The sequence below is a fragment of the Thermobia domestica genome, chromosome 4 (genome assembly GCF_964235325.1).
Source record: "Thermobia domestica chromosome 4, izTheDome1.hap1.1, whole genome shotgun sequence".
Classification (NCBI taxonomy): domain Eukaryota; kingdom Metazoa; phylum Arthropoda; class Insecta; order Zygentoma; family Lepismatidae; genus Thermobia; species Thermobia domestica.
The window spans coordinates 271,329,069-271,398,324 of NC_137457.1; the positions used below are offsets into that span (position 1 = coordinate 271,329,069).

At 35.6% G+C, this 69,256-nt stretch overlaps 1 protein-coding gene across 1 annotated transcript; it reads right to left on the reverse strand.

Annotated features, from left to right (window-relative positions):
• Window positions 1–15,657: 15,657 nt before the first annotated feature.
• Window positions 15,658–59,535, reverse strand: LOC145683512 (uncharacterized). The gene is made up of 7 exons (XM_081754853.1): window positions 59,426–59,535; window positions 56,458–56,592; window positions 52,965–53,108; window positions 44,390–44,488; window positions 40,589–40,669; window positions 30,524–30,648; window positions 15,658–15,861 (listed from the first exon to the last, which is right to left on the reverse strand). Exons 2-7 carry the CDS (start codon window positions 56,546–56,548, stop codon window positions 15,835–15,837), a joined length of 567 nt encoding a protein of 188 aa, XP_081610979.1. The 5' UTR covers window positions 56,549–56,592; window positions 59,426–59,535; the 3' UTR covers window positions 15,658–15,834.
• Window positions 59,536–69,256: the final 9,721 nt, after the last annotated feature.

A 69,256-nucleotide genomic window follows, 5' to 3' on the forward strand; every position in this document is an offset into this window, starting at 1 on the left:
ATTCTTCTTGTATGAGAAATTGGCACTTATTTTGTTCTACTATAAGCATGTGTCATTTGCTTTAGTAAACATCTTTATATAAACATCTAACAGTCGAACTGTATTTGCAAAGGACAGAAAATCGTTTGGGGGCGGCCAAAATTACCACTCCCTGAATACAAAATTACACGATATGTTTGAGAGGGAGTGAACTGTGTGTGATCTTTAGAAGAGACGATATGGCAAGACGAAATCAGTAGCAACTCGACAATATGGCTGTAAGTTTTGACTAGCAAATCTTGCACCCGCTATGAAATGTTACTATCATCAACATTTCCAAAATACACGAATTATTTTACGTTATTTTCGAGAAAAATAATGTAAAATAATTCATGAAAATTTATTTATTTCGCTTACGTTTGTTGTGGGTATTCAAATGTTGATGAGAGCCCCAATATGTTTCGTCGATTCAGTTTATATCCTGAGTTTAATAGAGAGCACCCTGAAAATATTCTGTAATAGAATGTAAGTCCTTTGTACTTAAAATAGGAATAAAACATGTTTTTTTTTAATGAACATCTAAAACTTTCTCCATCACTGCTTCTTTTTCTCCATCTGAAAAAATTCAATTCTGACTTTTTTAGACTTAAACCCTTTTAAATTCAGGCTTTTTAAAAAAAAGACATATTGTAGACTTTCAGTCAAGCAGCTACAGCATAGTCCCTATTTATCCTAGGATCATGCTTAGTACTTCATTCTCTTGAAAGTAGATCAATAGTTGAGCTCCCTTGTGGCTAAGCGGTTAGCGTACGCGCCTTTGGCGTGGGAGACCCGGGTTCGATTCCCGGCGGGAACTCATGTGGTTCGGATTCCACTTTAATCAGTAGGTCCACGTCTCATATAGCCTCGCTGCTGAAAGGGACGCTAAACTAAAATCAACTCAACTCAACTAGATCAATTGTTTAAATGGTACTATTCAGAGTTCCTTTTCATGCCCATGAGGTGGAAAATATTAAGGAAAAATACTGATTTTTGATGAAAAAATCATTATCTAAGTGTGGTTTCCTCTGAACGCCCCCTATGTTAAAGTAGAGATCTCAAAATCAACTAGTGGCTCAGTGGTAGAGCGTTCACCTCTGGTGCTTGGGGTCCCGGGTTCGCTCCCAGCCTCCGCCAAGTGAACTTTGTGGTGGACAAACACCGTGTGATTGTGTTTTATCGGGGTTCTCCCATTTCCTCCCACTTTCTTCATTTCACCATTTCATTCATTACTCCTCATCACCGTCTCCTTTTGCCTAACCGGCATAATCGCGGGACGTAAAACTCAAAGATTTCATTTCATTTTTACAATAACCTGCACAGCACAATACCCCAGATTACTGTATAAAACAGGAAATTTTCTAAGACATCCCTATTTATCCTAAGATCATGCTTCGTGTCTCATTCTCTTTAGAACAGCCTTTCAAGTGGTACCATTTACATGTCTCTATCATGTATCTAAGGTGGGGAAATCACGAGAGAGGGTATTTGTTGTTTGAAAATATCCTTTTTTACTTGCTTCCCCTCTGGACCTCTCTCTGTTAACACAGAGATCTGAAAAAATCCGGAATGTACTAAAGGATGCACTGAATGTGTGTGCAAAATTTCAATCTTTAAGATGTAAAAATAAGCCCGCCGAAAAATACTAAAATAGGCCTAACAGAAAATTATTCTTTTAAAGTTATAACGTCATCACCTATGTCTCGATGCAGAGAGGCATGAAACAAACATAACGTGATTTACAATGCCACCATGTTTGAAAAAAAAACAAGAAAGAAATACGATCTGAAAAGCTTTATTGATGTGTTTTAAAACCAATAATCAAGATACTCTCCTGTCGTATAAAATATAACATAGCATTTAAAAGAAATTGCACTGTATGCTTGTTCTTAACATATTGGAAGTAACAATTCAGAAATCAATTGTAACTATACCTGAAATCATTTAAATCACAAACTAGGCAATGCATCTTATAATCAGCACTGAGTATAGTATTTTTTATAAATTCATATAATTATAAAACTTTAAATTTCTTGGAAATAATGATAATTAAAACAGTGTTCCTACCTGCATCTGCTTCAGTATCTGTAAGATAATAAAATGAATTAACTCTTGAAAAAGCATGTAAATTTAATAATAAATACAACTTTATCTGTGCACAGACCATTGTTTTGATGGTGCAAGAAATTAATTACAGTACATCCAATACAGCGTTTCTATTTTTAATTTTCTAAGTAGCTAAAAATAATATTAAATATTATGATAGCTGAGAACGCAAAGTAATTGTCGAAGACTCTTCGATCACGATTATGAAATTTTAGAAGTAACATAAATGGACTTACTCATTTTAATATTTCACATGAAACGAGCTCATAAATCCTTCATACTTTGATAGCATTAGCTAGTCTTTTATTGTTTGCTTATTCCTTCTCCCTCTATAGAAGTACTTTATTATTTTCTCGCTCACATATTCTATATTTATCATCGCCATTATTATCGTATATATTTTGTTTTTAGTGGCAAATCTCCTGTTTGCGAATTTAGAAGTTTTCAACCAGAGTTTGTAGATTATCTGAGACAAATTTCACAACGATTGAAAAACTTATTTTTAAAATATGGTAAATTTTCTCTAGTTGATATAGTATGGTGTTTCTACATTTTGACTAAATAGTTTACTCCAATACTTCTTGGTTGGAATAGAACATTACACTTTAACAACAGTAAACCAGTTCTCAACTGTTCCTATGCACTGCTTTTTTATGTTTTTCGGAATCGGCTTTTAAAGTTCTCTTTCCACTCCTGGTTCCAGAACTTAGATCTTTGGAATTTTTTAAACTATAGGTTTATGGACGTTTATATATTTGTGGCCAATCCTTTCGACAATGAGATCTCGGAAACTACAGGCTCTAGAAGGTGATATTTTTACTGATCGATTGCTAATTTTATGTAGATTGTCCAGTTCTAATTGAATATTTAAAAAGAAACATGACCATTATTTCTTTATTACATTTTTAGGGGTACACTGGAAGTGTTGAAATTAAAAAAAAAAAAAAAACTAAAGCATCATATCCTACGCATTATACATTCCAATACCACATAATTGTATTCGGGGATTGCATACCTCTCAGATGTTTGTTTCATGGCCAAATGATAATGAAAAATGAAGGATAACTATTTCTCCACTCTAAGTTGAATCTTCATTGTTTGGAGTGTTTTGCCCAATGAACAACATATATCACTGACATTATATTTAATTGTGTAATGTATTTGCTTATTATATACTGCATGCAAGAAGAAAGAAAACACTGATCATACATGAATTAAAAACTCCAACCGGAAGTAAACTCAAATCTTCCAAACGGTGTGAGACAATGAAAAAATCTCCCCTTTATGGTACTCCTTGCCGGTTTTTTTTTTTATTTTTTATTAAGACGTTCTTCAATTGAGTTTTTAAAGGGTCATGTAGAGACGTGAGGAATAACAAGGAGATTGATGCTCATATGTGAATGATGCGCTGTGTAGAGAACGCAGCTTTAGATAGTTTCTTTAAAAAAAAAAAAACTGATTGCTAATACGGTCAGGACAATAATAACTATGTTTGGAAGTTAGGGAAATTAAAAATACATACATAAATATAACTTAACGTGCAATGATTGTAATTTGGGTACATATTCTATACTAAATACAAGTATTTAATGTGTTAATGACAAGTGTTTTCTTCGGAACACTGTTTCTCTTCGTTGATGTGATTTTGTTTCGTAGTTTGCCAGTTTCGAAGTTTCATAGTTTTCCACTATTGAGCACACTTCGTCATGCACATACCGTTATAATCAAGGCCGAACAATATTACTTTCTTTGAAATCACTGACGTCTGCCATTTTTCAATATCACCGTCCTGTCAGTTCAATGTACACTCCTACTCCTTCTCACATAGTGCAAATTCTTTCCTCTAATACCTCATAATCAACACTGTGACTGCTGCCAACTCATACATCTAACGTATTTCCAACTCCTGGTGTTTTAATTAAATTGATAAGGATCTCTATTATCAGCGTGCTACCTTATTGAAACACGGGTCAGGACATTAAATGAAGTAGAGTCATAGATTGTAAGAAACGAACCTAATAATTACTCATATATTATAGAAACAAAAAAGTTAATGGAAATCTGCTTGCTTATTGTAGCTTTATATGGGTATATATTTTAAAATAATTAAACTCATACAATTTTAGGGAATGATATAGTAATAAGTTAACGTATCTGTGCATCCACTTAAGCAAGTAAGAGAAACAAAACAGATGAATTATCTTAATTGTTTTAACTTATTAACATAGTATTTTAATGCATATTGTATGGTAAATACTCTTCATTTGATGAAAGTAACTAAGAAGTTTACTAAACTTTTCACAGACAAATGTTATTTGGTGCTAGGAAATATTTTGGTCGGAGAACCTCCATTTGTATCAAGAAATGAAGACTTCGAAGGGATACTTTAATAGCTGATGTGATTGTCTTGCTAGTGTCGGAATGGCATGTCTTATTAATGTAATTTTCAGGGTGAGTTTCATTTTAATATGTTGTGTCATTGTCTTGCTAGTGTCGGAATGACATGGCTTACTAATGTAATTTTCAGGGTCAGCTTCATTTTAATAGATGATGTGATTATCTTGCTAGTGTTGGAATATCGTGATTTATAAACGTAATTTTCAGGTTCAGTTTCATTTTAATTGGTGGTGTGATTGTCTTGCTAATGTCGGAGTGATATGGCTTATTAAGTTTCATTATAATATGTGACGTGATTTTTTTCCTACTGTCGGAAGGACATGTCTTATTAATGTAATTTTCAGGATGAGTTTGGTTTCAATAGGTGTTCTGGTTGTCTTGGTAGTGTCAGAATGGCATGGCTTATAAATGTAATTTCCAGAATCAGTTTCATTTTGATAGCTGACGTGATTGTCTTTGCAAGAGGTAGAATGATATGGCTTATTAATATGATATTCCGGATCAACTTCACTTTTGTAAGTAGTGTGATTGCCTTCTTTGTGTCAGAAGGACATTACTTATTAAAGTAATTTTCAGGATGAGTTTCATTTTAATATGTTGATGACTGTCGTGTTAATGTCGGAATGATATGGCTTCTTAATGTAATTTCCAGGATCAGTTTCATTTTAGTATGTGGCATGATTGTCTTGCTAGTGTTGGAACGACATGGCTTATTAATGTAATTTTCAGGATCAGTTTTATTTTAATAGGTAAAATGATTATCTTGCTAGTGTCAAAATGACATGGCTCATTAGTGTAACTGTTAGGGTCAGTTTCACTCTATTAGGCAATATGATTATCATATCTACATACTTTTAGGTTTACAAATAGGAGAATTGTTTTCTTAAATTGATTTTCTCTAAGACTGTGTATGAGAACTTACACTTACCCACATTATTATGATCACTTCAGTGAAACATATCGATTACTTCATCTTGCATCTCTGGACTTTATTTTTTTGTTAAACGCTAATAAAGTTGATGAAATTAAATACCTACTTACTGGTTTTCAAGTAGTTTTAAACGTACGAAATATAATATGTAGTTGAAGTCTTAAATCCTATTCTGCCATTATTAGATATCGGAATTTTACGCTAATTCTTACTTTTTTTTTTTTTTTTTTTTGCTTATGTGAAACACTGTTAAACTTGTTATGAGATTCCAACAACAACAATAGAGATCGAATATGAAGTTTTACAGTACTTATAAATGCATATTTCAAACGCTAAAGCATTATATTAGTGATTAAGAACATATTCAACATGCTTTACAGGTTTTTTTTATTATTATTTCAGATGTATGCTTATAGGGTGCAATAAATCCAGTATTAGTTTACATTGTCAATGCATTTAAATATTTATGCAACAGAACGGCATTTTGCATGGAAGGATGAAAGAATGTCTAGTTTAGGAAGATTAACAATGTTAGCAACCGAGTAACACAACGAAGACGTTTACAATTGCCAAGACGTTAAAAGAAATCTAATAATGATAAGGACTCATTGTAATATCGTGTCAACATCAATTCAGAAACAATGATGCTGCTCAGTGATTGGTTAACTCTAATTGATGAAGTTCAGTAGAAGCTCCAGTCAGTTACTGGTAAATTTGGGCGCTCTGTGGGTAAGAAGTTGACGGATATTCTTTCCAGAAACTCCTACAAAGTAATTAGTCCTAGGAAAGTACGTTTAAAGGTTAGATATCGATTTGACAGGAAACATATATACTAAACTTGCTCCTCTCTACAAATATTGTCCAGTAACATCTGTTGATATTAAGAGATGATTTTCTGGCTAGAAATAACACAAAAAATTAGAGAAGCATTTCGGGGTATACGAGTACTGTATAGCTAATTACGGGAAGGGTCTAAATCCTTAAAATCTTTTTTTGCACAGTGAAAACATGCAGAAAAGTGAAGTTTATATTATTTCGTGTCGAGTAAAGACATTCTAGAACAGAGTTGTGAAGAAAGGGTAGTGATCGTTCTCTCATATCGTTGTGTTCATTTTAATTTCAAATAAGTACGTGTTTTGAAAAGCTAGGAGTACATGAACTGTAACTGTTATAAAAATAAAATCTGAAGAGAAGTCTTTGAAACGTGAAGTACACTTCCGATTTTAATGTATATTTCACTTACAAAAGTGTCACAATTTTGCTGCATGTTTCAAAATGCTCTCTTTATTACAGTATCAGTGCATATTAAGTGTATATTTTAACACGTTTATCAGCATAGTTCATTAAATATTTGATTAATTTTAAGTGCATAGTAATCCGATGTTTAGTTATTATACAGTAAATAATCAAGCCAACTTCAACAACTCATATCGAGAATCGAAATCAGAAAGGAAAGTCATACTTCTACAACTTTGAAATTCGAGCACTGTTATTGGAGAAAATACACGGTAAAGGGTCTAATTTGTTACTTTTAGACAAAAGGTAGACATTCTTCTGATTTGGTTATAACTCATCACAAGAAAGAAAATCTTAATATCTGAATATACAAATCGATTCGTTACATAAGCTGTCTCCCCTGAGGTGTATTCTTCCAAGTAATATATTTCATAATGCCACTTACAGTTATATATTTCTTGTAATCTAACTTATTTCTTTGTTCACAAGTGTATTGTTCCGCAGACGATTTTAGTAATTCGCTGCTTTGAATATTCTCTTTATTTATTAATGGTTCATATCTTTTAATAAAATATATGTTTATTGAATTTTAAACTTTGTACTTTTAAACTGTTCTAAATAGTGGATATATGAATTCTAACCACCTATACTACGAAATTTTGTTCATTTGTATATATGTATTCATGATTTCAAGTTTCGTGAAAGATACACAGAGATTGATGAAAATCGAATTTATATAATCAAAATGTAGCAAGATATTAAATGAAAAGTACTTGTAATGTTAGTCGCATGTGTATTAGTGTTAGGAGCATTAATACCACTGCTACAAGAGGACACCATGTTATATTTAACGGTGTATATACGAGGTGACTTCCAAAGATGATTAACCTTTTCCTATAAAATCTGTATTGCTCATTTCATCACATATTATGCACTGTCCCTCTCAAAGTAATTCCTCTACTGGCAATACAATGTTGTCAGTGTTTCGTATATTTTTGGAAATACTCCTGGATTGCACTTTTAGGGATGACGCGCAGGTTTCTTGTCACAACGTCCTAAATCTCCTGAACGGTTTGGAAACGACGTTCTTTCAAAGTGCTTTCAAGATTGGGAAACAAGAAAACATCTCATAGGGCTAGATCCAGAGTATAAGGTGGATTAGACACAACGAAGGTCTGATATTTTACCAAATAACAGCGGACGAATTTTGCACTGACATGATACATCTTAAGTTTTTCAGTCAAAAATTAAATGCATGAACCTATGCTGATGCACACTTTCTTAACAATTTCTCGAAGAATTAAACGACAATTTCCACAAATCACATTATGAAACTCTCTCATCTGTTGATATGGAAGGTCGACCAGGGTTCTGAAACCTCACCGACTGACGCTCTACTATTTTCAAAATACTTAAACCACATGTAGCACTACGTTCAACTCATACAGTCTTGTCTGCATGCTTCGTTAAGCAATTGAAATGTCTCTGTAAAAAATTTGAGAAGTTTGAAACAAAATTTAACACACACACACGCATGCACTTTGTTCTTGAAGCTCTTTCATTGTCACTTTGTCACTATTCTGACGAACACATGGTCACTTCAGCAGGAGCGGTACTGCGACCATAGCAAAATGCAACAAATGGCAGTTCGTTGTCCAAACCTGCTGTTAGATGCACTCAGTAGCGTTAATGCGTTATTTCAAACGTTCGGTCTTTTTTTTAGTACACTAGTACACCCTCGTATATATGTACAATGGATAAATATGGCTGTAAACAATCTGTTTTGAGTAGAATTATGAATTATTATTAAGCATGAACGACATATCTTTTGTTTATTTTTGTAGATTTTCTTGAGAACAACGTCCAATATTTATCCTTAAACAGGTTATTTTGTTAGGCTTTATACGATGTATATATATAGTTAAATAGAAATTAATGTTTATTCTCATTATAATAACCATTTCATAATTTCTGGTTATATCTCATTGCCTCTACCTACTACTACTGTCATATTGCTAATGCCATCATGAAGAGCTTTATGCAGTGTTGCTAACAATATCTTGCGTGTTTATGCAGTGTTACGAAATTCTTCGCTAAGTCTCTACAATAAAGGAAAGTGACAAAATGTCTCTACGTTAGGGACAAGTCACTACAATTGGCGACACTTAAATCATTAGGTACACTTCAGTATCAGCTTCATTTTAATAGGTGAATTGTTCTCGTTCAGCATATTTTTTTCAGCTTACAAAATAATTGGTTCCATTTCAATATACGCATATAAGCATGAACTTTTACACTGACGTATATCGTTTTCTTCAAGTTAGTGAGCAGTTGTGGATCTAGCCTGGCATCCAGGAGCTATAGTCTCCCTCCCCCAGAGCTGTAGCCTGGGGGACGAGCGGGCACCGGGTGCTGATAGAAAGAGGGCGCCGAACAAGCAAGAAGAAAGAAAAAGTGTTGGAAATGAGTAAACGACGCGGTGCCCCGGAAAAGTATTGGCGCCCTATTAAATCAATATATTTGTCGGTTTGGAAAGAAATAGAGTTGTTCAAAAATGTTCTTTTTCGCTCTGCTCGCAATCCAAACGTTTCAATCAGAGTCACAACGAGTTTTTACTTATTACTTAAGGAAAGTTATTATGTATGATTTGTTAATGACGATATGATATACAAGATACCAAGTAATGACATACTATTCGCAGGAACGTTTTGAAAATCAGAGACGATCAATACGTGTTCGGCGTTTTGATGATAAGTTTGCTTATTGTTAGTTAATCACGCTTTTCTAGCCAATCGGATTAATTAAGATGGTGTGGATGAAGGTATGAAAATGAGAGGAGTGTAGGTGGAGAACACGCGCGCGGGAATAATAAAAATGGAGGTAAACAAGGGGAATAGTAACATGTTCGAACTTGAAATAGTTGTATATAGGGGATTAAGTGGTTAGAACTTAATCTAATGAATTTCGTCTTTTTCACTGATCACTACCAATATTTTTTTTATTCCATAGACATCAAATGCTTCGAATTTGAAGGGACTCATTGGGAGAATTTCTCCATTAATTATTTGTGTCGCCAGGATATTTTTGTGTATACGTATCTAGTTGTGTGATATTTTTATTTATCTACATACATACAAAACATATTCACACAGTATATAATATAGTGCAACCCCTCTCGTCCACCTCTGGCTGGTTTGCCACTCCGTTTGATCCGACCATGCTTGAGCAGAACTTGTCCAAACTCGTTAGTGACTCACAAGGTCCATTGTCGTTTATTGGCATCGCGGCATTGTTGTTTACTTGCTGTTTCCGCTGTCTACTTTAGTGCTCCGTCATCTTTTGTATCGTTTCTTTCGTTGTGCGTGTTTTCTGTATCATACTGTGCAGTTTTTAGTGCTTACTATTCGTTTGTTTTTCTTATACAGAGCAATACAGTTATTCGTCAGTTCAGACATCATTTATTTTATTCTAAATCCGTATTTTTTCTGCATCCGACCATTTTGCGTTCTGACGGGTTCTACTGTATATGTGTGGTGTATGTGTGTGTGTGTGTGTGTGTGTGTGTGTGTGTGTGTGTGTGTGTGTGTGTGTGTGTGTGTGTGTGTATCTGTAATGCTAATAAACAATAAGTAATCTTAAATTCAGAACTTTCATTCATTAAGAAATTAAGTAATTACTATAATTTCAAACATTATGTAGAAGCCAAACTATATTTTAAATTTTAAATACAGACGTTAAACATATTCTTCACCTTCATCGATCAATATTGACAAATTTGCAAAGAAGGCTGTTCTGAATTTCCGTTATATTTCACAAAATATTTTTACTGTAAATGAATTGAAATTAAAATGGTATTTGTCACATACAGAAAAAAATTACAAAAGTTTACATTACTAGAAATTAATGCTGTCCCCGATTTTGAACATTTTAAAAGCACACAGTTTGCAATGTATCGAAATTTCATTTCTTATCGATATATGAAACGTTGTAAATTTCCATAACTGTTCTCCAAATGAAAAACAGATCGTACACATAATGATCGCTCTTGGCTGTTGCAATGGTCTGTCTAAACAGTTTGATAAAAAATTCAGCGTAACATAACAGCAAAAACTGCTTCTTTTATTTGTAAAAAGAAAAAAGAAAAGAAAGATTGGTAAGGCGAGTGTAGGGGGCGAAGAATTCTACTTCGCCCCTAGCACCGAAATCTCTAGCTAGTGCTCTGCCACCCCCCCCTTTTTTTAAGTAACGAAAATACTTGATACTATTATTTATTTTTGAAATTTTATAGTAAGCGTTGCATTTTATTCTTCAGTGGAATTTTTGAAACAGTAGATATAGTTTCAGGCAGTTTTTTCTGATATGCAATGTACAAAACGATGATTGAGATCCACTATGTCAACGTACAACATAGCCACAATATCCATCGGCAGAGAATTAAGTTCGAAACTTTTGCAGGATCCAGAAAAATTGTAAACTTATGATATACTTATCATAGTTTTGGTTCCGACTGTCCTCCCACTTTTTAGCTTGTAGTCCCGCCATTGTCAGTGAGATTTATGAATAACTATATAAATCTCTCATCTTTGGAAATTTTTCTTTGTTAAACGCCTGAATTTTCACTAGATTAGAAAAATGAAGTAGAGAGGAATCTAATTTTAAGTTCCGTTTCTAGTATTAACAGAATATATTTTATAAGTACTTATAGGACGTATTTTGCGTGTTCCATTAGTTGGCTCAATAAAACAGAAATAACGTCTCCAATGGCTTTTGTCTTGTGTGACTTTCAGAGCTAATTATAGCTACCTTTTCCGGGGATAAAATTCGATTTGACATCTTTTCATGGGATTATATCAGAGACATTATGTATATACAAAACAATAGTCAGGTCTATGTATCTACTTCTTCGGAATACTTGTTTGATAATCCCCGAGAAAGTATTGAGGCAGCTTTCGATTGTGTCCTGCCTGAATTTCTGTAACGTACTTAACTGTAGTTGAAATTGGAGTATCGTTTATAAATCCTACAAGGAAGTAGTTGTTGCTCATATTAAGACGCACTGAATATATTATTCAAAACTTTGATTTATAAGAGTTATATGTACATGCAAGGAATATAAATATTTATATAATACATATTTCAAGCAACCGAGAGTATGTATTTCAATTGTAGACACTCAATAAGTGTTCGCGTAAAGAGGTTGTAGAGAAACGTTTAACTCCAAACCAAATAAATGGGTATAGAAATATGTAGCGTATAGCAAACATTGGAATATATTATTCATATCTCATATAGTATTAAATGATCTAAGGATTAAAAAGTATTTTAAGAAAGAATTTGAACTTTTATAGAAGATTATTTAGTTTTAAAAATATACGATGGCTGTTGCGAAAATTTGCTTACTGAGATCACTATACAAAGTTCGAGTAGGCTAAGCAGAAAGATTGGCTTAGGTATTGATTTTAAAATTTCTCATTGAACTCTTTATTGTGATATTATAATATGGGAATATATAGTACTATTAGTGAGATATGAATTTTTAATTTCAGTTGGGATGGGAGATCCGAGTTTCATTCTCGACAGAAACTTGTGTGGTTCTAATCCCACCTTTACCCTTTCACTATGGAAGGCGACGGAAAGAAAATTTCCCTAACCTGCGAATGTTGATTATAGTCGACGTGTTAAAATTTGTATCTTGGTTTTGTCGATTGTAGTCGCCAAAGGTTTTCTGTGTGATTTCTATTGTTTATCGAAAACAATAGAACACACAAAAAAATTGAATTGTACAACTTTGGCGACTACTCTCGAGAAAGCCAAGATACGTACAAACAAATTTTAACACGTCGACTATATTCGACATTCGCATGTTAAGGAAATTTTCTTTCTGTCGACAAAAGTCGACTTTCTCTGTGAAAGGGTTAAGCTATAGGTCCACGTCTCATATATTCCTGCTCCTGAAAGAGACGTTTAAAAAGTTAAAGTCACTTAATTTCTGTTTAACTAAGATATTTGCTAAAGATAAGGCATCTCATACATCAACCAAAGGAGCATATCTACATTATCAAAATAATGTGCTTACTTGTTACTTTCTTGCGTGCTGTTGAGAAAAAAAAACAATACATTTGTAACCACAAATATATTCGTTCATTGCCACTAGTTGACATTTTTTTATTTTGCTGGAGTAAATTGGTATATATTAATGTATTGAATATGAAGCAAAATGAACTATTAACTAGCAGTTTGTATCTAATGCTTTCTGTCTTTGGTAATCACAACAGGATTATTCCTTTAGAAACATACTGTTTGTAAAAATACCAGATTGCAAAGTTCCAACTACAACCAGACAAAATCTTTCTTATCAGTGGCATGGACTCAAAGAATGTTGACAAATTATTTTTCTCAGTTGACATTCACTTGCGTAATTTACTGATTCGAACACACTGTGTTGAAATTTCTAGTGTTTGAATTGAATTAATATTTTAATTTTAGCTACGGTAAGGATAATTTACACATAGGATGCCTTGCCCGTGCTGTGCCATTGCCAAAGAAGTGGTATTCTCAAATGGGATACTGAAAATTCATCGAGTTGTCTTCTTTTCCTTAAAAAATTCACATGACGTGGAAGTTCCTGCCATTCCCATACAGTGTCGCTTTGAATAGAAATCACATTGGTCGCTCCTGGATGACCACCATCCTTTGGCTTTCCTCGGAGTACTCAAAGTCAGATGAATTTGATCAAAACCAACAACGTCTACTCCTTGCAATTCATCTTTGAAAATGGTTAGAAAGCACTAGTGGTACGGTATGTTAAGGGTATGTGTGAATCGTCGCAGCCATACTATGGTGAAGCATGGCAAGGAAACGGCAAAGATATGGCACCTTATGTTCTGATTAGCCTTTAATGATTCCTAAAATTTATTCGGTTCAGGTTGCCCTTACTTCAACATGATTTTTTGATTTCCAGTCAAATTACACATACTTAAGACATATGCATGATTTAAATATCTAAATAGAACACATATATTTTCTGCAGAACACGTGGATTCGAAGCCTGTGGGACCACAGTCCATTTCACATATAGCCTCGCTGCTTAAAGATACGCTAAATTCAAATACAATCAACTACATCATAACATGCATATTTTATTTTACGAGTAAATCTCTGACAAGTGTTTACTTGCAAACAAAATCTAAATAATTGTTATCTAGTATTGCTAATGTCAGCAGTGTCCGACGAAACCTGGAGGTTTTACAATCCATCTGAAGATAAAAGAATGTCGTGGCCTAGTTGGCGGCAATTCAAGATATTTTAGTTTATTTTTCGAAAGCAGGAAACATTTTAATTAATTATGCTTCTGTGTTTCAATTTTTCTTTGTATAGGTTGTGCCAGGAAAATTGTATTACAAACACAATAATAAGGTAAGGTTTTGAATTTTACTTTCTTTTCAACGTGAGAACTGTCTCGTCGTTTATTGTTCTCTGGGTCTACTTGTGATTAAAACTGGCCGAACAAAGGAAGTATATTCGCAGCAATTTAGGAAAAACTGTTGAAGTAATCCGAAATCTGAAAGACTACTTGCAAGTTTTAGACGATTGTGGAAGTACTGCCATGATTTTGATTGGACTATTTTCGTATTGTTAAATCTTGATACTGTGAAAAGAACAACTAGTCCCACTTCCCAAGAGGAAGATGTTGAATCGAACGACGATTTAACATTGATTCTGCATTAGTGGTAAAAAAAAAAAAAAAAAAACATTTTACATAATTTCTAAAGTGCATAGAGATCACTGTTTTTTTTTATTTTTTAGCAATAGAAGAAATAGCCAATATGGATATTTTAAAATCGCCTTATTTACTGGTAGACTCCTTGAGAATTTTAAGTTCTCTTGCTGACAACACTGCTGTCATCACATTTATGATATCTTTATTGCAACATAAAATCATAACTGTGAACATTAGGGCATTTTATTATGAGTTAATTTGTGAACTAAATTAATTGTGTTTGGTAGTGGAAGTTTCTGGTGCTAAACTACTGTGGCTATATATCTTTGTGCTGAAATACCCTGATGGTTAAATATACTGGTAGCTAAAATCCTGGTGATTACATAACCTAATGGCTGGATATCCTGGTGGCCAAATATCATGATGGCCAAGTATCCTTGATTTAACGTTGTTGTAGTAAGCATAGACGCCATTTTTAGTTCATTGGTTTATATGGAAAATAATTATTTTGTTCTCTTTGACATGAACATGAATTTTAGTTGTGTATTTTCGTAATTTCTTTATCAAGCTTACTTAACTACCACTTACTTTTTCAAAATGACTTTCTGAAAATACATAAATACATAAATTAAATATTAATTAAATTATTCTTTAAAAATTAACATTATTTACAATAAAATTTATCTTTTACGAAGAAGGTAAAAATTTAAACAGATTTGATCAAGAAATCAGTAAAACGAAGCCATTATATTTCCAATTCATCTCTTTAATAAGTGTACAAGCAAGGAAGAAATAATACTTCTTCATGCAAACAATTATGGTCCAATCTTAACAGCTTGTAGAGTATAGTGTATGTAAAAATGTAGATACTAAACAGTACTCTGATATAGAATAATTTCCGCCTCTAAATATGATCAATCATTCTTTCTCTTTTCAGTAAAATGTGATTCTGTGGAATCGCATGTGACCCAGACTCAATATTAAGCGGTAGATCCATGTCTTCTCAAGCCTTGATTCTTAAAATGACACTAAAACCCAAATCAATAAACCAAGATAAAAGAAGGAAAGTAGGAAAGTTCACATTAGTTGCTAGTATCTTAGATGGGATAAGGAGTAAATTACTGTCCATTATATGATTTTAAAAATTGAATAAGAAATTTTCACATGTTTGTACCTGCTATATTTAACTGATACGTAAATTTAATTCCAAAAATGATTTGACAATAGTAATACAATAATGTGAATTTAATTCTTTAAATATAGAAATTACAAGTACAATATTTAATTAATATTGAAAATTTATTAGAGTTAACGTAGACAACTTCTATATGGTTTACCATAAATTATAAGAAATGTTTCTGTTTCCAGGCCTGTGCATTATATTCCAGTTTACTTCAATTTCAAGACCTTTGTAATAGATCTCAGTTTATTTGAGACTTTTGCCATTAGGCGTCTGGAAGAAAGATAATAACACATTAAAATGTAAAACTAGGAAGAGGTGCTTTCATTATGTAAGTACTAAATTGTCAAGATACATGATATACGACAACTTATTAATGTCTAAATGATTAAATAACGTTCACATGATTTTTAATAATGCACAATAACACACTGAGCAAGGCTATGTGATAATATGTAAAAAAAAAAAACAGTATCACGTAACAGTCTCAACACAATAACTGTGTCTTCATCAGACTTTCACTCCTTCTGTCTGCTTGGGAGTTGGTCATCATTTATATAGCCTGCGGAGATCAACTTTTAAATAGGCTCCGCCCCTTCATTAAAAAGTAACACTTGTGTGGCTTTCACTTTAACTTTTTAGTTGCACACGTGTCCAATTAAAAGTTTACTTTTTTCGTTGGATACATTCTGTCCACTTATTAACCTTATGTTCCTTATTAATTTTTTCTCTTTCTTTCTTCCTTTTCGTTTCTTCTTCTTTTGATTTTTAACATCCTTTTGATATTGTTTTGTATTTTTTTTCTGCTTTTACAAAAAAAATAATGTAAATAAATACTCCTCAATGTTTCTTTATTTTAAATAATGTGAATGTGAGTGTGAAAAACGTGTAACAGTACTGATAAAACGAAAGTTTATTCTTTCTTTTTGAAGTAAATTTAGTCTTTTTGAATTTGCAGAAATTGCATTTGAGAGTTTGAGATTTAGATTTTATTTTCAATATTGCAATATCCTTTCATATTTGTAAAGAATAATATGAGCCTTCTCCACAAGGATCATCAAGCAGTCGACAGACGTCGTCTACGAACAAGTACGAAGGGGAACGGAAAGCCACGAGAGGCTCCTACCTACAATCCTTCCGCAGGCTCCGCCTCCGAATACGGCTATAAAAGAACACGTCAAGAGCCAGAATACATCAGTTCCTCCTGATCATTCCAACATATAAAGGTATCATTCGCACTGCTCTGTGCAGCAGAGACACCCTAACTTTACCTCCACGTTGCACTGGACAGAAGGCTCCTTTCGTTTCCGCGCTACACAGGACAGGAGATACCAACCCACCTTCGTGGTTCTATGGGCAGGACGATTCTTCCATCTCCATGCTATACTGGACAGGAAACACCAACCCCCTTCTGCGCTGCTAGGGGCAGCATGTTCCTAATCCTCAACCTCAAAGAACTCCGCGCTGCTACCTGCAGGAGGTCTACCCTCATAAAGAAACAACTATTATTTAGAAATACCTACTTATCTTTACCATAGTGTACAAATACTTTGTATAGAGTTATTGATAATAAAGAAGATGTTAAACGAAACAGCCTGTGTACCGTCTCTACTCTACACTACAATATAGTTACATGTGATACTTACGATGTTGTTCATTTTCTTTTTATTTAAGAAATAATCAATCAAAAAGTAATCCTTTATTCAAAAAAATAAGAAACATGTATCATATACGATCTACAGCATTTATTCAGTCTTAACAAAACTTGGTATTGTGAGGTGCAGGTAGCTAGAGACGAAACTTAGCATACCAGAGAAACACCACCACAATAAAAATGATAAAATTAAGGTGGAGTGGCTAGGGATATTAAAAATAATACCAAAATTTACATAAAATGCAAATAGAATGCATCAGCATACATAATTCCCTGCTTGGAGATAAAAGTGACCTCCTGTGGACGCCGCCACTGCCACTCTTAATAGTCGGTAGAGCATATGTAAATGAATATAAATGAACAAAAGATCTCAGGGTATTCTTGAACTACAGTCATGGTCTGGAAGCTATTTATAGAGAGTTTTCAAAATAAACAATAGGTAAAAAAAAACATCTAGTTTCAAAACAAACAGGTAGCAGCCTGTTAATTACTCTCTATACTCATGACTGTGTTCTGTTAGTGCTTTGGGCGTAATTCTCCCTGGGCCACATTCAGGGAGATGGTCAGATGTACAAAGACAAGGACAAATGTTTCCTTGACTCACACTCCTGAAAACAAAACATAGGTATTAGCATCAGGTACTCACCATGCAAGAAAAACAGACCTCTAGAAATACTTTGGATAGATGAAGGTTTATTGTTGTCTTGGTAGACCATTGGTGAAAATTGACACACGTAACACTTCCATTTGAGATACAATTATATTGAATTTCTATTATTTATGGTGCACCACACACACACATTCTTAATTGAAATTTCACACAATTTTTCCACTGAAAAATATATATAAATAAAAAAATGATGATACTGATTTTTATACTGAAGATCTGTTTGATCTCTTAATTGATCTGATTCACTACATTAATAGGCACTCCTCATTATTTTAAGTTCACTGTCTCTGACCGTCTTTCAGAGAGGAGGATAATTATAGCACATAAAATAGTAATACAACCTTTAAATGAAAAATAAAAACAATGATCAATATATATATTCGATGCACTGTTCATTCGGAAAGGTTTGACACACAGTTCCTGCTGGAAAATCTCCAAGGTAGTGTCCACATTCTCATTCCACTAAAAACTAAGAAAAGGTTCTTGACAATTCTGATTCGCTGGATAGTCAAAACCACGCTGGAGCTGACATAATAAATGTCAGTAAAACAGGCAAATTAAGCTACTGCTTGTTTCCTTGTACTAGAGTCTAAGGATGGCAATGCCGTAATAGCGTGACGAGCCAGAAATCTCTCTACTAGAGATTTGAATATAAAATTCCACTTCCATGCTGGGAATTAGTGAAATGCACCACTGTGCTACTAAGAAAGTTTATAGACGAATAACGGCTACTTGGTACTGCTGACCAAAAATATAGCTACAAGGCTATAGTTAAGTTAATGAATGAAACTATCATGTTCAGACGTAGCAACTAAGTATAACGTAGTTTTCAAAATTTTAAGGTTGACACTGTTCGAATGCACTTGAAGTAACTCACAATAAAATAGGTGGGTATTAGCACTGTTCACTAGAATACATAAGTACCCGATACATGTCGGTACATGTATAATAATACACAGGAATCCAGGGGAGCGATTCTCTCACCTTCCAGGGTCACATTTCCGGGTACTTGAGAAATATTGAAGACTTCACACACGATCGTTCGAGGTATACTCCTCCAGATCTATCAAACAACTTACTCTGTTCAGCCACTGAACAAGGTTATTAAACTATGAAATTCCAAGAAAAGCGGGACTCGCTTTTCTCGGAATCTTCCCACAAAGGGTTTGATGCCGCGGGCAACATCTACTGGGTGGTCTCCTGCAAACAGACCACAGAAACTTGTTTCTGACTGCATAGTTAGCCAGACACCTATGAGAGGTGCTGCCCTCAGCTTCGATGGCGGTCACTTTGAAAAACTTCAGACCAAAACAGAAATCCATAGCATTAACACATAAACATTTACTATTTTCACTCAGAACCAACACTTTGCATAATAGAAACACATGATATTATATACAAAAATAAAGAAAGATATACACAGAATACATTGATAATATTATACAGCATTGTCATCTCTCGTGGTATTAGAAGGAAATCTCTTTCCTTTTGGCGTCCCTCCAAACTGTCTGCTACCAAAACCCGTAGCCATGTTTGCAAGAGAGAGAGAGAAGAAAACATCTTATGTTACTATTAATTTTGAAAAATACAAGAGCCAAATGTATTGAACGAAGGGAAACACGTTGACAAATATAGTCATGAATTTAGGACGGTCTTTCCAAGAACTAGTGAGCGTAATACGTTATTATTAATATTTTACATATAAAATGAATCAAAATAAATTACAATTTTTCAAAGCTGCTGTGCATCCTGGGAAAATTTCTTAGGTCCGCTAGCTGACGGGGTAACGAACTTTGGTGAAGTGGGGTGGAATGACGCTTTGAGCTTGCTACTCGAGAAATTCCTTTAAAAGGCGAAGAAATCGCACCTTTACAAATTCAAAATCTATCATGTTGACGCTAAAATTTTTACAACTTTTTCAACAAAGCATGTTGAGCGTCAGTCAGCAATGTATCCAAACCAGCATTGCTTTTCACGAGGAAGTGAACAGGATCCTTCCTATATGTAATGAGTCATATTCTCTTGCTCATTTAGTGATTTCTTCAAGTGTGAGTTGTCATGGACCTCACATGCAGTTCTCGATGCAGCCAAGAGTCGCCAAGAAAAAAAATTCTCTGTTCACGTAGCTCTGTACCCAAAGTTCAAGTGACTATGCATGAATCCATAGTATATTCTTTGATTTCATCTTTAATTAATTGTAGGTAGGATAGCTTAATAACTATCTCACTTCATTTCCATATGGAATATATACAATACAATGTCCCAGTAAATGAGATGCACGCAATAATAAAGGTTAATTAGCCTATAAAGGAAGTAACATACATAATTAAATACAATATACAACAATATTGTATTAATACTTCCGTATTACGCTCGGTGTTTACCCATTTTATATTTATAATAACAAGACAATATTTAATATGCACGCTAATTTTAAAGCAATTAATTTTACCACAAATTAATAAATGTGCCCCTCATCTGCATTTTGATATGCAGATGAAGGAGAAGGAACTCGGCCTTCTACAATTCCCCCCTATGATTCGAGGTGCTGTATTTACTAATACAGGACGTAGATCATAATGAGGGCACATTTTATGTTCCTGTGAACATAAGCAAAATATTACATAAGTCACACAATAACATACAAATTAAATCACAAAATAACGCACAATAAACATCAGTACAAGGAAAATAAACACAATAGCTAAATGCAGAGAATTCAGGAAGCCCTACTTTACTTGACCTGAATACATAAGTTCCCCATAATACGTATACACACAATACACTAATACACTAAAATAAACACTATAACACTACACTTATGTACACAAATTGTCAGATCCGGGGTTCGATGCTTCGTGTGTGAGTTATCTATTGCGTCTCTATTGCACCAGTACCACCATTGTTTGCTTCTTCTCTAGCAACATATTTCTTGAGTAAGTAAGCATTTCTGGTCATTTTGACCTCATCTGTCGCAGGATCCGCTAGCGTGTACATGTTTTTGCCCGTGGTAGCGACAATTTTCCATAGGCCAGAAAATAGGAGTAAGAGTTTCTTAGAAACACCTGCTAGAGCATCCGACTTCGGGAAAACTCTAGATAATACAAGGTCACCCACATTGTACTCTACTGTACGGTGTGACTTGTCGAAATTTCTCTTCCGTGCAGGAGCATTCTTTTTGTGAATTTTCTTAGCAATATCTATGTAGTACTGCACGTCATGGCGCTGATAAACTTCTGGGATTTCGAAGAGCCTGCCTATGTCTCTAGACATAGACTGTCCAAAATGACATTCATAGCCTGACACGCCAGTGGTCAGGTGTTTCGCGGAATTCAAACACTTCTCTATTTTCTCCAAGTGTTTGGGCCACAATCTTTGGTTATCATGACACAATTTACGCAGTAAACGTACGGTTTCCTTTACTGCGACTTCTGCCATTTCCCCCTGGGGATAATATGGGGTAGAAGTTATGTGCCTGATACCAAGGTCTGCTAACTTTTTTTCCAGCGTTCAGACTGGAAAGGTGACCCTCTGTCTGTCAAGACGAGTTCCACACTAGGGTTTACTTTCAAATAGTCCTTCAGCTTTCTTACTGCGGTGTCAGTGTTTTCTTTTCTACATGCGTATAAACCTACAAGTTTTGAAAAAGCATCATAGAACACAAGAATGTAATGGACTCCCCAATACCTTTGGTTATTGGTCCTACCCAATCTGTACATACCAGGTAGCCTGGCTTCTCTACGACGACGGGATAAGTGGTCCCGGACGATAACAGTGGGGAGGGTTGCTCTTTTGACATAATTCGCAGGAAGCACAATATCTCCTCACGCTTGCTCTCATCTTTGGCCATACGAAAAATTCAGTCAGAAGTGGAAGCAACTTGCTGGCCGACATGTGCCCTCGATCTGAATGGAAATAATCGAGCAGTGGAGTTACTAACACTTCTGGGATGCATATGCGAACTCCTTCCCGGTCACGCTTACATAAGCGTCCGTTCAAAACTTCGAAACGGTGACAAGCACCATTCACTCTTGGTGAGTTCGTCTTCTCTTCTACTTCTTTCTTGATCTTGCCGTAGACAGGGTCAGAAGACTGCATCTCCGGTAGTATGGCTATCATCTTTCTCAACTCACAAGGAATTTCCGTCAGTATGGTCATCAGCGACTCCTGGAGGATAGGCTTCCGTGCAACACTGAGGTCTTCTTCTGTGTGAGGAGGGTACCGTGAGTGATAATCACACAAATTTTCATTCGACTTTACAAACTCGAACTCGAAATTAAAATTGGACAGCAACATCGCCCACCGGGTGATGCGCTGGTTTTTAAGTCTACAATACAGGATAAAATTAAAAGCAAGGTGGTCGCTGCAAATTTTGAATTTAGTTCCTACTAAATACTGCTTAAATTTAACAACCCTATCTATAAGTCTATAAAATTGCTTCTCAGTCACTGAGTAATTCTTCTGTTCTGCGTTAAACACGCGTGATGTGAAAGCGATGACCCTAATGTCATCATTGTCATCACGCTGGTACAATAGAGCTGAACACGCAACGTCACACGCATCGGATTCTAGTATTAATTGCTTATCAGGCAGGACGGTCTTCAATACTACTTCTTCTTGGAAGATCTGTTTGATCTTCTCCATCGCTGCCTGATGTTCAGGTTCACACTTGAACCTCACATTTTTCTTCAGCAGATTGAACAACGGATAGAGATCTTCCGAGTATTTCCTGCTGAAGCAACGGTATAATTGGCAGTAGCCAATAAAGGAACGCAGTTCCTTCACGTTCCTGGGTGTTCTGAACTCTAACACCGACTTCACTTTCTCCGGATCTTTACCAATTCCGTGTTGAGAAAGTTCGAAACCAAGTATGTTTAATTTCTTTCTTGCAAAGTTACACTTCTTCAGCCTGAGAGTTAGGCCACCTGCAGTGAGTAAACGCAACACTCTGTCGAGGTGTACAAGATGTTCACTGAAGCTCCTGTCGGCTACTATCAGATCATCGACATACGCGCCGCAGTACTCTCGCGCTTCAGTTCCAATAAGCATATCTAGTGCTCGAACACATGAAGCAAGGCTCTGTTTTGTACCAAAAGGTAATTTCTGAAACACGTAGGAAATACCTTCATGTAAAATCCTAAATACTTTTGATCACTTTCTTTGACCTTAATCTGAAGGAACATCTCAGTTGCATCCACGCAACTGAACCAAGAATTATCGCAGATGTCCTGGAGAACAGACAAGGGAGGCATTGGTCGGTCAGATAAATCACCAGATATCTTAGCCAAAGCTCGACCGTCGATACATACTCGTATACGTCCATCACTCTTTGCTGTGACTACCAGTGGGTTGATATATGCAGTAGGCTTTCTGATCACACCCCACGCGAGCCATCTCGAAATTTCATTAGATATTAAATTTCTATAACGTTTAGGGTAAGGATAAAGTTTGGTCTTGATTGGACGTTCGTCCGTTACTCCAATCTCATGCACGTAGTTAGCTATGCAACCTAGCTTGACATCAAACAGAGCTTCATGCTTGAACAGCACAGCTTTCAAACTATCTCTCTGTGAGGCTGACAGATCTGAGTAGTTCGATACAAACTCTTCTATCTCTGAATGGGAGGCGCGAGTCTTCACTTTCATCCACTCTTCTGGTGGGAATACGTGATTCGCCAATTCTTGGGCACTTGGGAATCTTCCATCATCCAAGTTTGGTGCACAAGTTCCCTGCTCTCTGGAGGTCTTAGACTCATCTTGTGCATTAACCCTTATGGCCTTCCGTCTTTTGTTTGACGGGGAAAAATCAAAATTAACATTTTCAATTTCATCCATTAAACTAAAAGGTTTGCTGCACTCTCCATTCCACTCCAAACATCGAACTACTAGATCTTCAATCTCGCATTCTACAGATCTAAACGCTACTTCTACATCATGTGGATGTTTTAGATGTAGAAGGCCGGTGTCATAGTCTAACACGGCACGAGATTCTGTAAAGAAGTTGGAACCTAGTATCAAAGACCTATTTAAACCTGAAATAATAATACCCAACGTATGGTATTCCTTCCCTTGTATCACAATGACTAACAGAGTTTGGCCTACTAGTGTCGCTGCTTTATTTCCAAAAGCCGACGTTACCCTTATATTCTTCGCACTTAAAAATGCGGGTGGGGCTTGGCTATTTGAGACGGTGTCCCAAAATTCCTTAGAGATCGCGGAGTAGGTCGCTCCGATGTCCAATAGACAATTTACTTCCTTGCCAAATAAACAAACATTAATTTCTGGTAGTGAAATGACGTTATTCGCTGATAACGGTTCATTACTAGTGTCAAAGAGGTTCTTAAATATACCATTAGCTTCCTCGTATATTTCCCTGTCTATGTCGATGGGTTCTCCGTTCCTACTTAATAAAACTAATTTCTTTTCTAAATTGCCTTCATCAAAATGCTTCGTGCTCTTTATTTTTAAACAAAAATCACAATTTTCTGCTTCTTTTTCTTCTGAAGTATACAATTCCTTCACTGCAGTTTCGCAAGAATTCTCTATGTTTACATTATCAAAACTGGTTAATGAATTACGCACATACTTGGGATGTAATTGTGTCAACTCGGGTGAACAAGTTCTCTCCGTGCCCAACCTACCGTCGCCGCAAGTACGTGCGGACAATTCTCATTCCCTGGAAGAGGGAGATGAGGATTGGTTACTCCTGGTAACATTATTCTGCTGGTTCGGTGGAGGGGGCGCACGGTCATAACGTTCCAGTAACTGGATCTCTTCCTCCTCCCCTCTAAAGGAATTCCGTCGCTGGCTATCCGTGTTGCGCGTTCCTCCCCTCCTACCGCGGGCTACACGATTGTTTCGGTAGGTGTGGGTGTTCTCACCACGTGACCAACCAGACGACCCACTTCCGTTGCTCTGATTACGGGGTGGAGAGCGCTGGTTGTTATGGTTTGGTCGTTGTCCTCGTCTTTGGTAAGGACGCTGGTTTTCTCGTGTTCTTTTTGCTTGTGTACGAGCCAGCTGCTTACCGCTATGGCCGGGGGGCTTTTTTCTTCATTGTCAATGCTCACCTGGAGCATGTTGACCCCTTCCTTGGGTTCTGCTGATAGAACTGGTCTCGATTCGACATCGAAGACTGCAGTTCCTGAACCAAGTTGAGCAATTCTGCTATAGTTTTCGGGCGAGACGAGACAATAGCCCGAAATAACCAGTTGGGAAAGTGCCTCGGGAGTACTTTCAACAGAGTTGAGTCTGTCATCCGCGGTTCCAAAATACTATTTTTATGCAACAAATCCAGCAGATATTCTGCTGGAGATTTGTGCACACGACTGTCAAAATGAGACGTATGTTTGCCCTCAAGTTCGCCAGTCGTTCCTTTGCTCAAATAACATTGCCTGAATTCTCTGATAAAATCCTCATATGAGTGGATCTTACTACGGTTCACTTGGAACCATTGGTATGATGTGTTCCTGAGAGCCCTAGGTATGAAGCTTAGCCGTAGTTCGTCTGGTAACCCTGTGACCTCAAAGTAGCGATCAAGGTCCTGGACGAAGTTATAAGTCTCTGTCTCGGACTCGGTCCCCTGTAAACCGGCAAGGTTACATCTCGGTGAATGAGACCTAGCGCGGTGGCCAGATTCTGTCTCGTCTCATGAGTGCATGAGCGAGACGTCGACGGTACAGGGTCTGTCTCGTGGGATTTAACCAGGTTACCAGGTTGAGAACCGTGCAAGTCGCGACTCGAGGAGTTGTTTGGTGATGGAGGTCTTTCTTGCGTGGCAGAGACGGAGATGTTCGCGAGACGTCCCTCGATCACCTCGCTCGTCTCTTTCTGCACGGAGTTTTTCCATTCCTCCATCTTCATTTCAAGTTGAGTGCAGACGTCTTGTACGGTATCGTGCATCTGACGGATGCTACCGTTGCACTCGGAACGTATTTCCTCGAGTTGCGTCTCTTGCTCGACTACTCCTCCTAAGTCTGGCAAGTTGGGAAGCGAAGCTCACTTCCACTCTCCTGACCTGGTTATTGAGATTTTCAGTGGTCTGTTCAACACGAGACGAGACACGCTGTATATTCTCATTAAGTTCGTTATAGTTCTCCTCCAATTTACTGGCCGTCTCCGCTACACGAGAATTTAGGTCTTCACGAGCACCCTTCGATCTCCCCCCTTAGCTTTACTGTGGTGACCTCTAAACGCTCTGTTAACTCACGTTCACTGTGCTCAAGTCTCGAACTCACAGTCTCCAACTGGAGTTCGAGACGAGCATTACTAGACTCGATCGCCTGTTCGAGACGTTTATGCATATCTCTGGTTTCTCTATGCACTTGCTCCAGGCCGGTCTCTATTCTCTGTTCAAGTCTCTGACAGCTGTTACCTAAATTACTATTACTTTCTTCTATTTTTCTCTCTAATTTCTCTAAACTTTGTGAACTTTCTTCTAACTTTCTGGTATTTTCTTCTAGTTTTGATTCTAGTTTACTTTCTAGACTACTAGAGCTTTCCAAAATTTTTGACTCTAATTTTCTTTCCAGGTTCCGCTGTCCCTGTAAAATTTCCCCTAATATGGCTGCAAGATTGACACTACTAATATTTCCTATTTCATTCACGACTGGGCTTTCAACAATACTCGGATTGACAGTCGGTTGGATAATATCTCCCCGAAGAGGCTCTTCCGGTTCCCTACCGGTGGATGGCTTAACCGTTTCCACCACATCAGTGATTTCTCCCACACTTCCGGTGCGCTCGTTAGCGCCCTGCGCTACCACTAAACTATCATCTGAGAGCTCATCTGCTCTCTGAGCGAAATCTTCATTAAGAAACTGTTGTTCCATCTTTCCTAACTTACGAGCCTGTGCTCTCGTTAATACCATTAATGAGTACAGATTAAATACTAAGGTTTACTTCCCCCCTAAACTTCAATAAGCCTGAATTCTCTAATACACAGTATCACAACAACACAAAATCATAGGCACAAAATAAAAATTCAAAACATTTATAAGAGACACCGCAGTTCTTGGAAATTTCTGAGGGGTTTGACAAAACATAAACCGAAAATTTTATATCCAAAGGTACACTGACCATGAGTATTCAAGAGAAATACTCAATCGCCCTTAACGCTGTTGGGGCCAAGTTGTTGGCGCAAGAGCGTGCAATATCGTGCCCCACGCTGGGCGCCAAGTTCATGTGAGGTGCAGGTAACTAGAGACGAAACTTAGCATACCAGAGAAACACCACCACAATAAAAATGATAAAATTAAGGTGGAGTGGCTAGGGATATTCAAAATAATACCAAAATTTACATAAAATGCAAATAGAATGCATCAGCATACATAATTCCCTGCTTGGAGATAAAAGTGACCTCCTGTGGACGCCGCCACTGCCACTCTTAATAGTCGGTAGAGCATATGTAAATGAATATAAATGAACAAAAGATCTCAGGGTATTCTTGAACTACAGTCATGGTCTGGAAGCTACTTATAGAGAGTTTTCAAAATAAACAATAGGTTAAAAGAAAAAAATCTAGTTTCAAAACAAACAGGTAGCAGCCTGTTAATTACTCTCTATACTCATGACTGTGTTCTGTTAGTGCTTTGGGCGTAATTCTCCCTGGGCCACATTCAGGGAGATGGTCAGATGTACAAAGACAAGGAGAAATGTTTCCTTGACTCACACTCCTGAAAACGAAACATAGGAATTAGCATCAGGTACCCACCATGCAAGAAAAACAGACCTCTAGAAATACTTTGGATAGATGAAGGTTTATTGTTGTCTTGGTAGACCATTGGTGAAAATTGACACACGTAACACTTCCATTTGAGATACAATTATATTGAATTTCTTTTATTTATGGTGCACCACACACACACTCTTAATTGAAATTTCACACAATTTTTCCACTGAAAAATATATATAAATAAAAAATGATGATACTGATTTTTATACTGAAGATCTGTTTGATCTCTTAATTGATCTGATTCACTACATTAATAGGCACTCCTCATTATTTTAAGTTCACTGTCTCTGACCGTCTTTCAGAGAGGAGGATGATTATAGCACATAAAATAGTAATACAACCTTTAAATGAAAAATAAAAACAATGATCAATATATATATTCGATGCACTGTTCATTCGGAAAGGTTTGGCACACAGTTAATGCTGGAAAATCTCCAAGGTAGTGTCCACATTCTCATTCCACTAAAAACTAAGAAAAGGTTCTTGACAATTCTGATTCGCTGGATAGTCAAAACCACGCTGGAGCTGACATAATAAATGTCAGTAAAACAGGCAAATTAAGCTACTGCTTGTTTCCTTGTACTAGAGTCTAAGGATGGCACTGCCGTAATAGCGTGACAGGCCAGAAATCTCTCTACTAGAGATTTGAATATAAAATTCCACTTCCATGCTGGGAATTAGTGAAATGCACCACTGTGCTACTAAGAAAGTTTATAGACGAATAACGGCTACTTGGTACTGCTGACCAAAAATATAGCTACAAGGCTATAGATAAGTTAATGAATGAAACTATCATGTTCAGACGTAGCAACTAAGTCTCCTGCAAACAGACCACAGAAACTTGCTTCTGACTGCATAGTTAGCCAGACACCTATGAGAGGTGCTGCCCTCAGCTTCGATGGCGGTCACTTTGAAAAACTTCAGACCAAAACAGAAGTCCATAGCATTAACACATAAACATTTACTATTTTCACTCAGAACCAACACTTTGCATAATAGAAACACATGATATTATATACAAAAATAAAGAAAGATATACACAGAATACATTGATAATATTATACAGCACTGTCATCTCTCGTAGTATTAGAAGGAAGTCTCTTTCCTTTTGGCGTCCCTCCAAACTGTCTGCTACCAAAACCCGTAGCCATGTTTGCAAGAGAGAGAGAGAAGAAAACATCTTATGTTACTATTAATTTTGAAAAATACAAGAGCCAAATGTCTTGAACGAAGGGAAACACGTTGACAAATATAGTCATGAATTTAGGACGGTCTTTCCAAGAACTAGTGAGCGTAATACGTTAATATTAATATTTTACATATAAAATGAATCAAAATAAATTACAATTTTTCAAAGCTGCTGTGCATCCTGGGAAAATTTCTTAGGTCCGCTAACTGACGGGTAACGAACTTTGGTGAAGAGGGGTGGAATGACGCTTTGAGCTTGCTACTCGAGAAATTCTTTTAAAAGGCGAAGAAATCGCACCTTTACAAATTCAAAATCTATCATGTTGACGCTAAAATTTTTACAACTTTTTCAACAAAGCATGTTGAGCGTCAGTCAGCAATGTATCCAAACCAGCATTGCTTTTCACGAGGAAGTGAACAGGATCCTTCCTATATGTAATGAGTCATATTCTCTTGCTCATTTAGTGATTTCTTCAAGTGTGAGTTGTCGTGGACCTCACATGCAGTTCTCGATGTAGCCAAGAGTCGCCAAGAAAAAAAATTCTCTGTCCACGTAGCTCTGTACCCAAAGTTCAAGTGACTATGCATGAATCCGTAGTATATTCTTTGATTTCTTCTTTAATTAATTGTAGGTAGGATAGCTTAATAACTATCTCACTTCATTTCCATATGTAATATATACAATACAATGTCCCAGTAAATGAGATGCACGCAATAATAAAGGTTAATTAGCCTATAAAGGAAGTAACATACATAATTAAATACAATATACAACAATATTGTATTAATACTTCCGTATTACGCTCGGTGTTTACCCATTTTATATTTATAATAACAAGACAATATTTAATATGCACGCTAATTTTAAAGCAATTAATTTTACCACAAATTAATATATTTAAATAATGATATGTAAATGTGCCCCTCATCTGCATTTTGATATGCAGATGAAGGAGAAGGAACTCGGCCTTCTACAGTATGAGTGAAGACATTGAGTTTCGTAGTAAGCATACTAAATATTTTCCATGTAGACTTTCGGCTCTTGGCTTATTAAACATCGAAGTTCGTGTATTCCATGCATTCCTCATAACCAACATTAGACCTTAATCGCTCTACTCGTTTCAAAATTAACATGGCATTTGTGGACATTTTCTACATTCTAACTTCGCACTTTGCCTTCATTTGCCACCCACCCTGTATACTGTCTGCCACTCAACACCCTCTTTCTCTCTGTTTCTTTTGGTGCTGAATCTAGTGCTAGCAATATTTTTTTTACCAATTGAATTCACAAAGTCTTAATGGTAACTTGTGAGTACTAATCTTGAAGTATTACAAAATATTAACTTTCATGACCAAATACAAGATTTGCAACATCAAATTATAAGCGTTTACTTATGTTAGTTTGGCTGCGGAAAAAGATGCAGGCCGAAACGAGTAAACTACATTATTTGACTTGTATATTTTGCATTTGATTTTGAATTTCGTTTTCACATCCACCAATAGAATTATTTGGGAGTTCAAGTGCGATGAATATATTATTATTATTGAACACTATGCAGAATGATATAGTCTTCTCTTTGTACTTCGGGCCATGAAGGTATTAGTTTAATCTTGCAACACTATTTGTAATATGTTTATTCAAGAAATGTCCAACAATTAACGACTTATTGTGTAATTGAGTAGATACTCACCGTACACCTTTCTACAAAGAAATTGTGTTTGTCTGAGGTTAGATAGCTTCTGTGGGAAATTTTACACGACATGCCATTTCCAAAGCACACAGAGTCACCACTGTCTGAACAAAGGCCAAATATGTCTGAAATAAGCAAGAAAACAAATAAAGTTTTATACAAGCAGGTAATACAGTGTCGTGATGAGAATCTAATATGACGATTCATGTCTTATGATATCGCTGTTATAATAATAATAATAATAATAATAATAATAATAATTATTATTATTATTATTATTATTATTATTATTATTATTATTATTATTATTATTATTATTATTATTATTATTATTATTATTAGTTGAACTCAAAATCTTCGGCTCGTTGACACCAATTTTAATGTTCGGATTTAAATGTTTACGACATTTACCGTATTTTGAAATATTTAAATTGACGAAATGTAGTTTTAAGTAACAAACTAAATCGCCGTAAATTTTTAAAATCTGCAAATTCTTTGCACACTATCGATATTATTTAACTGTTGGGAAGTTCAGTTATCGACACCTATTAGTGGGAATGTTATATGTTAGAAATTACCATGACGCACGAGCATGTTTGTCTTTTGTAATAATGATTAGCCGGCAGTAAAGTAGCCAAGATATATTTGACTTGGTATATGCATATCAATTGGTTGACAATGGTTGGAACTAAAATGAAGACAGGACTTATTTACCCACCTATCTCAGGTCAACTGTTAACCGGAAAACACTATGGATAAAAGCATCTAGAACACCATGCTGATCACATGTTGGGTTCTATACGTACGAATGCAGCAGTGGACTGGCCCACGCAACTAATCGACAATCTCTTGATGGGCCAACATGATGAAGAAAAAAGTGTCTATATCTAGGAGGGCCAACTCAGATGGTTGGTTAATTTTGATTGTCAGTTAACACTGTAGGTAAGTCTGGTGGGCCAACTCTGTATCAGAGCAGAGTGGGACAAAGTTTGCTGGTTCACCATATTCTCTAAGTCATGGATATGTAGATTTTTAAATTTACATCGCCCATGCACTTTCTGGGATCATCTGCCTCTTTTATATTACTAACTGTATTGAGTAACAATTTAAGTATAAATAAAGATATTTGAAACACTCTTATGTGTAACATTCTATACGAAAGAATGCGTACTTACGTAGGTTCAGTTGGGTTGATTTTAACCTCCCTTTCAGCAGCGAGGCTATATGGGATGAAACCTACTGATTAATGCAGAACCTAAAGAAAGGTATCCGTCATAACTTTAGTGAAAGACGAAAGAATGGTCGCCATCCTTAGTAGCTTGAAATTACTACCATCAGATATCGTTATCTATTAAACGAAGTAGGGTTGATCAAATTTAAAATTTATATGCATATCTGTAACTGTAATTTAATATTGGACTTCCGAAGATATAACTGTATTTAAATTTGTTGACCGCGTACAAGGGCGATGACTCACAGTTATGACGTAGGTTCAGTTTTATTAAAATAGAGAAAGTCTAAGGAAGATGGGAAGTGAAGGGAAAGATAAGGGGAGAGGAGAAAGAAGAAGTAGAAGAAGGGAAGGAAGAAGGAAAGAGGGTTAGAATTACCTTATAAGAGAAATATGTTAGTAATAGTAAAAGGCAAGAAGAAAGTGTTACAGGAATTGGATATTGAATGCGTCGTGGTAAAGATGGAAGAAGATAAAAACGAGGAGAAGAAGAATTAGGAAAGAAGAAAGGACGGGATAAACTTGGAGGTATAATAAAGGAACTAAAGAAAGTAATTGAAGTACTTCAGAATCCGGTTCTATTGCTTGAGTATCGAATTTAAACGGTTTGTCAATCCATACAACACATGCCAATCCATACAACTCTGAAATGCGTGGAATGTGAGGAATGTGCTATGGGAAATTTTATGGGTGAAAACTGCTCTTAGCCAAGTAAAAATCGGTTTACTCACTCATTCATCACATTGATTTGGTATTTGCCAATGAGATAAGACGTGAAAATCTACATGAAAATACCTTATAATGACCTAACAAGGTGAACATGGAAAAAGACCTAAATTTAAGGTATGTACTATGGGAAATTTCTTATCATCAAAAAATTGACCGTAGCCATTCTCAATGAGATAAAAATGTGCATGTCTACATAAAGGTATCTTATAATGGCTTGAATATGAAAAATGTCCGAAATTTAAGGAATGTGCTATGGAATTTCTTATGGGCGAAAAACTGTCCTTACCCAAACAGAGATCGGTTCGTTCACTCATTCATCGTTGATTAGGTACTTTCTAATGAGATAGAGACATGAAACTGCATAATGGTACCTAGCTTACGCAATGACTTGAGTAAGTAAAACGTTCGAAATTTAAAGAATGTACTACGTATGAGATTTTTTACGGGCGAAAAACTGGGCATAGCCATTAGGTAGTTCTTAATGAGATAAAGATGTGAAACTCTCCATAAAGGTACATTATAACGCTTTAGTATGAAATTTGAGGAATTTGCTATGGGAAATTTTTTATTGGCAAAAGAAAAACTGTCCTTACAATCAGAAATCGGTAACGATTCCCTTATTCAACACATCATATGCATAGTAGAAGTGTTGTTAAATCATTCGAGTGGTCGAGTGGGTGCCCTTCCCGCTGGTCTATTGGCTATCACGTTTTCCTTTGCTGTACGGGGTCACGGGTTCGATTCCCAGTGGAAGAGCCTTTTGAATTTTAACTTCCTTGATGTTTCTGTGTTCGTGTTCCTATCGTTCTAGGTTCATAGAAAAATGAGCTAAGCTTTTTGAGAAAAATCCGTTATCCGAACAGCGGTATATTGTATAAATATACGGGATCCTTAGGCTTTCTACAGAAATAAGTAATTAGCATGCGTTATCCATATGTTACATACCTACTACTCCCTCTTTCCCACTTATATGTTGCATTATGTCATTGCAGGACGTCTGGCATCTAACAGTCTTCCGTACATTACATAGTATGCATATGTTGCGTACGTAATCTATAAGTTATACACGCCCATCTGTATGTGTGAGATCCTGATCGCCTATATACAGTTTTTTTTTTCGTTCGTACGGAAAGTATGTTTATTCGGAACACTTATATGGAAAGTGCGTATAAAAGATATTTTTCAGTTACACGTTTGGTGTACGTTAAGTCCAAAAACTACATGATTTACATATGTAACCTACGTTTCTACGTACGCCACATACTTTTTTCTCAGTGTGCGAGTAAAACAAGTGAAACCTAGTAATAAGCAGTTAAGCAAGTTGATGAAGCATGTTCTGTGAACCAGATTTTTTTTTAAAAAAAAAAGAAAGAAAGAAAATTGGGCTAAGGCAGATGCATACTGCCGTAAATTTCGTGGTTGGAAACCCAGACAAGGAAAACTAATATTTTTTTCAGTGAATAGTTTTCCTTTATTGCAGTCATTGATATTAAATAGATATTGAAATTAAATTGATAAGTAAGAGAATATAGAGGTGAGGATATTTAAAAGTAATCAAGTTTTTGAAGAAATGAATAATCCAATTGTTCGACTTCTATATGGGACTAGTAACAGAATGCAACCGGTTGCGTAAATATATTGATACCACAAGTTATATTATGGTTGCCACAGTAGTTATCTAAAAATGTTCTTGATGCTTCGTGTCTATATTTGTGAAGAGTGTGAGAATCTCGTACGTATCAGCTTTTGCATCAACAGTAAATTTTGTGCATTTGCTCTTCATATTTTCTGAATTTGTCCAACTGGGAGCTTCACCCCCACAACTCCGTCTTTGCTCGGCCTACGGCCTTGCACCTGTTAAACCTACAATTCTACTGAATTTCAAGCTTTTTTTCCTATTTCAACTATCTAAAAGATAACTTTTTGTACCCCAAGAAAACGCCTATTTAAATAACATGGGGATTTCTTCCTCCCCTTTAGGCACATTAAAAATTAAACATATTCACTTCTGGCAATTTTCCTGTCGGTCAGTCCCGGAAAGCTACAATCACGCAAAATTTCAACTTTCCACGTCAGCCACAAGTACCACTTTAATTTTTGGATATTCATGTATTTTTTACATAGTTAGGATATGTTGGTGGCAAATATAATTAAGTTTACAAACTAGTTGAAAGGTGTATATCATTGGAAGGAAAACCCGAAGCAGTATGAAACTGCGCAACATGCGCGTCATACAATGATCTCCGTAATTTCGCAATGTGGAAGGGTAGAGAACAACACCAGCGATGTCTAGTGGTAAAGGTAAGTATATTGAACACTAGCCATGTCTAGTGATATAGCATCGAGGATTCAGCACCAAAGGTCTTCGGACTCGGTTGACACTCTTCATATTTAGGTAATGAAAAATGAGATGTTAGCAATCGTGATTTTGTAGCTTGGGTAAATGAATTAGAATCTATTTTGGACATAATCCTGACAGATATTTAATAAAAGAAATTTTCCCCGCTGGTCTAGTGGCTAGCATATGCATCTTTGTTGTATAGAGTCCTGTGTTCGATTCCCGGAGGGAGAGCCCTTGGGAACTAATGTTGCGTGTGACAATTATGACTCCTTTTAAAATACGCAATTCTAAATTTAAATCCAACAGTATGCCATAATTGAAAATCCCAATATACGATACTGATATAGTGAACTACAAAAAGAAATGAAATCTGAACAAAAACACCAGAGGTGCAAAAAATGCAGCCAAGTTCGTAAGCCTCAAAAGGTGTTGAGATGAGGATGGATGAGCCAAGTTCCTTGTCCACTGCATCTGAAACGAACACTGGAACTTGGCGCGAGGTGTCAAGGAAAAAGATTTAAAGGAGCCTTAGGGATAATGGTGGTGGGTGTGGTGTGGTGGTTTGGGGCCACCACCAACCTTAGAAATATGAACTTCGCAGCTGCTCTAAGGCACATGTACAGTATACTGCAGTAAGATTGGTGGTTCGAAACCCAGACAAGAAAACTTGTAATCCTCCACGAGGTATAAAGGAAAATGATGTTGACGATCCTTAGGGATAGTGCTTGTGAGTGTGGTGGATTTGGGGTCTACCACCAGCCTTAGGGCTGAAACTAGGAGCAGACATCTTGGTGTATTCGAATATGTAAGACACCTCGCACTAAATGTCAGTGTTGGTTTCAGATGCAGTGGCCAAGAAACTTGGCTCATCCATCCTCATCTCAATACTTTTTGGGGCTGACGAACTTGGCTGCATTTTTTGCACTTTTGGTGTTTTTGTTCAGATAGGTAATATTACAACACAAGGAAAGAAATGGCACTTAATACAAAGAAGGTATACTCTGCACATTCAGTTTTTACATTTGTCAAAGTTACGAAAATTGTAGCAACACAACGTATCAATCGTGCTGCAAGGAAATTGATGAAACCCTTCGTTTACATCGAAACGACGTATCTTAACATCATACTATACTTTTCAAAATAAAACATACGTATATCACATATTTATATTCAATATACATATATTTAATCTTCTTAAACAGTTCCCAGTTAATTGCTCCGTTCTTTATATTTCAAGTTTGCTTAAATACATCACATAAGGGAAAGAAAAACTCGCCAAATCAAACTGAGTAGCCTCAGTAAATCATGTTCATATCTGAATTAACCAGCAATAATTTGGGATTTTACTTCGTAAGGATAGAAGCTGGCATGAACGAGAAGTATATTTATACACTTTGTAGTATAATACTTAATAAATATTGCCAGTTAGTAACAGTACTGAAAAGTTGAAAGTTAAAATGCATAATAATATTTAGAAGAAATTAGCGATAATTTCGTGGTCAAACGAGATATAATTAGTAGAGATCCATCTCTGAAGTAGTATTGAAACAAAACCGAACCTAATGATCACGGTCGTCAGTGGTACCCGAAAACTTATGTACTGACATTGCAAAGCTGAAAAAAATTTGTAAACAGTTTCAAAATCAATTCAATTTAAAGGAAATAAAAGCATGAATGAATCACCCACCGGGCAATCGCTCTCGAGCACTGCCGGTCAAAAAACAGGTGATGGTAAAAGACATCCCTCGGCCTATGAGGGAGGTGTATAACCATACGAATTATAGCTCACAACATCTCGTGAAAAGAAATACAAATCTCCGGATAATATCTCCAGGTTCAAATCAACTATACTGTGTGATTATATAAAATTTCAAATGAGATGGGACAGGTTGCGAAAAGAAACTTGAGAAATATGGTAGAAGAACGGATAGAAGAATAAGGACAGAAGTATGCAAAGGAAAGTAAGATAGAAGAATAGAAGATGTCAGGGTGATCTAACTAGGCAAGTCACTTGTCAAAGGTGCACAACTATTTTAACTGCACATCTATTTACTAACTATTCATTAAATTCAGCAAATCACCGAAATATCCGAAGAACAACACTGCATGTGACATCAGAACCAGACATGAGGTTAACGTATGCTAGCATTTACATTTCAAATTCACCTGACCTTCTATCTGATTATGTGTGGAAAGGAAAGAAAAAAGTCATGAAGGGATACAAGATACCAGTCGTTCATCACATCATTCTACTCACGATTCGCTAAATTTATTTCACTTGCGATGCTATTATTTGCTGAGTAGTTACGATGATAGTCACGTTCCAAGGTGTAAATATAACCACCCATAATTACAACATTCCTTTAGTGCGAACTCTCGATGATGAGGGCCACTGTTCGAGCGTTCATTGTTAGGTATCAACATTCACGCACTATATATGAAAACAGGTCCCTAACCAGTGACAGAGGGAAAATAAATTGTGCTTACATATACCATTATGGTGTAACATTACTCGGCAACACTTACAGCATACTCACCTATAATCATTTATTTATATGCACTTATCTATTTACATTTTTCATAGGAGTACATCCCCGAGACACCCAAAAAACTTTTAAAAAGCCCAGGACTGCTTACAGCATACATGTCCTATTCATTTATAAATCCATATATTCCACTATAAGTAAGTAACTAAGTACTAAAAAGTCTTCTTATAATCTGTATTCGCATACCCGACAAGCGATATTCGAGTAGAGATTATAAAGTGAGATAAAAAATTTCGTACACTGGCCCCCGCATGGGAAGATTCAAACTATCCAATTACTTACCAAACATTGTCATATATTTACATTTTGAAACTTATCCCGTAAATATGAACAGCGTTCAGTGCTATTATTTTTCATTTTAGGTTAAATATTATTCCGTAAATGAGATTTCTGCATCAACTTCCCGAACTGAAATTTCCTCCTCTCAACACGTTCATTATCATTAACAGTTATCTTGTCTTAGTTACACTTAGTCTCATCTAAAATCCTGCTAATTTTTATTCCGATATGCACATCCCTATACAAAACAATTCATATCTCAATTCCGTAATCATATTAAGACAACTATGTATTCTGAAGATATGTCAGTATCCTGTAAGCATGCATCGATGTTCACTATCCTTAAAGGAAGGGGTAGTGTTCCTAATAGCTGATTTTCTCTTAAGCAGCAACGCGAAGTTTATTTTTTTTGTTACCAATCAGCTATTTACTGCCAGAACGGAATAAAAGTTTCAGTATATATGACCAATAATGTATTCTCAAGATTTAAGTACCTACCAATGGTGTGGCAGTTTACAAAATTTTATAGAAATCGAAAAAATGACTGGTTTTAGATTTACTACTATTACTAACATTTAAACGATCACAAGTCAGTAATGAAACGCAATCATTGTTTCGCGTTAGGCGGTGCTGCACTATTCTCAGTCATACTCCACATTCAACAATGATTTACCGAAATAATCTTGAGATCAGTGTTGTCGCAGCACTATAACCTCACTTCAATTAAGTTTATCCCTATCCACATATAAATGCTCAGTTTCTGCAACTAAGAAGGAATGTATTTCTCTATAACAACTGGAAATAATATATATCAACAACCACTTCGTATTTCAAGGTTTATTTTCATAGAGCAAAAGTAATAAGAGTAAGCGAGTAATGTGTAAGTAAGTCATTAATGCATAAAGTCATTGCTTCGGCAATTTCGAAGCTTTTGTTATTTGTTTTTATATTTCGTTTCTAGATAAGGATAGAGGCTTAATAACAGTAAGTATGTAGTATCCTTTCTTCCACCTTCTTATACAGGGTGTTACTAAAGAAAATCGCAATATTTTTGGAACAGACTCCTCACAACAAAATAAGAAAAAACGTTCATATGGACCTGTGCTCAACAGTGGATAGTTTAGGAGTTGTAGGGTGCTAAGAACGTGAAATAAGTGAATTTTTTAGATGTTTATAGCTCCACTACTCTATGATCTATCATAATCTGGTCAAGGCATTCCTCAACACCAGGTATGTGAGCTATCCAAATATCGATGTTTAAGAATGCTCCTGTACTTGCACACCAATTTTTTTAGAGAGGTAGGTGGAGAGTGATCAACTACTCCCAAACAGCTTATTTTAAAATGATTGTGCAAGTAAAGTAAAGTAAGTTATGAACGATGGACATTTGGATAGTTCACATACTAGTTCCTCAGTTATATCTTAACACGTCTACGATCGGTCCTACAGTAATAGAACTATGGACCACTGAAGTTCATTTTTTCATGTTTTCTAACTAGGAAACTATACACTCCCAACCACAGGTCTGTATGAACTTTTTTTCTTATTTTGATATGAGGAATCTATACCCAAAATATTGTGACAAACTTTTGTAATACCCTGTATATATATATATATATATATATATATATATATATATATATATATATATATATATATATATATATATATATATATATAGGGGAGAGGGGGGTACATTTGAACATCTGTTTTCGAATATTCGTTTTTGCTTCCAAACACCCAGTAAATTTCCTTATAGAACTGTAACAAAAGCTAAATATAATATACATTATATTTGCCATAAAATAGAGTACTTTGTTTGATCTTGTCATTCTGTGCAAGGGCGCAGGGGCTGTCGTTCAAATGTACCCCCTTGGGGGGTAGATTTAAACAAGCATGGGGTAGATTTGAACATACGTGGGGCAGTTTTGAACAAACCATTATTTTACTACAATAATCGTTATTTTCAGGATGAATTCGTTTACGAACAACAAGGCTAATGTAACAAAGCAGCATTAACAGTTTAAGGCACAAGAATTAACCAATCGCGTATGGCAAGGAAATAATAATAATAATAATAATTGCTGAAACATATATGCAGGCCCGTATTTGTATATTGTGCGCCTCTGTGCTCTAAATAATTTGCCTTCCCTTCGGAAACACATCTGAATTGAGTTGAATTCATTGTTTTTGAGGTCACTGAGATGAATAGTGACAGTTATAATCCAATTCAACTTCAAGGTTATACTCAACTCCCAAGTGAGGCGGACGAGAGTTTAAAAGTAATCGAAAACGAAAGACAAGAATTAGAAAGTCCACACACAATATCAGCAGTTGGTACTGAACATTTGTCTTCATTGTTTGAGAACATAAACATGTTGCTGGTACTTATAACTTTCAGAAAAGCATAGGTAGAACAATGTTCAAATGTGCCCCCTAATTTTTGTTCAAAGCTGCCCCAACCGGCATGATCAAGCAGAATTTGATAATACCCAGATAGTACAAGCTATTGTGAAATACAAAGGGCAACATTGGATAAGTAAATTAATGTACTTGCTTCTGCAATGAATGACAGATAATATCAAAACACAGGCTTCTGTCAAAAATCTTACAAAACTTCACAAAAATTCCAACTTTTCACCCCACAAATGTAACAAAGTACTGCTGTTCATCAACAGTTACATTAAAATTGCAGATAACAGTTGACCGTCATGCAACGCAGTTTTGCCAAACTAAAAATTTTGAAACCACCAGATATGCTATTATTTCTAGCCTGTTATCTTAAATGTTCAAAGGTACCCCTTGTTCAAATGTACCCCCCTCTCCCCTCCTATATATATATATATATATATATATATATATATATATATATATATATATATATATTGCATAAATTTCAAACAAGTAATCCAAAGAAATGTACTAATGGGAAGAAATACCTCTGGAATTGATGCACTCGTAACTTTTGTTGCATTCATAATTAGAAGCAACACAGTTCTCACATACAATAGGCTTCTGATCTGAAATGAAAATATGAAAAGAATCTGATTAAAATTGGATATTTCGTAGAGACTTGGATGGTCTTCAGATATTATTGGCTCCGATTAGAAAGCTGAGTACACGAATTAAAATAAGCAGTACAATCACTTGAATTCGATTAACACTATTATATTTTACAGTGGCATAGCACAAAATTTCAAAATTGGGTTTCCGGCTTATTTGGATCATTTCTATGACTATTGAGACCATTGTTAAAATCATGTATGTCATTGTTAGAAGAGTTAACAACAATAGAAAAGGAATGTGACATTTAATTTTGCATATGGAAAACATAAATAAATAATTTTATTAATAAATAGTTCCCTTAGTAGTTCCAATAATGACAATTGGACACAAACAACAATACTTTTAGCTCCTTAAAATTTAGTTCCCATTTATTTCCTCGAAAATTACACATGATAATTTACTCCGAAGTATGAAATTATGTTCACTTAAATGTGATGTGTCGTGTGATATGTTTTTTTAAATCTTTCAACAGTATTATAGTAAAACAAAAATTAAATATTACCTGTTTGTAATAGTCTTGAGCTATAGCTGAAAACTTATGATAGATAGTGTAAATTGGCACTAATTGTAATGAAAAGTGTGATGAGGGTGTAGTTAACTTTCAGCTTTATTTTAATAAATTTTGAAGTTATCTTCCAGTATTAATTTTTAAGTCTACAATTTTTTTTTATCGATTTATTAGAAAATTAAGCATTAAGATTTACATTAACTCATATCATTTTCTTACATTTCATGAGATTCACTGATGGAATTCGCCAGGTACTTTTCATACAATTTCATGCAGTTCGTCTTATTCTCGGCAATGTGACGCGGTAGCAGGTGATATACACGGATCTTCCGCATACACTTCAACGCTTGCGAATTCTTTTGTTCACAGTTGAAGGTGCAAGGTGGACTCTGTGGAACATACCATGTTGCGTCGGGGATTTTCTTGGCACGCCAATAGACGGATATCCCTTACCACTACGGGTCTCGCTTTGCTTGCAGTTCTTCTCCTAGTTGTTTTCATCGGTCAGTGTTTCGTAAGGGGAGCCTTTTATGTGTAACGGGAATGGTAAAGGTGGATCTGAAAAGGTAGGGGGATAGTGGCATGATGTCACACCGTTCCCCCTGCCTATCTTTGCTCATTGTACTTTTTTAGAAACTGGAGAGACCAGTACATATTTTTTCGAGTTGGGGATGGCGTCCCATCGCGTTCCCCCTCACTTTTAACCCTGGTAACGGGCCACAACAGCTTTTGCAGTTGTCATCCCCAGTATTATCATATTCTCCAGACACTGTTTCACAATGCGCATGTACGAAAACTTAGCATGAAAGAGATCCATTACGCAACTCTCCCAACACCGGTTGATTTTCGGTGTCATTTCCTAACACTCTCGGTGTCACGCATTACCAAATTACTGTATTTATACTCACGCACCTACAAGATCAGACACAACACTGTTCCCGCCAGCAAAAAAATCTGTAATTCCACCATGATACGCCAGGTGGCAACACCGAAGCGAAAATGGTAGGATATACAACCTTCCGTAAATTACGGTTAAAAGGCGGACAAAATAAATCTTAAGTTAAAAGTTTGCTTTGTAGTTAGCTAGTTAAGTGCATGTTTGACAAGAGCGCCGATCATGAGGGAGCCAGGGCTCGGAAAAGCACACGTGGGCTTACATGTATTTTTATGAATATAATTTTTCATATATTTTTAATTGCAATATGCCATACTACATCAAGGAGTATTACCTTTCCTGTGATAGTTAATGTGCTAGCGAGGACCACGTGTTGCAATACGCATTTGTGAGCACAGCACACATACGACACTCAGAGGGTTGACGGAAGTTTTCACTTTCGGAGGGCACCTTGTCTTTTGAACCTCCTTTCATCATCTTTTTTATTTTCATCTTCGATTGGGCTTCGGCCCTAGGCTATATCATCACGATAGCAGGTTCTGGCAATATCAATGGACAAACGAAGACACTCGGGACGTCATCACTTGGCAGACACTCGGGCTTAACACCTATATCATCTATTCACAGTACTTCATTATCGCAACCTGCACACATCCGTCAATCCTCTCGCACTCGACACTTTTCTTGGGGTAATGAACCAATTACTGTATCTCGAGAGGGGCAGCGGTGGCTCAGTGGTAGAGCGTTCACCTCTGGTATTTGGGTCCCGAGTTCGAGCCCAGCCCCCGCCAAGTGAACTTTGTGGTAGACAAACACCGTGTGCGAGGGTTTCCTCGGAGTTCTTCCACTTTCTTCATTCCACCATTTCATTCATTACTCATCATCACCGTCTCTTTTAGCCTAACCGGCATAACCGTGGAACGTAAAACTCAAAGATTTCATTTTCATTTTCATTTTGTATCTCGAGATAGGCATCCATCAAACGACTTTACGCAATCCGCGAAACGCATCAGGTCTCGATCACCAGTAGCATCAATGGACGTCGAATTCGATCAACTACAACATGCAAGTGCATCGTCTGCGGTATCTCTAACTATTTAATCTCACGCTTCTCTCTTTCATTACATTCTTACTGATTTTGACGCTAAGTAAACAAACCCTAAAATGATTTTTCGGCAAATCATTAAGTATGTTCCTGAAGTACTGGACATCCTAGTTACAACCAAAAATGGGTATATCTTGAAGTCAAAAGATCCAAATTTTGGTATCACAGTCTGAAATAAAGTTTCTTACGAAATTTTTGGCAAGAACGCTAAACTTACCAAACTCACGGATAAGCGACCGAAAAAACAACCACCTCCTAGAAAACCACCATTCCTGTCAGTTGACATTATGAGTGTCTCCTCCGAATACAACTGACACAGACATTCAAGAGGAATTAGTACAAGAGGGAATTTCAGCGGATAAATGTATTCGTATTCGCAATAATAATGGACCTACATATATGGTACGAATTCTATTGCAGCGGCAAGATTCTATCAACTATCTTCTGAGATTTGGTGCACCCATCTATAAGGCAATTCATCGCGTTGAACCATCTAGAACGCAGGGTCCGCTACCAATTCGTTGCGAAAAGTGTCAGTTATATAATGACCACACCACGGCCAATTGTCGTAATCAACCTAAATGTGGTTACTGCTCAGGGCTTTATGACACTACAACATAATTCGCGTTTTCTCTGGACAACACACCACCTTCATTCCGCCTCATTCCCACCAGTTATTTCCTAGGGGTAAGTACTTCTGTAATGTTGCCACGCTGCTTTCTGAGATGCAATAATGGATTTCGCTATACTCTACTTCACTTTCGGACCTATAACACAGCAACGGTGCTCAGTTATGAGCTGTACATTACCACATGACTTACACAAGTATGTAAAATTTCATCGCTCTATGATATGTGAAAGTATTTCAGGGGGAAGCTTTCTCGTCCACCTCTCTTTAGCTGGCGAATTTCAAAGAAGTCACACATGTGCAAATTACTCAGAAATTTGTGACTCCCGGTTCATACAGGTGAAAATGTTCCAGAGTACTTGTAGAATATTCCCTTGCAAGGAATGCGTTGAATTACCAGTCACCCTATATATATATATATATATATATATATAAACGCAATATCCTCATAAAGAAGTTAAAGGCATTTATATTTATGAAGTACAGATTTGCAGGAAGGATAAGATAACCAATATTATTTAAATAGTATCATACTTACCGACGATAGGTGTTTTGCATGAGTAAAAGAATACACAGACAAAACCTGGTTCAGCATTCTGGCATTTTGTTTTACAAGGGCCATCCACCTTCTTTAAATCTAAAAAGGAATACAAAAGAAGAAAAGTTCGATCAAGCTTCATCAACAGTTTTGTTCGAGTTTTTAGAGGTATTTATATATGAAAGTTATTATTAAGTTGTGTGATTTGGAACTTAATGCCCGTTTCTATCAATTAAATTCTTTTAAGCTCAGAACAATAGCTCAACGAACGAACTAATATATGAGCTCCCACCAAAAATCGAACCCTAACTACCAGAGCTGAAATCGCACATAATACCGAATAACTACAAGAAAGAAGAAAAATAAATCAACATTGAGGTTACAATAACACAGAAAAAATTTGCTGTTAAAAATTTTCCTGTAGGGTTATGTTTAACATACTTTAGCTATAACTAAATCGATTTTGTTTTAATCTATTGTTGTGTATAAGATCACAATACTAGAGAAGACAAGTTAAGAGAATTGGCATTTATAGTGTAGATATTCAAATTTGTTGAAGTTGGTTTAAAGGGACAAGTTTTGTCGATAGATGGCAGTACAATCTTCGTATCTCTTCCATGTATTTTTACCTTCCACGAAAATTCACGATTTCTGTTACAAATTTCAATCTACAGACTTCAAATTTTTAGAAAAGTCACTTCATAAGCTATCGAAGGCAATAATCCGTGCCGATTTTTTTATTTATAATTTTCTTCATTGTTGATATGGATATCCAAACCTTTAACAATGGAAGTTTTTCAACAATGAAAAAAATTTTAAATAAAACATCGGCACGGATTGTTCCCTTTAATAGTTTGTGAAGTTCCTTCTCTAAACATTTGAAATCTCTACGTTGAAATTTGTAAAAGAAATTGTAAATTTTCGTGAAAGGTAAAAAGTACACGGGAGAGATACGAAGACTGTAGTGATATCTATCGGCAAAACTTGTCCCTTTACACTAACCTTAAGTCAATATGTTGGAATCATAAACTATATTCATCATATTAATAAAACAAGTATCGGAAGTGTTTCTGTGGAATTGTCTGCCACGTTGCTTGATATCGAAACCTCGACAAAAAGTACCCTTCCGTACGAGGGACGAAGTGATAGGTGATAGTGCATGTCAATAAACAGCCACAATTCGACGGTCTCGAAAGTTATATAAAAAATGAATATATACTCAACTTTTAAACCATAAAAATTTTGCCATGTAGCTGTCACTAATGGAGACGTTCTCCATCTTGTGGGTAATCAATGTGTCCAGTATCATCCATTCGAGCATTCTGTAGATTAGTTCGAAAGATCCCAGAGACGCATCAAAAGTATGTTAAGTTTGAGCATGAATTTTGCGTTTGTAGACCCCGTATTGGCTTGGCTAGTAGCGTGGTTCGAAAAAAATATTTTTTCTTTCTCCGGAACGCCAAAAGTTGCCATTGGTATAGACAAGAAAAAACTCAAAAAGATAAACTTTTATTTATATATCTTCCGGTCCCGCATCGCCGTTGAAATTTAAAAAATTTGGTAAAAATTATAAATTTTCAATATTTTTCTAAAATGACTGAATAATATAGCATGATAACTCTATACAGCCTAAAGGTTTCTTCACGTATATAAGAACAATTTTAAAATAAATAAAACATATTTATATAGTAGCTTCTGGTCTCGCATCGCTGTCAAAAGTTTGCAAAATTTGACAGTTTAACATTTTGCTTTTATTTTCTTAAAATGAGTAAGAGAAGGACGCTACCCACCACATAGGGGTGGCTGCATTTGGTGTTCCACTACCCAACCAGCCGTCCAATAATTAGGATGTATTATTAACAATTGTATTTTCAAATCTATAATTTCAAATAATTCATCCCCTACAAAATTTCCATTTTCCCTTTTATTTTTGCCCAGAATGACTAAACTCTGATTTATGCGGGGGCACAGTGGTAGAACGTTGACCTCTTGTGCATGAGGTTCTTGTTTCGATGCTAGCTCGCGCCAAGTGAGTTTTGTGGTGGACAAGTACCGTGTGTGTGGGTTTCCTCGGGATTCTCCCATTTTCTCCCACTTTCTTCATTCCACCGTTTCATCCATTTCTCATCACCACAGTCTCCTTTAGCCTTGCCGGTATAATCGTGGGACGTAAAACTTAAAAGATGTCATTTTTTCAATTTTTCTGATTTATACGAAAATGTAGGCATGAATGATCTTGGCAATAGTGTAGCTCTAATAAAGCCGTCTCTAGTCCACACACTATACCGGAAGCTTCCGTCACAAGCTTAGCGCATCTTCCGTCAGCATAAGGATGACATGGGAACTTCTAGAAATTCATAAGTAGCTTTGTCTGCTTATAACCTAACTTATTTCATCATTAGTCAATGGTATTAACAAAGGAGGAGGAGTAAGATTACAAGTATTCCATTGTAATATTTCGGTGTAATCTTTACCTACAAAGTTCATATTTGGTTTCAAAAATGTCTAATAAGATCACTTTCAAAAGCTGCTTTCCTTGCCTTCCATAGTCGTCAGTACCTAAAATTGGAATGGTACAGATTGGCACAAAGTGTTTTATAAATGTGACACTAGCTGTTTTGAAGCTGAAAATGGTAATGAATATCTGCATATAGAAAAATATCACATATAAATAATTGATGGTTGGTATGACGATATTTTGAGGTTGTTGCAAATACAATTACAAATAATATTATATGAAGTATGAATATGTGTGTTACGAATGTTATTAATGACAATATTGTGAATATTTGGTTCCAGTACAGATTAAGAATAAATGAACTATACGCAATATAAGAATGCAATGTGTTTGTGTAGTTTACTGTGTGAATAAGCTGACATACTCCAAATAAAAGATTGTTGATATATCGGCTTGAGCTAACACCTAAGCTCTCGAATGTGTTTTTTGTCATCAATGACGATGGCCAAAGGCAAATTTTCGGAATGAGCAAAGTAAGCATTCCGTTCTATAAAGGGGTCTAAAACGTATTTCAGCTCTTCTAGCAAAATACCGCGTTTTCTGAATAACCTTGTAAACATGTTGTGGACTTTCGGTCAAATTGTTGCTCAACTTAATGGCAAACCATATAGGCATATATAACTTTCAGTTAAAGATGACAACTTGCCTCATTATCTGAAGGACTTTCCACACTAATGTATAATTGCTGAACTCTATTAACTGTAGTGAGCCATCTTGAATGTGGAAAAGGGCCAGAGTTACAAACTGAAAAGTCTTCAGTGCCCTAACTCCATTAATTTTGATATATCCAGTAAATACAGTTGGTCTTTGCTGAGAATCTAGTTCACGAATCACACAATTGATAGGTTCAGATTCAATAACTTTCAGAGTGTGTGGATACAGTGCTAGAGACGGCTTCATCAGAGCTACACTATTGTGAAGATCATCCATGCCTACATTTTCGCATAAATCAGAAAAAAATGAAATCTTTAAGTTTTACGTCCCACGATTATGCCGGCTAAACTAAAGGAGACGATGATGATGAGAAATGATTGAAATGCTGGAATGAAGAAAGTGGGAGAATCCTGAGAACACCCACACATACGGTGCTTGTCCACCACAAGACTCACTTGGTGCGAGCTGGGATCTAACCAAGAACCCCATGCACAAGAGGCTAACGCTTTACCACTGTGCCACCGCTGCCCCCGCATAAATCAGAGTTTAAGGTCATTAGTAATGGACAAAAATAAAGAGGAAAATCCAGGCACTAATCTTAATATACATCTGGGCACACACGTATTCTATCACGGCTTCACATTCTGTACAAATCGTGCAAGTTAGCATTACTTCTTGCTATTGCATATTTACCAAGTGCTTATTCTCTACATTTTCTACATCCTATGAAATAGTGAAAGATTATAGATGTGCAAAACTGTTGGAATTCGTATAATAAGGTATTGCTCTGTAAAGATGTGAAGTTTAGTGACCTTACAATGCAATTTAAATTTTTTTTCTGATAAAGATGCAAATACTTCACATGCTTGGTGAAAAATTTTGTTTTTATGAATAAAATACCTTATCAAACGTAAGAGTCAGAACATGATTCATTTACTTCCGTTCTAGAAATTTCAATATCAAAAATGTTCGTCACAACAGACGATCATCATAACATTGCCCATGATCTAAACATTAGTCACCAGTCTTAAGCCATTCGAGGGAAAGATGGCTACAAAAAAATCGATGTTCGGATGCCACATGATTTAGCTCAAATATTTTCTCGATCTGTGGATCTCTTCTTGAAGATGACGATCTCGAGTCATTTCAGAAGCGGTTGAACACAAATGACCCAAAAGTTATATACAAAAGAAACGTTGACAATGTACAGAAATTTCGAAATTGGTCTGTGATAAAGGCTACACTGATTAGAGGAAGGTTGTTTTGTGCGTTTCGTACGATCGTGTGTTAACAATTAGTGCAAGTGCGTCTAGCAATTCAAACAAGCGGTCGGGAACTAGTAAATAGAAAGGGTGTCGTATATCATACTAACAATGCCAGATTACGTGCATTTTTAACAATCCATCATAAATGAAGAAAACTTGGCTGGAGGTTTAATACATCCAGCATTTTGCCCGAATCCGGAACTGTCATTTTATTATTTGTTTCATTTTATGCAGAATTCTCAGGATAGTGGTAAGCGAAATTCGAAAGAGACCTGCGAAAGCTATGTATCAAAATTTTTCGATTCGAAATGACATAATTTATATAGCGATGGGATTATGCTGTTGCCAGAAGAGTAGTAGAAGGTCATCGAACAAAACGGCGTGTAAACTCCCTGGCCAAATGACTTGTCTCATAGCACACCGGTGCAATGAACGTGTGCAAGACAAGTAATTCGGCCAGTTTTGTGCCAAGTGATAGTTGGCGCTAGTAGTAGTGTACTGTAGTACTACTCGGCTCATACGCTGTGTGTTATGTAGAATTGAATCAGATTGAGCCTTGGTAGAATGGCGTCCACGAAAGCAATAGACGAGTTCACCAGGGGCCAGATTGTAGCTATGAAACAATGTGAAAAGAAAGTGTCGGACATAGCTCGTGAGTTAAAAATATCAATGAAAACTGTATCAAGACTATATAAAGCCTACCTAATTGAGGGACAAAAACATGCTTCAACATCCCGTGGCCATCGACCCAAATCCCTGTCGGATCGTGATTGGTGTCATGTAAAGAGACTAGTGAAGGCAAATCGTGAAACCAGACGCATGACACCGTTCCAAATCAAGAAGGCGTTTAATGAGAATCGAGATATAGCAATTTCCAAAAGTACAGTGCGACGGGAACTAAAAGCTATGGGGCTTGCAAGTCGCCGCCCCACGCACAAACCGTATTTGATCACGACAAACAAAAAGCGTCGGCATATTTGGGCTAAAAACTACCGTCAGTGGGACGCAGAAATGTGGAAACAGGTAGTGTGCAGTGATGAGAGCCGGTTTACACTCCTTACAACTGGTGAGAGACGAAGGGTGCGATGGGAACAGCACGAAGATCTTCATTCAGATTGCATCGATCCTGTTGTGCAAGCTGGTGGCGGCGGTGTGCTTGTCTGGGGAGCGTTTGGATGGAATGGTGTGGGTCCGTTAATTACTCTAAAATGGCACAGAACTGGCGAGGAGTATCTGGAACATCTGGAGGGTGTTGCCAAACCCTTAATGGAAGACTGGTTTCCGAATGGCCATAGGATCTACCAGGATAACAACGCGACACCACATCGGTCTAAGGCTGTTCAACAGTGGTTCACGGACAATAGTGGACTATTTGGACAACTGGATTGGCCTGCAAAAATCCCGGGCATGAGCCCGATTGAAAACTTGTGGGACGAGTTGGAAACACAGCTACGCCTTCTTGACCGGGTGCCCAAGAATTGAACGGAACTGGACGCAGTACTTCATCAAGCATGGAGCGAGCAATAACTCCATCGACAAATGCCATGCCCTCATTGAATCACTTCCACAACGTGTGAAAGCAGTATGCCATGCTAAGGGTGGAAGTACTAAGTATTAACACATGAGACAAGCCATTTGGCCAAGGTGTTTATATATATGTGTAGCAACTTTTATTATCAATTCATAGTAAATTTATTCTTAACTTTGACCTCCAAAGGTTCAATACCGTTTAGACAATCTGTTCGTTATATTAGACTTTGTGTCCATAAATTAGTATAAAAAACACAATTAAAAATTGATTAGATATAGACACTTTTATCATTGATGTGAGAAGTAATTCTTTGTACGAAACATTTGAACAAGTATTTACAAGAGAAATGGATGAGTTTTGTTCCTATTTTTAACATTGTATCCTCTACTTGAATTAGAATTAACTTATTAACGGTATGTTCATACACATAGATCTGTTTTAGATATACTTTGTGAGAAGTTTTTTCAACAATTCATCACTGGTTTTATTCTCGTTTTATAAAGACTTATTCTTCACATCCTATTTCGATTTGTCAGCCTACAACTAGGCTCTATATTAAAAAAAAAAACTAAATCGTGTCAGAATTACAATGTATTTAATAACACATGAGCAAAAGTCAACTTGATACATCTAAAACATATTGGGTGGGAAACCTAGACCAAAATAATTGCTTTAATTATTATAATCCTAAAACAAGAATACAATTATCTGATAGAATCTCTCGATTATTTCCTTCCAAATGTCAATACTAATCTTAAGGTAGTTTTCTTACCAATATTTGGATGCTACGTTCCGTGTGCCACTCACACTCGCCCACGCCTGGCGTTAGCTCAACAACAAAATTGAAGTGTTCATTGATAAAAAGGGATATATTTCACTATATTTAAATTACGATATCATTTTAATAATATTAATTTAGAACAAAAGAATAATTCTAAATTCAGTTTAGAACAAAATAACTTTAGTATGCTTTAGAACATGGGCTACCAGATTCACACCTCTGCCGGTTTTGGTTCATAAAACATTACCCTTTTAAGGTACAAATTTAGGTGTATAGTGTGGGTATTGTTTCTTAACCATAAATCAAGAACTCGAGGAGAGAAGGTTGATTTAACGTAACATTATGCAGTCTCTTAAAATATTATCAACAATACAAGACTGTACAGCAGTCTTTTTTGTCAATACTTATAGTCCCATCTTAAATTATTGGCTTTAGGCAACATTAGTAGCTCCATCGTAAATTATGTCACTAAAGTACCGTACTACTATACAATTCTATTCTTTCGAAGTAGACAAAGACAATCTTTACCATACTCATTGTAAAAATTAATAGTAATAGAAACCCCCAATAAAGATTTCACTATTCCATGTCAGAGTCTTTGTGTGAAAAATTTCTGGAATATGAAATTATTTGGGAGGTGCAAATTTTGGCTGTAACACTTGTTAGACTAGTTTGAAGTTTGGCACTCCTTTCACTATAATCTATATGAGACATGAACATATAGTTTAACATTGGACCTAAACTATATAATTTCAACTAAAAATAAAATCCAGTTTCCTTGCTTGAAATGTGTGTATACTAGCCACATAAACACGATCGAGTTGGTGAAATAAAACAGTTAGAATGAACTAGAGAATATTAAGAGGTCCAACGAATACAGTGTTGTCATTAATATTAACATTTCCTAAAATAGATACTTGACTTTGTTTGCTCAAACAAAAATTTAAATACAACAGGATAAATCAAAGGCATCCATAGACTTTCCAGCTACAGCACGAGGTGCGTTTGCGTGGTTTTATAAATAGAAACCCTGTGGAATAACCACTACTATTCCCTGTCATATATTCCCTGAACTTTTATCTGTTAATTCAAGTGAAAAACGATGTTTAATATTCAGCCCTTTAATGCGTAATTTTTCTAATCAGGCTGATTTTTTTTAAATTTGGTGTTGTTTCGGTGTAGGAAACACGGGAGTTTTTTTTTTAAATAATGCAAATATTATGAGGTCTATGGAACATTTTATGGTGATTGCATATAGGGTGCAAAGTTGCTCGTTGACATCTGCAAAGTAAACTAAAAACTGATAAAAACTATAAAACGCGACTAATTGTCAGAGTACTTGCACTTTTGCACTCACTACACTTCTGTCTAACACACAAAAAAATCAACAGTTCAAAACCTGTCCACCTAAACGAACAAAGAAAGCTCAAAGATGACAAGATGACAATTTCGCGTGCAGCAAGTTACGACAAAGAGTCCATCGCTGGCTTACCATGACATCTAGTGGGAAATTCAGAACTTCATTAGTGAAAGGGCATGTTAGCTGCTACGTAAAGCTGCTTTTATAAGTTCGAACTAGAAATTACATGCTGCAATACAGTCTCAAGATAAACTTTGGATATCTGCAAAGCTGCGCACTAAAGGGTTAGGCTGCCACCATGAAATATATGAAGAAACGAACCATGGAAGTACATCATAATGCGGAAAATTCTGAAGCCCATTCCACGTAAATGTTTGCGACATTTTCACTTGTATATCCAAAGTAACAAAAGTAATGTTGATCATAAGTTATATTTAGTTCTCATCATTACTTATTGAATACTTACATTTATGAAATTTCTTGCATCCAGCTGACACATAATAAACTTTGTAATCACTTCTTCCCAGCTCATCCAGACTTACTTGTTTTACTTTACGTTGACAATACGTGTTTTTGCTGCAATTATACTTCTGGCAAATTGTCTGAATCTCTAAAAGGAACGAATTTAGGAAATTCTAATCAATGTTAACTATTAGTTATAAGCATGTACTGAAATCAGTTCATTGAAATATACAGACAAATGTAAGATAAGTGATATGTAACAAAAATATATTAGTAATGGCTTATACAGAAGTTCGTCAAGGGGGAATTAATCTACTAAGTTTCCATATACATATCTCCATGTGATAAGTGCTTATTTTTATATAATTTATTGCAAGAAGCTGCTTTAAGCTTCAAACATTACGTGTACCACTGATTATAATATATCTACTTGCCGAATTTAATATCAGTTGGTAAGTTTTCTATGAAATTTTCCAGGAAATTTTACGATTTCCTTAAATAAAATGAAATGATCTGTTAAAAATATTTATTTTAATTGCGCACTAGGGCACAAGGGATGCAGTATATAAATTTCAATTTTCCAACCAACCACGGGAATTATTTTAGAACGTAAGTTGTATACGAAATTTGATTAATAACTAATAATGTAAAGTTAGTTATTAGGAAGTTTTATTAATAACTAAATCTAGGGTTGAAGTAACACGAAAGTCAATCACTTCAGAAACGAATCTTGCAAGTTGATTGAGCTAATATTAAGTACTGTTTTTGTAATGTTTTTTTTTTTTTACCTTATTGTCTCGATTTCTCCTCGGCCGCTTGCTAAATACTTCTGCAGATATTATATGACTACCGGTATTAATTTTTCTTAGTGTGCAATAATCATGGCTTCACTACTTTCAAATCACTGTCTAAGTATATGTATTATCTTAGATAACTAGTGCATATTATTAAATTTCATGTGAAGTCGTACGAGTGTATTACACTGAAATAATATACGAATATTAACTTCTAATTTTAATTAATAACTTTGTTCGTCTTAGATCTAAGTAATTTCATTTGTATTTTTTAAACAATCACATTGTTTACATTCTTAATACAAAAAAAACTGAGTCGTAAGTCTCGCAATGTGTCCATCGCTTAAAGAGAAGACACGAATATGTAGCCGTGATCAACCGTAAGTAAAAGGTAAAAAGAACCAAGAAGTAGTGATGTAAGCGAACTATTTAACACGGATGACGCTAATCTGGCAGTATATGCAATGTGGCAGTGACGATGAGTGCTCAACAACTTAAGATACGTAAACTGGTACACCAGTCTTCAGTGAAATTGTATCTTGAATGAAAACAGTTGTTCTTTACTAAATTTGCCATGCTGATCACGAAACGACCTCGAAAATTTCAGTTTAGCTCTCTTTTCTAAGATTTGGATGTTTCATATGACTTAATTATAGAGAATTTCTTCTGACCTTTCGATATTACCTTCGAACACCAGCGGCTGGTAAATATTGTGATGTTACGATTTCCATAAAACAAGCTGAACATGTTATTGTTGATTGTAGTCTATTTTGGTCCTCTGTGCATGGTAACAGAAGAGGTGAATGAAAGTGTGGAGCATGTATTTTGTGGTAGGCCTCATAAAAATCTTCATAAAGGTCATGGGTAAGATAGAGGAAGATTTTTTGTATTTGCGTCATAACTTTCCACGTTTCACTGAAGTAAAAATAAAGGACAGGATTATGTTGTTCTGCATCTGTTCATATCTGCAGATATGAAAGTTGTTGAAGGAAGAACATTTCAATAATATTCTCACAAGTGATGAGACATTGGCATGGAATTGATTTGCTCAAGTGTCCACCAACTTGCTTGGAAATAAAAAGTCAGAAAATTGTAAGGATTTTCTGGAAAATCTTGTCCAGTGCTATAGTAAGCTATAGTGTAGCTTATCCTTAAAGTTAGACTTCTTCCTCGAAAATTGTGGTACTGTTAGCAGCAAACATGGGGAACACTACCACCAACAAATTTCGGACAGGTAAGAAATAGGAAAGATGGAGTGAATCGATGTTGACCGATTTTTGTTGGACTCACATCAGAGGATCACAAACAACGAAAAAAGTTATTATGCCTTCGGTGATCTTCCATCAAGGGAGAATAACAGTATAATGCATGCTTACACTTTTAAGGGCAAATTTGTAAAGTTCAAATTTCTAGAAAAAAGTGCTAATCCTGTGTTTTCATGATCATTTTCGTGTTCACCACTTTCAAAAACATAACGATTTGCTGTTTTCATCAAAGATACAGAACAAATGTTAAACTTTGCTCTGTAGCATTACTGTAAGAGGTAGATCTCAGGTATAATAGTGCAGTAACAACTTAAAACATTTGGCATGCGAAATGGGAAGATACATTGATCCAAACCAAATCACAACAACTCGTTGTATCCAGAAATTTTAGAAAATTGTAGAAACATCGAAGACGAGTTAAGATCAGCTATGTAACAGATTCTGAGCTCATACAACATGCCGTTGAAAAAATCCATCCACCATCATTTGATGATCGTTAAATTAACTCGGAATTTCCCAGTTCACTCTAGTGTATAACCTTCACGAACTCAGTAAAAACATCAAGAGCTGCTGTATTGTGCCATATGAGTTGACTCCAGCAGACACCTAGACAGGAGTTCGTGTGCCAGTAACTGTTCGTAAACCTCCATGATGTGTGTTTCCTCAAACGGTTTGTAATTTGAAAGAGGGAGTTTTCCCGAATGTGAAAAAAGTAGTGGTTGGGCAAAAGGCGTCCAGAACTAATGTCAAGAAAGAACTGTTTCGGCCATAAAGCTATGATCTGTGTGTAGCGCAACTTAACTACGAGAATGTAATTCACTTCAAGTTCTTTCCTAATGATCATACCATCCCTAAATGCTGATGTCTCTTCCAAAACAGTTGGAGTGAGTTGTGCATGCTGCTCTACGACACAAGTAACCTTCATTGATAAAGCGAAAGCGCGTTCTGCTCAAAGATTATAATGCAAAATCCGCTCGTCTCATAAATGCAAGACAAAATTAAAGAATTTGATAGCATCTAACAGATGCCACGCCCAGTATATATTCCTCACTTTTGTACTCCGGATTACTACCTGTTTTGGTTCATGACATACTTTCTTAAATCACGATTGTTCACCAACCATCAGAAGGTGGAAACATCTATGACTTTCTTATTTGTCTCTAAAAACAAAATATGCTATACACGTGTAATTGAGAAAGAAGCACGTCACTTCATATAATTTGAATGAAATGCCATATATTGAATATTACCCTGCTTTCATTGTATTATAATAAATACAGGCACATAGTATACCAGAATATTATAAGACCTATCATTTTTCCTTGTAGTCACTAAACAGTTCTTGCCATCAAAAGCACGAGTCTGCTTTTCTTTTCTTACTTATTATTTGAATATAAAGTATTTAAACAATATAAATAGGTGAATTAGAATCACTTACCTTGAGCTGCTTCTTCCAAGGTAAGGTAGAAAAATGCGTCTGAAGTCGTTAAAATAATAAGGAGATATCCAACTGTCTGGTACACAATCATTTCCAACAGTGTTACGGATCCTTTTTGTTGTTCATAGTGGTAAACTACATTACAAATAACATGGGTAGATTATAAATTATAATTTTCATTGAGCTGTATATTGTTTTTGACAGAGTAGCAAAAAAAAAAAAAAAAAAAAAAAACAGTTAGCTTTGTTGTGGATCACATATTCGTTCCAGGCTGCTAATGATTTAAGCATTAACGTACATTATTTTGAAGTCCACTGTGATTTTTGTGTTTTCATACACATTGTCAAAAATCTTATCATTACTACTAAATCCGTTTACAAAGTTATATAATTATATACAATGCATTATTATAACCTTCGATTGAATGTGTGATATTAATCTAATATATGTTATCAAAAATTTCTTTTCTAGTTGTTTAATTTTAAGTGAACACAACTACAAAATGAGCAATTCACTTAATATCTTAGTCTCAAAATGATTCTTTAGTCCGGAGTTTAAAGATTTATAATGATGGCATACAACACTTGTATAGATTTAACATTCACCTTACCAAGCGGGCTATTCTGACTATTTCAGGCTAATTTTTCCTCTAAAATAATGTTATCTGGAGAGTCAGATACTTGTGGCTTCATGATGTTGTCTTAAAATGACTGAAATTGTATACACGCTTGTTACTTATCTTCATTGTTTATTTTTTATCGGCAGAGTGTGTTGGTGGGGTTGTAAAATTATCCTGTTTAGTATGACATGCCTCTTTTCTACTTGTTAAAAAAGAACATTTTACAAAATATTTCTCTCACTCGTCTTCTGATCTTACATATTATGCAAAACTGCATCTGAGTGAACATTTCGAAAGTATTATTTTTTTATTTTGATAAAAAGAACCAGTTTACTGCAATGGTGGTCAATATAAACACTCCGAATTGAGTAGCTGTAAAATATTTCTGTTTGATAGGACATAACATTTATTGCCCTTTGAATCTATGTTCAGTTCTAATAATTTTAAGAACTGTATTTTAATACTAAATTAAGCTATTCATTGAAAACAACACAATCTAAAACAAAATGTTGCGGTAACTCCAAAATTGTACTAGGGTAGTGACAATGCTCCGCTTGGTGTAACAGGTGTCGGAAAGCTTGGTAACGAGTATTAATTGAAAGCGGAACATTAAGGAGAAAATGTCTCTATGTATGCCTGTTCTTTCCTTTGGGTCATACGTAATTTGGTATTAAAGTACGTAAGTATGTGTATATTCTTATTGGAAGTTCTAACAGTAACTGCAATGTCTTCAGTTAAAATACTGAACGTAAGAATGAAGGTAATTTACAATTTATTTTTCTCGTTTTCTTTGCATGTTGCTGTTTTGTGCTTAAAGCGTTGAATATGAATTTGAAGATATGGGTTAAATTGTTAAACACTTTTTTTTTTAATATTAACCGCACCAGCAGAAGAATTTTTTGTTGTGATCCAGGAACACTTATGTTTTTTTTAATTATATGTATGATCTAACAATTTGTATCAAAGTGGCCATTTTCAAAGTATTTGCAAATGTTCTACTTTCCTTTCCAACTAGTGACTGATGTTTTCAGTGGGCAATTAGTAGACGTTGCTACTCGATTAGATCAAATCAACCCCAGAAAATAGAAATACTCTCAATTCAGTTTAAATTCGAACAGTTCCTTTCAGCCAACAGGTGGTTCAGTCAAAGATGTCTCTACTTAGTCGAATGAGTGAAAACTAACGTCAGTTTACCTGAATCTATGACAAATTGAGTACGTTGAAACGAAATGCTAAGAAATGATTTAAATAACCAAGATAATTGTAACTATTATTTCTATTTTGAAACTGTTACTTTCACATCAAATTATATGTGTTTTATGCAATTCCTGAAAGTCATATGCCAAAACATAAACTGTAAAAGTGTTTCTTGTATTCTGAAAATCAATCATATTTGTTACGAGAAGTATACTTGATCCTAATAACAACAACTTCATGTTTCTCGTGTTGATGCCTACATTTTAGAATAAATACTCGATTGGTTTAACACAAATATAGTTAGTCAAAAGACAAATGTTTTCAGAATCTTCTTATAGATACGGTTTTAAGTCAAATTTAGTGAAATTGGCATATCTTTTAACTTCCGATGTCACAATACAAAGTGGTCATAGAAAAAGCAGACAATTGCACTATGTCTCCTGCAACCTTCAGAAAGTGTATAATGCAGGCTATTTTGAGAACAATCACATACTATTCTGGAGATAGGTCTTAACAAAGTAGTTAAATTAACCTATTAGAAGATTCCGATATTATGGTTAAAAGCAAAATTAGGAACAAATATCAGAAAATGTAACTATTTTTGCTAGGCTTTGAGTGCATGTTTCTAAGTCTATCCTTCTGAAGTCACACACATTATACAATTTCTAATCCCTTCTGAAGTCACACACATCTATAGCTTAGATCCTTGTAACAGGATAAAAAAATATCTGTCACTGAGCGTTAAAGCTTTGAGCAGGACTTAGAAAGCTAAAACATGCATAAATTTAGTGAATTTAACTTAAACCCACTTTCCACAAACATATGCGGTTGTACTAAAAAGTATAGATAATGTAATTACTTTATAGAAAGGACAATTACAAATTATGGTTGCGTTGTGCCCAAATAAGTACACATCTCATTTTCAATTCTTGTTTTTGCTAATGTTGACTGATAGAAAGTTATGGGTTTACTAGCTTAAAATTAGGATTACAGTTATTGCTTGAAAGATTTTACAAGTGTACACAAATGTGTACAAGTGTATATGCTTGCAACCTTTCACTCACGTAGGTATAGCTTGAAAATATAGACAAACGTTGTTTCTTTTAGAGATATGTGTACTCCTTGTAGTAATGGAAATAATGAAAATTTTACCTTGTAGGATGTTGTACAAGAAAACTCTGAATGTTGTCCATTCTTTGCAGTCAATGATAGTGTAACTATTGTTTCTTTTTATTGTTTACCATCAAACATTTTAACCATCTTCTCAGATTTTAATAGTAGAGATCATAATCTCAGTACGTGTTTTCGCTTAAGAATACAATATAGAAAGACAATTACCATACCATACCATATATCACAAAATACCATACCATAGATAAACATAATTCATAAATGTTCACTACCACATATGCATATATAGTTAACATACATACAAACAAAATGCAGAATACTTAATTGCGTAATAAAACCTTGTAATTACAACATGTTAAACGACCATAAAATATTTATCAGAAGCGTGTACACACGTAATCTACCAGAGGTAGATATCTGTATTTTTATACATATGTAGTATGATCAGAAAAATATATCTACATCAAAATTGTCTTTCTATATTGAGTTTTAAAACTGCTTTATAAATTGAAATACAATGAAAACGTGATAAATGTTTACAAGCACAGAAAGATAAGTAAGTAGTGTTTTAGAATAAAACAAGAAGTCGCAGTGATATTCAGTACAGAGTGATTACAAAACCAAAATGAAATGGCAACAACTCATTATAATTAAATAGTGAGTCTTTAATTAGATAATATGAGGAAAAACGTAGTCACTACAATCATAATTCTATTTCATGAACAACAAAAATAAGTTCTTTGGATTGTATGGCGTTCGATTTAGTGTTTCAGGAGATTCATTTAAGATTATACTTTTAATTTACTCTTGAATTTTTAATGTAAGATTATATTACAGTTGAATTCATCATATGTCATATTACGGTTGAATTAATTACAAAATAAATTATCCTGAAAGAATCTAAATGTACGTGTAAAAGTAAATGAGAAGCCATAATAACTTCTCTATGCTTTTGTTCATAAACGTTCTCATTCAATCTGTGCAGTTTTTTTTAATTTCAGTTTATCATATACCTTTCAAATCAGAAAATTAAACAACCATCTACGTTATACAAGGTTACTAACTAAACTTCCTGACAAGAGAAATGTTCAGGGTGTGCTAGATAGATTAGGTAAATGCATGAAAACCCATTTTCTGGTAGGATACTGAGGCGAGGCTACATAACGAATAATCAAGCTTTACTACTTCGGTAATTGAAAAGAGATTGTCAATCTTGATATTTGAAACTCAGCCACTCATTGCTCTGCGTTGATTAGTTTTGATTTTAACTTCTCTATTCACTACCGAGACTAGAAGGTACATAAATATACAGTTTCATGAGAAGTTGAATCCACATTCACTGCTGCGGTAATCGAATTCTTACCTTCAGGGACGAAGGCCTGTATGCTACAGCCACAATAGAGTACTAACTTCATTGGAGAAAATCACAAAAGAGAAAGAATCTTGAAGTTGAACATATTATTACTGAGTAATGCATAATGTTATTCGAAAGTCTTTAGTAAGTGATTCACCCATAAGTACTACGCGGAGTCTGTCAGATTCGGCTTTCGCCGTAACTTCCCGTTGGACCGCCTCTCTAGATTGTAGTTTCCTCTACCTTCTTGGTTATATTTAGAGTTTATGCGAAAATTAACATCGTGTCGTTAGTTTGTCCGCAATTTTTTAGTTCGGAGTGTGACAAACTCCGCGTAGTACTAATGTGACTAAAAACATGCGTAGTACTTAAGGGTTAAAGTAACACTACACTAGTAGCGCATACATACACATCTTTATACATTAACGAGTAGTTTTGTGACTTGCGGAATTGATTGTATCTAACCCCAATTACGAATTCTTTCGTTCGCGAGGATTTCAAAGTAAATTTTGGCGTAGGGTAAATCGTCCTCTGAAATTTTGTGGAGTCAGCTGCTAAGCTCACATCAAGGCACTCTTCAGAAAAATTCCTTTGGACGAAAATTACTAAACAACATATGATACTTTGTAATGGTTCCACTTTTGTTACCTAAATATATTTCTGAGTCGATCAGTTGTTAAAGTTACAGAGACAAGGTCTCTATTCATCATACTGGTCTTCTACTTCGAGTTTTATCTTTAATGGTATGGTCTCCTGAACTGAATCTTGAAATCCACGTTTGAGATCCAGATAATTCAGCACTGCTCGTCTCATACATTTCCTTTTGAAATTTTGTATTTTTCATTCGTTTTTCCTACTGAATGGCCACTTCATGAAGTTCCATGTTTTATCATCATTATTTGACTCTCGTTCAGAAATAAGATATGTGGCTCTGTCTACGTCGTGACTAAGATGCCCTAAATGTCATATAAATCATGGCTTCATTTGGTTCCTATATGAAACAATATAATTTGTTCACATAGGTTCAAGAACGAACATATTTATAATTCATTCTGTTTCTATTGTCTGTCCCTTCTCATCAATTATCATAAGTTTACGTTGTAAAAGAAAAGACCAAACGTTGAAATTAAGAGCGAATCATCAAAATTAATGCAGCTTTGTCGATATTATGTGTCAGAAGAATTCCCCTAATTCGGTTCACCTATGTTGAAATTATACTGAACATATTCACTATGTATATAGTGATTCGTAACAACACCAACAACGTTTATGATGTGATTTCTGACATCAAGGTAGGCCGAAAAATATCGGAAACTAGGGTATAGAAATGCTCCCTTCCTGTGCTATGACTAGCGGAAAATTTGGTAAGAAATTCAGAACAGTCAAAACGTCAGATGGGAGTCTAATAAAAGAATATGTCCGTTATCTTTAGCTGTAAATTCCATTAACTCACAATTTTACATGATGTAGTAGCAGCGCAAGGGTGAATTCTAAAGAACCTACAGAATAAGTTGGGAATGTTGTCAAAAGTTGATTACAGAAAATACACGACACTCAAATACAATACCTCAACGTGCACAAATCATAGTACGTCGTTCAAGTTAGAAAATACTGTCAGTATATCATTCACATAAAAGTATTGAAATATGTATAGTGTGTGGGAAGTGACAACTTATGTGTGTGTATTTGTTAAGAATGCCTTACATTTTATGAACAACCTACCATTTTAATTTCCCTCTTCTCATTTATTCTCTTAAATTGTAGAGAACATACTCGTTGTATTTTCTGTCTTGAACCAATGGACTACTGAACTTCCTATTATACACATTGATATTTTTATCTTCACTGGTACCTGGCTGTACTTACCCCTTTTACTCTTGAAGTTACTTTAGTTGAAGTTTCATAGACATTCTTCCTCATGAAGGTTTACTTTTTATTCCCTAATACGTTTGCGATGCCCTGAATTGTAAAAAAAAGTCAAGAATCAGTAGAAACGCCAAAAGGAAACAGGACAAGTACCTACGCCAAATCAAGATGCCTACCTCCTTCCTTAGACGTGTTGTATTTCACGTAGGTCAAGTAATTCAAAATACTTTACCGATACACAGAAAAACTTTTCTGATACATCCAAAAAATTTTCTGCCTCTCTGCCTGCCCGCACAAAGAAATTGAAACTAACGTCATTACTGCTAAGAATGTTTTAGTGAGTTCCTGTATGACTTTTCTACGAATTTACAATACTTTTCACTGTTTTTATTTTGATATAAAGAAGCAGTCTAAACAAATTTGTTAACTATTGTTCGCGTAGGTATTGTAGAATTGTTCTTAAAACTCTTGCCAAATGCTGTACATCATGTTCTTAAATACGTTAATATGAAGGGCGCTTAGTAAATATCCTTATATAAGCTAGAGCTTATCAATATAATATAGCTGTATTATTTTCTGACGCAGCTTTTTTTTCTACTTGTTTTTGAGTTGATTTATTTTAAGTTTAACGTCCCTTTCAGAAGCAAGATGATATGAAATATGACCCACATGAGTCCCCTCCGGAAATCGAACCCGTGTCACCAACACTAAAGGCGGGTACGCTAACCGCTTAGCCACGAAGGTGCACTCTACATGTTTTCTTTTTCGTGTAACTAAAAGCTTCTTCTCTTCTGCATCGTAGAGCTCTGTCCCACCATTCCACCAATATTAGAATGTTTAAGACCAGTAAAATGCATCTACTTTGTGTCTTTATGTATCATACATTCTATTTACACTTTCTTATAATTAACTCAGAATAGTTGTTCTCAGTCTTTAGAACATTAAGATTCCCATAGGTCCTTCTTCCTTAGAAACAATAAAAAATAGTAAAATATATTTTTAATAACATTTCAACGCTGACCCACTAAAAAGAATAAATGCCATAAAGCATTCGGACGAAGAAAACTCTACAAATTACGCGATTTAAGCGTTGGTACTTTCTTATATAATTTCACACATAACACCTTACTTTTTCGATACATCTAATAGAATCATAGTACTTCCTCCAATGTGGAGATACGATGGCTTGGTGAGAGAGCAGTCATTTCTGGTCCGATGGATCTTTTGTTCGATCTCAGATCATAAAAGTTGGTGTCTGTATGTTTTCTAGGAACGTCTATTATACGTTTTAACTTACCCTCTAATTCAATGAATTCTTTTGCATATTTTCCATTTATCATCTGTCTCCAATAGCATAGAAGACATAACGGTGAGCTGTTAAAAGATCCATTTCCCTTCAGTTCTCCTTCCGAGAGTTTATCCTGTACTGAAGCAAACTGGACGTACCAGACATGTGTATGTTTGCGCCTTTTTAATTCTAATAGTATTCTTCTAACTTTAACCAAATATAGTCGTTGAAATATTGTACCTCATTGTTCTTTATTTTCCTAATTCAATTTTTGATGAAACACCCCACGAATTCTCCAGTTTCTTTAGGAATTACCTTTCCGGCCTTCATGCACTACATCCACTTATAGATTAATAGGATCTAATGGTACACCTCATTCCTCTGGTGGATGGGCTTCCTGATTCAAACGCAGCACTGGCCATTTAAGCTTCTGTAAGAGAAGCACCGTGTTGCCTAGATTTTGTAAGGGTTCTCCCGTTTCCTCCCTCTTTCTTCGTTCCATATCATCACCCATTTCACCATCACTGTCTGCTTTAACTTGAGTGCACAAACACGAGAAATTGAAATAAAAAATAAAACATCTTGAAGGTTGGAAATTATGCAATTGTGAAATATGTGTTTATTATTAATAGTAAATTATAAATTTTGTTCCAGTCAACGAATATTAATACCATTGATTACCATATTGTGTGTGTATCGAATACTTCCTAAAATATTCCTTTAAAATATAAAATATTTTACAGTGATATCTGTATGAGGATATGACAATAATCGTGAAAATAAGATCACAAATAGACCCTGGTGGAACTCAATCTTTAGCGTGTACACTACTAAATGTGAAAATTAGGAAAACAGGAAAGACGCTATGATTGAAAGTAAATATACTTAATAGATAAAAATTTTAGAGCTTTGTAATGTCTGTACACTTACAAAAATTACAACACCTATCATCTGCGTACTGCAACCTGATCATGTGCAATTAGTGAAATTGTATAAGATAATCGTTGATACGTTTCGGGTGAATATCCTACCACGCTACTTGTACATGAGTCAAAAAACATAGACAATGGATGTGATGAATAACTTCGAGGGTGGTTTACTAAAGTAAAACAATTTAGGATTTCTAATGTACTATAATTTCCAAATAGTTTTCTCAACGTTCAACCCACCTGACCCAATGCTCTGTACAGGTTTGCGACTTTTAGCGCAAATTAGTTTCTTCGAGATTTTCAAAATACACGTTTATTTCCTGTATGATCTCTTCGTTTGACCCCAATTTTCGTCCTGCTACAAAACTAGATCTAGTGAATAGGCAGGATGTGAAAACAATTCAAATCGCAGTTCCCCCATTTTTTCTCAGCGACATGGCTTTTTCTGTATTCTGTGTAAATAATTGCAGCAGCCATGTTGTGCAAAGCTTTTTGATGTGCAATTTAATATATAAAATGAAGTGAATCCGCACAGTTGAGGTACTTATGGCTTCTGCTGACTCGTGAACTTTCAGTCATCGATTGGCAAAAGCCAAATCATGCACCTTGTCAATGATTCCTAGTGTTACAGTTAATTTTGAGACTCCAGGACATAGTGCACCTTAAACGCTTCTTTTGACACATGTAAATCCATATATCAGAAGTTAGACAATTTCATATGGAAGACATGAGTCATCCAATATAGTTAAAATCGTCTCATAACATTTCTTTGCTGTTTCCCTTAAAGAAAAAAAGTAACACAACTAATTCTATTCATTTCTCACTGCTATTAGAATCACTCGTGTTTAAGCAACTCTCAAACAACGAACTACTGTCTGCATAACTTGAAATCATAAAGTACTTATTCATAGAAAGGAATTCCGATAAATAATATAGAGATGCCGTTAGTGCTGGCTATTAGCATACGAACCAATTAATTACCAAGGCATCCTCGTAACTGCTAATTAACAATATCTTTCACAGTCTCGAAACGCAATCGCACAGAGAAGAGAAGCATCATTGTTGATGTACCTGCAATGAGGCCATCCTACATACCTGTGACTGGGTATATTTCCAATCAAGCCATTGCGTTTGGAGTTTTCTGAAAGAAGTGTATGACCTCAAACCCTACTCTTCCCCTTATGTCGTGGTCACGGGTAAGGTGCTGTGAATGCAAACAGTTTAGATTGCCCATTTTACCTAAATCTTGCCCGCGTAATCGTATCTACAGTTTGTCAGCTATAACGTTTGATAATATATGACACATATTGCATATTCATGACAGAATCTGTCACGTATGCCCCTATCATTATACGGTAAAATGGAGTGAGACTTTGCAAACAAAGAAATGAAACATAAAACTCTGACCTTCAGAATGCCACTAAGTCAATTCAAGCGTTCGTTCTGAAATGGAGTTTTTGGACCTAGGTTAATTTTAACAAAGGGTGTTCAGCAAGTTTTACACAAATGGATATACTTTGTTTATTAATTCTAATACGATAATAAAATTGTGGGTAAAATTCTTTGATCCATTGACATCAAAATGGTAAAAATTGTTATTTCTTATTGTTCACAGGTAAACCAAAATGGACATACGAGTAGACATCAGGACCCTAAAACGGTCGGTAATGGAATTTCTTTTCAAAGCCGGTGATAAACCAGCCCGTCAATTCATAGGAATTTGCTTCTGGTTTATGGGAATCGCACATTAGACCTGCTAGTATCCAGGGTTGGTTGCAGCTGTTTTAAAAAATTAGACTTTCCAGATCAGGTAAGACAATTAAGACTTAATTTCTCTTTGATCAATGATGTGTCCTTTTCATGGATTTCTTGAAGCATGGTTCAGTTAACAAGAAACGCCATTTCTTGTCAGTGGATAAGATACGACGTGTTCTATAGACCAAGAGACCAGAGCTACAAGGTAAGGCAATCAAACTCTATCATAACAATGTAAAACCTCACACAACCATAATGATACAGCAGGAAATCGTGAAAATGGGATGAGAAGTTGTTCCTCAAACTCTCCATAGTCGAAATTGACTCCTTCGGACTTCTTGTTTGGTCGTCTGCAGTCCCCTGCGAGGAAAAACATTCGACAGTGACAAGGCCCTCATTTCTTGTATGAAAGAATGGTGTAAAATTCAGTCACCTGAATTTTACCGAACTGTATTCAAGGTATGGAAATAACGTTGAAGGAGATGTGTCACAGCAGATAGAAGCTACATCGAGTAACATGCTCTTGTAAGCAAACAAACAAAGTTCTTTCACCTAAAATTTCATCTTCATATTGAAACTAATAATAATAATATTATAATCATCTCCGTACAACTTATTGAACACCCGTTGTCTCAATTCAAGCCGACGAGAAACATGCAGGTCAGAAGTATACAGTTGTACAGACGCTACTCATACATTCCACGCCCCTTAAATTGCTTCATCACTTAGCTAATACTATTAATGGTGTTCTGCAATCCACCATAAAGAAGATTAATATGTATGTTACCATATAATGTGGTAAAATTGTTCAGTTCGTTTCCTAATAATCGCTGTATATTTTTCTCTTTTGTATATTGAATTCCATGAATTAATCACTATCGTGATGGCATGTTCAGTGCCTGCACCAATTTTATGTTCCAAGTAGCTCCTTTTTTATAAGCTTGCGATGAATTTAGTAATTTGGTTATACGTGGTTCTTTGGCGTTGACGAAGCAGAGTGACGCTTACCCACTCTTTCCTGTTAGCTCTTCAACATCCCCTATCTTAACTTTATCCTCAAGAGGTGTTGCTTCAAGCCCAGATAGTTCTCCTGTGTTTACATGTGCACTATTAACCTAAAACAGTACTTACTTATACCCTGTACTATATATCACTGTATTAACACTTTCGATCCTCCCTAATCTGACCTTGTTTATTCCAGTATCCTGGGGTTTTTAGGTTTTTTCAAAAAATATATATATCACTTGCCAAATAATAATAGATGCGCACTAAAAAGATTGCAAACAAGTGTTTGGACTTTAGATTTTGTTATGAATGTATATGTTTTATGTAAGAAGGGGTACTTCACTACACTGCTGTATGAAATATGTACTATTTGAACAAACGAAAGAAAAATACAATAGAAAAATAATACTCCCACGGCATTTGAAGTGTGAACTGTGACAATGTTGTGTAATAAGGAGTTGGAAATCTGCTGGAACTCACCGCTGAGTTCCGTTACTGTGAAGCTACGATCCTGCATGATGTTTTCCCGAAAAAGGTTCACAACGTCGTCTGTGATGACAGTTGACCTCCCACTGCTCTCGTCTTTATTAACATTTTAGCGTCCTGCTGCAGATTTTCTACACCAGCAACGCAACTGCTCCGCACTTCATATGCGGCGGAAGCTGAAATAGGAAACCACTTCCATCTTCAACCACTGCCACAACGCTTCTGGAAGCACTAGGGTAGTTCCGCTGCCGTATGCGCCAAATTAGGACCTTACTCTAGCAGGTCAATGCAGTTGTTGCTCACCACTTAGGATTTCCTAGCTATGGGACGCATAAGAAGGTTATTTGCTGGATGGGCCTCATACAAATATTTTATATGGGTGTTCTCATGTACAGTAACGTGCCGTGGGGAGAGGGCAAGCAAGGTGACGGCTCCGGGTCTGAAGTAAGGGAGCGCAAAATTTGGGAGAAGAAAAGAATATATATACATATATATATATATATATATATATATATATATATATATATATATATATATATATATATAATGGAAGGAAAAAGTAATAAAAAGTGCTGAAAATCAAGGAGAAGCAGGGTTTGTTTTTGAAAATTTTCTTGCGCTTCGCGCCAACCATGGTGCACTTTACAGTTTGTAGACTTCTCATATATACAGGGGAGGACACCGTCGTATACGCTCGCCCCAATTGCTGATTTTCCACGGCACGGCACTGCTCATGTACTCACCTCCTTTAATTTTTCGAAATCATGATCTAAATCTGAATAATCAATTTCACCTTAAGAACGGGATCTTAACTGTACTCTTCAAAAATCTTTGATATTTTTTTCTATATTAATTTTACTTCTTTTAACAAGGCAACTACTGTACAACTAAATAATTTTCGAAACAAAATATTCCATTATATTATTGAACGTGTTGCAGTCAAAAGCAGGAAGTTAATCACAACAATCAACCTGCAAAAGTTCGGTTACTGTTAGCAGAAAGTCAGATGAATAGTATTTCTTCAAGAACTGAGTCTCAGTAAGTATTTAATACAGCCGGCAACCGACCGCAACCCATAATAAGTTACATAAGGAGTATTATGTAAAAAAAAATACGAGTTGGAATCGGGCTCCGGCGTTTTGAAATAAACATACATAATGAGTTTGACT

Excerpts from the sequence above, each read along its gene's own strand:
- LOC145683512 (XM_081754853.1), bottom strand. The coding sequence starts at position 56,548 with ATGATTGTGTACCAGACAGTTGGATATCTCCTTATTATTTTAACGACT. Across the intron at positions 44,489-52,964 it reads ATGCAAGAAATTTCATAAAT|ATTTAAAGAAGGTGGATGGC; the intron begins GTAAGTATTCAA and ends ATTCCTTTTTAG. Across the intron at positions 40,670-44,389 it reads ATGCAAAACACCTATCGTCG|ATCAGAAGCCTATTGTATGT; the intron begins GTAAGTATGATA and ends TTTTCATTTCAG.